The sequence below is a fragment of the Pinus tabuliformis genome, chromosome 6 (genome assembly GCF_031772625.1).
Source record: "Pinus tabuliformis cultivar Carrire ecotype Pingquan chromosome 6, CPIR1, whole genome shotgun sequence".
Taxonomy (NCBI): domain Eukaryota; kingdom Viridiplantae; phylum Streptophyta; class Pinopsida; order Pinales; family Pinaceae; genus Pinus; species Pinus tabuliformis.
The window spans coordinates 115,562,435-115,634,523 of record NC_142292.1 but is presented as its reverse complement, the minus strand read 5'-3'; the positions used below and the strand labels follow the sequence as shown (position 1 = coordinate 115,634,523).

Genomic DNA, 72,089 nt, shown 5'->3' with positions numbered 1-72,089 from the left:
AGTGAATATAAAAAAAAGGATTTTACAGTGGTAAATCTTTGTATCAGATTTTAATGAACATAATGTTTTTATGGTGGTGAAATACTCTGTCTCTCAGTGAATTTTTTTTAGTCTTCTTCTGCACAAAAGATCCTGGAAGGGTAGAAACAGAGCATTGCCTCTGTGTGTTTGTTTATTTGGTTTTTGGTATTTTCCCCATACAAAAAAAAACACCCAACAGTGGTATCAAAGCAGGCTTAGGCTCTTTGAAGGAGACAAAGAAGCTGAAGGGAGAAGGTTGTTGCAGCAGCAAAACTTCTCAGGCAGACAGAAGACAGTCAACAAAAGATTCAGGTATTCCAAAAAGTTTTTTTTGTGTTGCTGAAGAAGCAGTGATTTGTTTTAAATACACAGTCAAGGAATGGCCAGCACAAGCACTGGTATGGGTTTGTTTAACACCCAGCTCCCACAGTTTAATGGGAAAAACTATGACTACTGGGCAATAACCATGACAGCCCTGTTTGCCTCTCAAGACTTATGGGAAATAGTTGAGGAAGGTTTTGAAGAACCAGCAGATGAAACTGAGTTCAATGCACTAACTCAGGGAGAGAGAGATCAGCTGAAGAGCAATAGGAAGAAGGATTCGAAAGCCCGTATGTTGTTGTATCTAGCAGTAGACCAGAGTGTGTTTCCAAGGTTAGCAGCAGCTAAGACATCAAATGAAGCATGGCAAACCCTCAAGACAGCCTATCAAGGCATGGAGAGAGTGAAGACAACAAAACTACAATTGCTGAGAAAGGATTTTGAGAACTTGAACATGAAGGAGTCAGATAACATTGACTCATTCTTCACTCATGTGATTGGTGTAATCACACAAATGAGAACTCATGGAGAAACCATTGAAGACAGAAGGATTGTGGAGAAAATATTGAGGGTCTTACCCTCAAAGTTTGATGCAATAGTCACCACCATTGAAGAGACAAAGGATCTCTCAAACTATTCAGTTGATGAGCTACATGCATCACTGATAACACATGAGCAGAGGTTGAGTAGGAATGAAAACTCATCTCTTGAGCAAGCCTTCAAGACCCAGATGTCCTTTGGAAGAGGAAGAGGTCAAGGAAGAGGAAACAGAAGAGGAAGAGGCAGAAGCCAGAACAGAGGTGGAAGGAACAGCCCATCAAATGCACAAGGAAGAGGCAACAATACAAATCAGAACCAAGGTCAAGGCAGCAGCCAACAAGGAGGACAACATCAGGCTCAAGGACAAAGGTACGATAAATCTAATGTTCAATGCTATTATTGCAAAAAGTATGGACATTATGCTAGTGATTGTAGAAAGAAACAGCATGATAAGAACAGCAGACAAAATGCAAATGTTACAAGAGAAAACAACAGTCAAGACAATGTCCTGTTAGCTTGTAACATGGCTGAAACACATAGTGAGGACATATGGTTTTTAGACTCAGGTTGCAGCAACCATATGACAGGGAATATAGCCCTCTTTTCAGCCTTAAATCAGAATTTGAAATCAGAGGTCACACTAGGAACTGATAGTAAAGTGTCTGTTATGGGAAAAGGGGAGGTAAAAATATTTACAAAGCAAGGAGAAAAGAAAACCATAGCAGATGTATATTATGTCCCCGGAATGAGATGTAACCTATTGAGTGTTGGACAGCTTATCCAAAAGGGTTACAATGTTTACTTTGTAAATGATGTGTGCACCATCATGGACATACCACCCAGCAAAAGATGCATTGCTGAAGTGAAGATGACGAGGAACAGGATGTTCCCTCTCCGGATCAGGGCAGACATGAAAAACAAAGGTGAAATTGCAGCAGTCACCCAAGAGGCCTTCCAAAGCGTGCCAAAGGATGAGAACTGGTTATGGCACTTGAGATTCAGGCATCTAAATTTTGGAGGTCTAAACTTACTGAGCAGAAAAGGAATGGTAAAGGGATTACCATTGATAGAGAAACCAGACAGCCTATGTGAAGGCTGCATTTTGGGAAAACAACATAGAGAGAGTTTTCCATCAGGTAAGAGCATAAGGGCAAAGGCACCCTTAGAGATTATCCACTCAGATTTGTGTGGACCAATGCAAGCTCCATCATTAGCAGGCAGCCTATATTTCTTAACATTCATTGATGATTTGACAAGGAAGACTTGGATATATTTCCTTAAAAACAAAAGTGAAGTCTTTGAGAAATTCCAAAACTTCAAAGCACTTGTGGAGAACCAAAGCGGGCTGCACATAAAAGTATTGAGAACTGATAGAGGAGGTGAGTATATCTCCAAGGAATTCCTAAGATTTTGTAGAGAAAATGGAATTCATAAACAGTTTACAGCAAGGTACACTCCGCAGCAAAATGGAGTTGCTGAAAGGAAGAACAGGACCATCATGGATATGGCGAGGAGCATGCTAAAGGCAAAGCATTTGGCAAATGATTATTGGGCTGAAGCTGTAAATTGTGCAGTGTATATTTTGAACAGGTGTCCTACAAAAGCAGTGATGAACAAAGTGCCAGAAGAGGCATGGAGTGGGAGAAAGCAAGGAGTCACCCACATGAGAGTTTTTGGATGTGTGGCCTATGCACACATACCAGATCAGCTAAGGAGGAAGTTGGACAGCAAAGGGGAGAAATGCATCTTCATTGGATACAGTGAGGAATCCAAAGCCTACAGGCTATACATCCCATCTACCAAGAAGTTCTTTGTAAGCAGAGATGTTCAATTCATCGAAGAAGAAGCTTGGGATGGAAGCATAGAGAAAACAGTGAATGTCAAGAACTGTTTGTCTCATGATGAAGATGAAGAGGAGGTGGCTGAAATACATCCCCAAACAGCAGTGCCAACACAAGGACAGCAAGGGACACCATTGAGGATCAATGAGAGTGCTTCTCCAAGCACACCACAAGGAGGAAATTCAAGTGCATCTTCAAGCACTTGCACACCAAGTGAACGAGGTAAGAAGTTTAGAAATCTAAGTGAAATTTATGAAGAAGGAATGAATTCCTTATTTGCCTTGTATTGTCATGTTGATGATCCTATTCATTTCGAGGATGCAATCAAAGATAGGAAATGGATAGAAGCTATGGATGAGGAGATGAATGCCATAGAGAGAAACAAAACATGGGATTTGGTTGAGTTACCAAAAGGCAAAGAAGTCATTGGTGTGAAATGGGTCTACAAGACCAAGAGCAATGCTGAAGGCAAGATTGAAAGGCACAAGGCAAGGCTGGTTGTCAAAGGCTACAAGCAGCAGTATGGGAGAGATTATGAGGAGACTTTCGCCCCGGTTGCAAGAATGGAAACCGTGAGAGCAGTGCTGTCCATAGCAGCACAAAACAAATGGAAAGTCTACCAAATGGATGTGAAATCAGCATTCCTAAATGGAGTGTTAATGGAAGAGGTCTATGTGGAACAGCCTCTCGGATATGAGAAGAAAGGTGAAGAGCACAAAGTGTGCAAATTGAAGAAAGCTCTTTATGGGCTGAAGCAAGCGCCAAGAGCATGGTACAACATGATAGATTCATATCTATTGGATAATGAATTTGACAAGTGTGAAGGAGAACCCACAGTCTACATCAAGGAAAAGGATGGTAAAATTTTAATTGTTGTTTTGTATGTTGATGATGTGATTTTCACAGGTAATGATGATCAGCTCATTAAAAATTTTAAATTAGTCATGAAGGATGAATTTGAAATGACTGACATGGGTTTGTTGAGATACTTCTTAGGCATAGAAGTAGATCAAAATGAAAAAGGAATTTTTATATCTCAAGCAAGATATGTAAATCAAATTTTGGGCAGATTTAAGATGGAAGAATGCAAGGCAGCAATCACTCCCACAGTGATGGGATTAAAGCTCAGCAGAGAGGACAGCAGCAAGGATTTTGATCCTAGCCTGTACAAAAGCATTGTGGGCAGCCTTATGTATTTAACAGCTACTAGGCCTGATTTAATGTATGCTGTTAGTTTGATTTCCAGATTTATGGAGAGGCCGAAGGAGGCACATTGGCAGGCAGCAAAGAGAATTCTGAGGTATGTCAAAGGCACCAAAATGTTTGGAATTTTATATCATGCCTCAGAACATTCAGATTTGATTGGATACACTGACAGTGATTGGGCTGGAAGTGTAGATGATCGGAAGAGCACTTCCGGTTATGTTTTTAATATGGGTTCAGGAGCCATTTCATGGGCTTCTAAGAAGCAGTCCATTGTAGCATTGTCTACAGCAGAGGCTGAATATGTGGCAGCTACAGCAGCAGCATGTCAAGCAGTGTGGATGAGAAGAATGTTGAGAAGCTTAGGCCAAGAGCAGGCAAAAGCGACAGTGATTTTTTGTGACAATAGCTCAGCTATTGCATTGTCAAAAAATTCAGTGTTTCATAAGAGAACGAAACACATTGATACCAGGTTTCACTACATCAGAGAATTGGTGAACAATGGAGAAATTGTCCTAGAACATTGCAGGACTCAAGAACAGGTAGCAGACATCTTGACAAAGCCACTTGATCAGAAGAGCTTTGAATTTTTGAGAAAGTGTCTGGGTATGACCGAATGCCCAGCTGTTGAAATTAAAGGGGAGTGTTGAAATCTAATTTCAACGCAGCTGCCAGAAACCGGTCAATAAACCTCGCCGGAAAGCTCTCGGGTTGATTTCAGGCAGAAGGAATAATCCGGCAAGGAGCTCCGATACAATTTGGAGCTGACACGTGGTTCAGCCCTGACGTAACGCAACGTCATTTTCTCGGAGGTTAACGTTCAGCACTTGTTGGTCTTCCGATATGGTTATCCACCGTCGGATCTGCTCCACTTTCCTCCGCCGTTGATCACCTAGAGCTGCATACGGACCCACATCAATTCAATGTTTTGCGTGGAGTGAAAGATTTATGGTTGACCGCCGTAGGTAAATGAGTTAATGATTGGTACAAGATTTTGGTGGGCCTTTTTAATGTGAATATGGGCACGTTACGATATATATATTTTTTTATATAGCTCGTAGGTTTCTTTAAGTAAAAGGTATGTAGCATTTAAAGATAGGTATGGTCGTTTTTTTTAATGCAATGTAATACAAGAAGAGGAGCTCGTTTTTTTTTGTGTGTGTTGACTTTTATTTACATGTATCGCACATGGGAGGAGACAGAGGGAGTTCACAGCAGCGTAAAAAAGATTGATGGTGCAGTAAAAAGAAAAACACACAGCAGTGTGTAAAATGAGTAGAACCAGGTGATGTAATTTTTGGAATAGCAAAAACCATGTGTGGTTTTGCACAGTAGTGCAGAAAGGAAATGGTGGAGCGATTTTTGTAACTCTGTGTAAATTTCTTTTACAACAGTAAACTTATGTAAATCCTTTTATTATAGCAGTAAGTTGTTTTTCACACCAGTGAATATAAAAAAAAGGATTTTACAGTGGTAAATCTTTGTATCAGATTTTAATGAACATAATGTTTTTATGGTGGTGAAATACTCTGTCTCTCAGTGAATTTTTTTTAGTCTTCTTCTGCACAAAAGATCCTGGAAGGGTAGAAACAGAGCATTGCCTCTGTGTGTTTGTTTATTTGGTTTTTGGTATTTTCCCCATACAAAAAAAAACACCCAACAGGACAATGTATTCAAGTTACTCAAGTCACCGAGGGAGTGGGGGAGTTCGCTTATGCGACATCTGTCAACTTTCAAGTAAGTCAACTGAGTCAACCCTCCAACGGAAGCTGGCAAACATTTCAATTCCTTGCATCGTAGCAGCTCCAATGACTTCAAGTTCCTCAAGTCACCGAGCGAAGATGGCAGCGTGTCCAGCAAAGGGCTTCCCACAGACAGAACTTCCAAATTGCTTAGCTCTCCAATTGCATTTGGCAATTCTTTCAAATTTGTCCCCCACAAATGTAATTCTGCCAGCGACTTTGGTGTGCTACTTTCAAAGGCAGTACTTCAATCACCGCGCAGCATGCAAGATCCATGTGCTTAAGCGTGCTTATATTTCCGAGCGTTTCGTTGAACATGGTTAACTTTGAGCAATAGCTCAAGTCGAGATATTTAAGTTTAATTAAATTCCCAAAGGTTTCTGGCAGCCTCTCAAAATTCCCGCACCATGAGAGATTGATCCGTCGGAGGTTAATTAAATTCCCGAAGGTTTCTGGGAGCCTCTCCAAATTCTGGCAGCTTGACAGATTGATGCAACTGAGGTTTATTAGATCACCAAAGGAATCTGGGAGTGACTTCATTTTAACGCATTTGGTTAACAGCAAGGTCTTCAGTGACTGAAGATGACAAAATTCTTCTGGCAATCTTAATATTTTGTGGTGGTAGGACTCTCTCATGGAGATCTGTTCTAGGTACTTGTGCCGCCCTATAGAGTTCGGAATATTCTGGAGGTCACCTCCAATGTCTAATCCCCGCAACTGCAAAGGTGCCTGCAAAATTTTCCGTGTTTCGACAATAAGAAAGATTCCAAAACACAAACCCATTTAATTTTTTGCAGAATCACGCGGGTCCATATTAAACTCTGATTAACTATACAAACTTTAACTCAATAATTTTCGATGCACCTGACATTCGCCTTCCCATATTGATGTCTATTCCTTCCCCGCCCACTTGTAAAACCCTCAAATTCTGCATCGGAATCCAGGAAGGAAGAGAAGAGTAGGGACTGTTGGATATTTTTTTTTTAAATGGAGAAATACCAAAACCAGCAAAATAAACACCACAGAGACGATGCTCTGTTTACTCTGTCCAAGATCTTTTGACAGGGATCCTTTCAAAAACAAAATGACTCATAAGACAGCATTACACAGTGACAAAGAACATTTCCATTAAAACAAATTTTCTGTTACATATTTCTACCTCTGTGCAAAGAGGGATTCAAAAAAAAAAACTCTGTTACTCTCACAGATTTTCCCCTGCTGTGGGTATTACAAAACCAATTTAATGGTACTCATGTGTTTTTAACAATACCCCATAACCATTACAGCCCCTGTTCCATTAAATTCTCGCACTGCTGTGCGTTTTGTGCTTACAGAAAGAAGAACGAAAAAAAAAAACTTTTTTTTCACCACAGCTCGCAGGCACACCAAAACAAAAAAAAAATACACATCAACTAAAACCACCACACGTAGGCTCGATACACTGCGTTTTTTTTAATACACACATTACACTAAAAACATAGAAAGCACGATAACATATGTGCCGTAACAAAAGTTAAGTCAACTACCTAATTCTACGAACAAACAATTAAATCCATTGAATTCCTCCTACGGCGGTCAACTGAAAAACTATCAATCCACGCAAAAATTGATTTGACGCGGGCGGTATGCATCTTCGGGAAATCAACGGCTGAGATTGTGCGCCCAGATCGTTGAGCTGATTCGACGTGGTTCACACACCATCATCGGGAAAACAAAACGGACTTTAACGTCCGGGGAGCAGGCGGATTTGGAGTTGTACAGGGGATGCGTGGCGGAGTTTCATTGTGTCGGGTCCTCCTCTGCGGGTACAACCTTTTGCCAAAGGCGGTGCGGGGAGACCGGGGTTGTTTTCAAAAACCGCCGCGCGCTGTTGAAATTACAAATTTAACACTCCCCTTTAATTTTAACAGCTGCACGTTCGGTCATTCCCAAGCATTTTCTCAAAAATTCGAAACTCTTCTGAACCAGTGGCTTTGTCAAGATGTCTGCAACCTGTTCCTGGGTCCTGCAATGTTCTAGGACGATTTCGCCATTGTTCACCAATTCTCTGATGTAGTGAAACCTTGTATCAATGTGTTTCGTTCTCTTATGAAACACTGAATTCTTTGACAAAGCAATAGCAGAGCTATTGTCACAAAAGACCACTGTTGCTTTTGCCTGCTCTTGGCCTAAGCTTCTCAACATTCTTCTCATCCATACTGCCTGACATGCTGCTGCTGTAGCTGCCACATATTCAGCCTCTGCTGTAGACAATGCTACAATGGACTGCTTCTTAGAAGCCCATGAGATGGCTCCTGAACCCATATTAAAAACATAACCGGAAGTGCTCTTCCGATCATCTACACTTCCAGCCCAATCGCTATCAGTGTATCCAACCAAATCTGAATGTTCTGAGGCATGATATAAAATTCCAAACATTTTGGTACCTTTGACATACCTCAAAATTCTCTTTGTTGCCTGCCAATGTGCCTCCTTTGGCCTCTCCATAAATCTGGAAATTAAACTAACAGCATACATTAAATCAGGCCTAGTTGCTGTTAAATACATAAGGCTGCCCACAATGCTTTTATACAAGCTAGGATCAAAATCCTTGCTGCTGTCCTCTCTGCTGAGCTTTAATCCCATCACTGTGGGAGTGATTGCTGCCTTGCACTCTTGCATGTTAAATCTGCCCAAAACTTGATTTACATATCTTGCTTGAGATATAAAAATTCCTTTTTCATTTTGATCTACTTCTATGCCTAAGAAGTATCTCAACAAACCCATGTCAGTCATTTCAAATTCATCCTTCATGACTGATTTAAAATTCTCAATGAGCTGATCATCATTACCTGTGAAAATAACATCATCAACATATAAGACAACAATCAAAATTTTACCATCCTTTTCTTTGATGTAGACTGTGGGTTCTCCTTCACATTTGTCAAATTCATTATCCAATAGATATGAATCTATCCTGCTGTACCATGCTTTTGGCGCTTGCTTCAGCCCATAAAGAGCTTTCTTCAATTTGCACACTTTGTGCTCTTCTCCTTTCTTCTCATATCCGAGAGGCTGTTCCACATAAACCTCTTCCATTAACACTCCATTTAGGAATGCTGACTTCACGTCCATTTGGTAGACTTTCCATTTGTTTTGAGCTGCTATGGACAGCACTGCTCTCACTGTTTCCATTCTTGCAACCGGGGCGAAAGTCTCCTCATAATCTCTCCCATACTGCTGCTTGTAGCCTTTGACAACCAGCCTTGCCTTGTGCCTTTCAATCTTGCCATCAGCATTGCTCTTGGTCTTGTAGACCCATTTCACACCAATGACTTCTTTGCCTTTTGGAAGCTCAACCAAATCCCATGTCTTGTTTCTCTCTATGGCATTGATCTCCTCATCCATAGCTTCTATCCATTTCCTATCTTTAATTGCTTCTTCGAAATGAATAGGATCATCAACATGACAATACAAGGAAAACAAAGAATTCATTCCTTCATCATAAATGTCACTTAGATTTCTAAATTTCTTACCTCGTTCACTTGGTGTGCAAGTGCTTGAAGACGCGCTTGAATTTCCTCCTTGTGGTGTGCTTGGAGAAGCACCCTCATTTATCCTCAATGGTGTCCCTTGCTGTCCTTGTGTTGGCGCTGCTGTTTGGGGATTCATTTCAGCCACCTCCTCTTCATCTTCATCATGAGGCAAACAGCTTTTAATGTTCACTGTTTTCTCTATGCTTCCATCCCAAGCTTCCTCTTCAATGAATTGAACATCCCTGCTGACAAAAAACTTCTTGGTGGATGGGATGTACAGCCTGTAGGCTTTGGATTCATCACTGTATCCAACAAGGATACACTTCTCCCCTTTGCTGTCCAACTTCCTCCTTAGCTGATCCGGAATGTGTGCATAGGCCACACACCCAAAAACTCTCATGTGGGTGACTCCTTGCTTTCTCCCACTCCATGCCTCTTCTGGCACTTTGTTCATGACTGCTTTTGTAGGACACCTGTTCAAAATATAAACTGCACAATGTACAGCTTCAGCCCAATACTCATTTGGCAAATGCTTTGCCTTCAACATGCTCCTTGCCATCTCCATGATTGTTCTGTTCTTCCTTTCAGCAACTCCATTTTGCTGTGGGGTGTACCGAGTTGTAAACTGTTTATGTATTCCATTTTCTCTACAAAACTTTAGGAATTCATTTGAGATATACTCACCTCCTCTATCAGTTCTCAATACTTTTATGTGCAGCCCGCTTTGGTTCTCCACAAGTGCTTTGAAGTTTTGGAATTTCTCAAAAACTTCACTTTTGTTCTTGAGGAAATATATCCAAGTCTTTCTTGTAAAATCATCAATGAATGTCAAGAAATATAGGCTGCCAGCTAATGATGGAGCTTGCATTGGTCCACACAAATCTGAGTGGATAATCTCTAAGGGTGCCTTTGCCCTTATGCTTTTCCCTGATGGAAAACTCTCTCTATGTTGTTTGCCCAATATACAACCTTCACAAAGGCTGTACGGCTTCTCTATCAATGGTAATCCCTTTACCATTCCTTTTCTACTCAATAAGTTTAGACCTCCAAAATTTAGATGCCCGAATCTCAAGTGCCATAACCAGTTCTCATCCTTTGGCACGCTTTGGAAGGCCTCTTGGGTGACTGCTGCCATTTCCCTTTTGTTCTTCAAGTCTGCCCTGATCCAGAGAGGGAACATCCTGTTCCTTGTCATCTTCACTTCAGCAATGCATCTTTTGCTGGGTGGTATATCCATGATGGTGCACACATCATTTTTAAAGAAAACATTGTACCCCTTATGGACAAGCTGTCCAATACTCAAGAGGTTACATCTCATTCCAGGGACATAGTAGACATCTGCTATGGTTTTCCTTTCTCCTTGCTTTGTAAATATTTTTACTTCTCCTTTTCCCATAACAGACACTTTACTATCAGTTTCTAGTGTGACTTCTGATTTCACATTTTTATCCAGGGCAGAAAAGAAGGCTATGTTTCCTGTCATATGGTTGCTGCAACCTGAGTCTAAAAACCATATGTCTTCACTATGTGTTTCAGCCATGTTACAAGCTAACAAGACATTTTCTTGACTGCTGTTTTCTCTTGTAACATTTGCATTTTGTCTGCTGTTCATATCATGCTGTTTCTTTCTACAATCACTAGCATAATGTCCATACTTTTTGCAATAATAGCATTGAACATTAGATTTATCATACCTTTGTCCTTGAGCATGATATTGTTCTCTTTGTTGGCTGCTGCCTTGGCCTTGGTTCTGATTTGTATTGCTGCCTCTTCCTTGTGCATTTGCTGGGCTGTTCCTTCCACCTCTGTTCTGGCTTCTGCCTCTTCCTCTTTTGTTTTCTTTGCCTTGACCTCTTCCTCTTCCAAAGGACATCTGGGTCTTGAAGGCTTGCTCTAGGGATGAGTTTTCATTCCTACTCAACCTCTGCTCATGAGTTATCAGTGATGCATGTAGCTCATCAACTGAATAGTTTGAGAGATCCTTTGTCTCTTCAATGGTGGTGACTATGGCATCGAACCTTGAGGGTAAGACCCTCAATATTTTCTCCACTATTCTTCTATCTTCAATTGTTTCTCCATGAGTTCTCATTTGTGTGATTACACCAATCACATGAGTGAAGAATGAGTCAATGTTATCTGACTCCTTCATGTTCAAGTTTTCAAAATCCTTTCTCAGCATTTGCAATTTTGCTGTCTTCACTCTCTCCATGCCTTGATAGGCAGTTTTTAGGGTTTGCCATGCATTGTGTGATGTTGTAGCTGCTGCTATCCTTGGGAATATACTCTGGTCCACTGCTTGATACAACAAGACAATGGCCTTTGCATCCTTCTTCCTATTGAGCTTCAATAGGTCCTTCTCTCCCTGAGTTAGGTTATTAAATGCTGTTTCATCTGTTGGTTCCTCAAACCCATATTCTACTAGTTCCCATAAATCTTGAGAGATGAACAAAGCTCTCATGGTTATAGACCAGTAGTCATAGTTCTTCCCATTAAAGTGTGGGAGCTGGGTGTTGAACATACCCATGCTTGTGCTTGCCATTCCTTGCATCTTGAACTATGGTTTTAAATCCTTGACTGTGATTTTTTTTAAAAAAAACTGACTGTCTTCAACAATAACAAGTGAAATGCTTTTGGGGAATACCTGAATCCTTCGCTGTCTGAGTCTTCTGTCTGCCTGAGAGGTTTTGCTGCAGCTACAAACCTTCTCTCTTCAGCTTCTTTAACTTCTTTAAAGAGCCTGAGCCTGCTCCGATACCACTGTTGGATATTTTTTTTTTTAAATGGAGAAATACCAAAACCAGCAAAATAAACACCACAGAGACGATGCTCTGTTTATTCTGTCCAAGATCTTTTGACAGGGATCCTTTCAAAAACAAAATGACTCATAAGACAACATTACACAGTCACAAAGAACATTTCCATTAAAACAAATTTTCTGTTACATATTTCTACCTCTGTGCAAAGAGGGATTCAAAAAAAAAACTCTGTTACTCTCACAGATTTTCCCCTGCTGTGGGTATTACAAAACCAATTTAATGGTGCTCATGTGTTTTTAACAATACCCCATAACCATTACAACCCCTGTTCCATTAAATTCTCGCACTGCTGTGCGTTTTGTGCTTACAGAAAGAAGAACAAAAAAAAAAAACTTTTTTTTCACCACAGCTCGCAGGCACACCAAAACAAAAAAAAAAATACACATCAACTAAAACCACCACACGTAGGCTCGATACACTGCCTTTTGTTTAATACACACATTACACTAAAAACATAGAAAGCACGATAACATATGTGCCGTAACAAAAGTTAAGTCAACTACCTAATTCTACGAACAAACAATTAAATCCATTGAATTCCTCCTACGGCGGTCAACTGAAAAACTATCAATCCACGCAAAAATTGATTTGACGCGGGCGGTATGCATCTTCGGGAAATCAACGGCTGAGATTGTGCGCCCAGATCGCTGAGCTGATCCGACGTGGTTCGCACACCATCCTCGGGAAAACAAAATGGACTTTAACGTCCGGGGAGCAGGCGGATTTGGAGTTGTACAGGGGACGCGTGGCGGAGTTTCATTGTGTCGGGTCCTCCTCTGCGGGTACAGCCTTTTGCCAAAGGCGGTGCGGGGAGACCGGGGTTGTTTTCAAAAACCGCCGCGCGCTGTTGAAATTACAAATTTAACAGGGACAGTTGTACCAGCGAAGCCATAGGAGATTTGGTGAGTGCACCCTTGTCAAAATGCTTTCCAAGAGACCATCTTCACTTGCAGGAATTTGCAATATTCCTCGATGCCATGTCATTGCATGCTCATCAGTTTTAACCGTCATAATTCCCCGTAATTTGGTTATTACCTGTTCAATCTCGAGAAAATACGATGAATTAAAAATTGTACACAGGTTTTGAATTCAATAATTTAAACAACTTTGAATGATTTAGAACTTACAGAGGATGGCTGCAACAAGTCATCAAGGTTGTCTGTCCCACGCACCAATCCTGGAGCCTTGGCGATATCTCTTCCCATATCACGAATGTGATCATGCATATGTACCACATTTTTACTGTCGACTTCTACTAGACACCTGTCTTCTAAATTTTGAAAACCTTTCCAGTTGGAGCCGTCCCATAGTCTGACAGCCATATCCCTGTCCTCACCTATGAAAAAGCACGCAATGTCTAAGAATATTTCCTTTTCCTCATCATCGAGTGCATCGACACTAATTTGAAGTCTCTGCTTTATGTCGTTAGGAATTATCCGTCGAAGTTTGTCCAATTGGTCCTCCCAGTAAGACTGCTTATTTTTTCCACAAAGGAGTGACCCAAACACTTTCAAAGAGAGAGGTAGTCCCCCACAGGCTTCTAAGAATTTATTTACAAGAGATTTAAACTGTGATGGTGGATAGGGTTGCTTGAAGGCATGGGAGCAGAAGAGTTCTAGTGAATGTTCTTCGCTAAGCCTAGTTAGCTTATAAATGGACGAATTTTCAATTCCTGAGCTTGTGAGAATATCTTTATTTCTGGATGTAATCAATACTAAACTATCTGATCGAATAACAGTTTGATCAGGCACAAGTGCATCAACCTGATCCACACTATCTACGTCATCTAAAACTAAAAAGATCTGAGAGGATGACAGACGCTCTTTAAGAAGGGTCTCTATAATTACACTGTCTGTTTCTAGATCTAACCCAGTCAAAACCTTGAGAAGTTTTCTCTGCAACGAAATTAAATTGCCTTTACCTGCATTGTCCCTTACATCAGGTAAAAAGCAACATCTGCTGTAATCCGAACTCTTTCTGTTGAAGAGTTCTTTTGCAAGGGTCGTATTTCCCACACCACCCAACCCAACAATTCCCAGGACAGGAGGCTTTTCCCGCTGCTGCTGCTGCAATAAGACTTCATTTTCAAACAAATATACTTTTTTGTCCAAACCCATTGGGTATTTAGCTACATGCAATGGTGTTTTTGCTACCTTTTTCAACACACATCTAACCACGTTCTCTACCAACTGCCCCTCGTCGCTGGTTATTCACAAGGGAATAAATTAAACTAGTGAGAAACAAACGTTTATGTATATATCTATGCAATCAAGATTGATACAGTAGCGAAAGATTAGTTAGAGTTGTTACCCGTTGAACTTCTCCAGCTCAAAACCACTTATTTCTGAAACGCGAGAAAGACCATTTCTCCGTTCTTCAATAGTGGTGGAGTTGTACCGCGACATCCATTCACGACTCTGAGGGTCATAAGTCTTCTTCTCTGACAATTTTTGGAGGGCATCAGCGTATTTTCCAGGTTTGCCTTGCGTCCACCGAAGCTCGGTGGGCGTGACATGGTAAAAGACCGGGATGATGGTCTTTCCTGACTCCAGCATGATGAGGAGTTCATTGAGACACCAACTTGATTCTGCATAGGGGGGTGAGAAAACCGCCACATGGACGGAGGCAGTCCTAACAACACTTTCTATTTGGGAAGTCAGAGAGTCTCCTGGTTGCATTTCTGGCTTATCCAGAGAGACTCTCAATCCGTGTTTCAAAAGGCCTTGGTACAGATGGCTGGCGAAAGTGTTCTTCACATCCGGGCCTCTGTGATTGATAAATATATCATAAGAGAAATGGGCAGTAGTGGAAGATGATGTAGCCATTGGTAATTGAAAAATAGAAATAGGAGGAGATCAGAGATGATGGATATAATGGTCGACACTGTAAACGCAAAATCTGCGAAGGAGGAGATCAGAGAATAGCAGAGAGAATTTGCAATGGAAAATGGCAAAAGATGTGTGCGCTACAGAGGTACGCAGACATATTAGTAAGGTCTTTCACCCGAAATTGATGCACCCAACATTTGATTTTTCAACTCTCTTCTCTCTGTTTTAGGTGATAATGGGACCCACAAGCTCAATTTTATGGAGCACATGAGTCGTGAGCACCGAGCACCATTGAACTGTGTGGGATCCACACGCTCAAACCATACAAAAGACAACTCAAATTCGCACCGAGGACCATCGAATTGCATGTGGGATCCACACGCTCCATTGCACGAGGCTGCAGTGCAAATAAAATAGGAGTGAAATTAAGTATTTTTCAAAATGTTAGTTATTTTATAATTTAAAATAAAATTAAAAATAATAATTATTTCATCAAAAAAAATTGTAATAGTACATTACTTGTGAAATTAAAACACTAATTTTTTTATTTTTATTTTAAATCAGTGGTGTTTTATTTGTGAAATTAAAAGAATATTTTTTATTGATGATGATGATGATGATGGTTAACGTCCACTGAGACCAAACTTTGGTCTATCGGACCTAAAGAAACAAATTATTTAGTTTGATTTAAGATTTTATTTCTATGCTCAAAAAGCTTGGAGAGAAGCCTCCCAAGCTCACTATAATTTTGACATCGTAAAAGGCTAGGAAGGTCAGTATTGCGACAAAGATTATGAATTTGTGAAATTAAAAGAATATTTTTTATTGATGATGATGATGATGATGATGGTTAACGTCCACTGAGACCAAACTTTGGTCTATTGGACCTAAAGAAACAAATTATTTAGTTTGATTTAAGATTTTATTTCTATGCTCAAAAAGCTTGGAGAGAAGCCTCCCAAGCTCACTATAATTTTGACATCGTAAAAGGCTAGGAAGGTCAGTATTGCGACAAAGATTATGAAACTGAGATCTAATGTGGTTGTACACGGGGCACTCTAAGAGGAAGTGGTTTTCATCCTCAATGTTCCTATTATCACAGAGATGGCAGATTCTTTCCGTCCATGGTGTTTTAGGCACTGTCCAATGACCTATTTCACTATGGAGCTCATGAGAGTTCGTTCTAAACTTTGCTAAATTAATTTTCTTCTTTGAGCTAGCTAAAACAGAGAGATACTTTTGATCTTCTAGGGTGGGGTTGATGACCTTCTTATAATAACTCAATTTTCTTTTCGTTGCTAAATCTTTTTCACACCAAAATTTTTCTTTGAACTTAGAAGTAACAATATTTTTAATGTTATTAATGTTTTGCAGTGCATCGTTCTTATTGATCTCCCAATGGTTTATCCAGGCCCTCGTGTCTTTATACCACCCCCGTTTGAGCCTTAGATGGTTTTGGCTGGAATTTAAAGCTAGCATGGGAAGTCTATGATCTCCTATGTTATTGAGCTTGTGCTTGTACAACAAAAGCCTTGTCATAGCTAGGATTTCGATAGGGGAAATACCTACTTCTATAAGGAGAATAGGGTAGGGTGTATTGCTTTTAATTTTCAGGTTATACATTATAAAGCGCTTATGGATTTGCTCAATCTTTCTCCAGGATTCTCTAGAGATGCTGCAACCCCAAACCTCACATCCATATAAGATAACAGGAGTGACTAAAGTTTCAAAGAGGAACTTCTTTTTATCCCACATTACAAGGTTTGCCGTTTTACAATTATTTTCAAGACCAAAGTAAGCTTTCCAACCCCATTAATCATTTTCTCAATGCTATAGTTCTAGTTGAGCTTGTAATGAATATCAATTCCTAGGTACTTGTAAGAATATACTTCCTCCAAGTTATTATTGTCATACATAAAATTAGCGTAGGTGGACCCTTCTTGAATTTGATAATCATAACTTTTGTTTTGTCAGTGTTAACAGTCATACCCATGGTAGAGAAGAAATCTTTAAGAAGCCTAAGCTGCTTATCAAGATTAGATGGACACCTTGCGAGGAGAACAATATCGTCAGCATAGAGAAGAAGGATGACGACTAGCCCAGCTAAGATCGTGCCAGCACATCCTGCTTCCTCTAAATAACCTTCGAGCTTGTCAATGTAAATGCCAAATAGGGTAGGGGAGAGGGGGCAACCTTGTTTAACTCCGATATTACACTTAATATCTTTCGACCACCCCTCATTGCTTTTTAGCTTGGCAATTACATTCTCGTATAATCTAATAGCGGCAGCTCTCAACTCGAAAGGAACCTTTAGCTCTTCTAATCTATTCCAAAGGTTGTTTCTAGGAACCATATCGAAAGCCTTTCTAAAGTCCACAAAGCAACAAAAGAGATTGGATTTATCATTACGACATTCCTCCACAATGATTCTAAGCGTAACGAGGTGGTCTGTTGTTGAGTGATGCCTTCTAAAACCCGCTTGGCCTTTAGCCCGCTTATCTTCACTTTCAAGCCATATGCTCAACTTCTTTTCCAAAATACTACCATATAACTTAGCTAAGAGAGGGTTGATCATAATTGTCCAATAATTAGAGGGGTTATTTGTATCCCCATTTTTAAAAATAGGGATAATGAGGCTCTCAGTCCATAACTTAGGGAACCCTTGCTTGACTACTTGATTGAAAAGCTTGTGGATGTGGGGGATGAGGACAGGGCCTCCAATTTTTAAGATTTCTGCTTGGTAACCTTCAATGTCCTTAGCTTTCCCATTAGCCAGGCGTTTAACCCCAAAATCAATGTCTTCTAGAGAGAAGACTTCTTTTGTTGTGGAGGAATGCCGCAATGATAAATCTAATCTTTTTTTTTGCTTTGTGGACTTTAGAAAGGCTTTCGATACGGTTCCTAGAAACAACTTTTGGAACAGATTACAAGAGTTAAAGGTTCCTTTTGAGTTGAGAGCTGCCGCTATAAGGTTATATGAGAATGTAATTGCCAAGCTAAAGAGCAATGAGGGGTGGTCGAAAGATATTAAGTGTAATATCGGAGTTAAACAAGGTTGCCCCCTCTCCCCTACCCTATTTGGCATTTACATGGACAAGCTAGAAGGTTTTTTAGAGGAAGTAGGATGTGTTGGCACGATCTTAGCGGGGATAGTCATCATCCTTCTTCTCTACGCTAACGATATTGTTCTTCTCGCAAGGTGCCCATCTGATCTTGATAAGTAACTTATACTTCTTAAGGATTTTTGCTCTACCATGGGTATGATTGTTAACACTAACAAAACAAAAGTTATGATTATCAAATCCAAGAAGGACACTTATGCTAATTTTATGTATGACAATAGTAACTTGGAGGAAGTGTCTTCCTACAAGTACCTAGGAATTGATATTCATCACAAGCTCAAATGGAACTATAGCATTGAGAAAAAGATTAATGGGGGATAAAAAGCTTATTTTGGTCTTGAAAAGAATTGTAAAACGACAAACCTCATAATGTGGGATAGAAATAAGTTCCTCTTTGAAACTTTAGTCACTCTGGTTATCTTATATGGATGTGAGGCTTGGGGTTGTAGCATCTCTAGAGAATCCTGGAGAAAGATTGAGCAAATCCACAAGCGTTTTATAACTTATAACCTCGAAATTAAAAGCAACACACCCTATCCTATTATCCTTATAGAAGTGGGTCTTTCCCTTATCGAGAGCCTAGCTACGACTAGGCTTCTGTTGTACAAGCACAAACTCAATAACATAGGAGACCATAGACTTCCTAAGCTAGCTTTAAATTCCAACCAAAACCACCTAAGGCTCAAACGAGTTTGGTATAAAGACGTTAAACCATTGGGAGATCGACGAGAATGTTGCATTGCAAAACATTAATAACATTAAAAATATTGTTACTTCTAAGTTCAAAGAAAAATGTGGTGTGAGAAAGATTTAGGAGCTAAAAGAAAATTAAGATATTACAAGGAGGTCATCAACCCTACCCTAGAAGATCAAATGTATCTCTATGTTTTAACTAGCTCAAAGAGGAAAATTGATATAGCCAAGATTAGAACGAACTCTCATGAGCTCCATAGTGAAACAGGTCGTTGGGCAGTTCTTAAAACACCATGGATGGAAAGGTTCTGCCATCTCTATGAGAACATGAACATCGAGGATGAAAACCACTTCCTCTTAGAGTGCCCCGCGTACAACCACATTAGATCTCAGTTTCAAAATCTTTGTTGCAATAGTGACCTTCCTAGCCTTTTATGTTGTCAAAATTACAGTGAGCTCGGGAGGCTTCTCTCCAAGCTTTTTGAGCATATGAATAAAATCTTAAATCAAACTAAATAATTCGTTTCTTTAGGTCCGATAGACCAAAGTTTGGTCTCACTAGATGTTAACCATCATCATCATTATATATATATATATATATATATATATATATATATATATATATAAATTGTAAAACTAAAAGATTTTATTTTATTTTTATTATTGAATGTTAGCCTCTCTCATAAAACAATAATAAATCCAAAAATAAATAAATTAATTAAATATTCCAAGTTAGGAATTTGTGCTTAACTCTTGGGTTGTTCCTCTAAGATAGGAGTTAGTTTAGGTAACTCCTATATTGGTGTGTGTCTGGTGAGAAATTATCTCAACCAAAAGTGTCTAAGATAGCACGCACTATCTTGAGAACACTCTCTCTCATCTATTTATTTGTAACACTATATTCAATTAGTTAGAATGAAAATGAGAGAAAATACCTGAGGTAGCCACGAGACTGAAGCCTTTTTCCGCCCATATTTTGTGTCTGGTTTTTATGTGTGTTTTTCTGTAATCTGTTTGAGCTAATTTCATTTTCAATATGTGGTATCAGAGCGAGAGTTTTATTGACTTTGTAATACAGTTATGAGTGAGTGGGAGTCTGCGTTATTGGACTCTTATTAAGGATTCAATTAGCAGGCAGAACATTGATCATTGCCTAATTTTGATTGATTAACGATCTTCATCGGCACGCCTGGGGTTACACGCCCTCACTATGGTAGTAATATTGATGAGAGAGAATTGGCAATGGAATAAGATGGAGATAGGCTTTGATCTGTGAGCATGAACAGATTGAAATTCTTCATTATCATATTTTATATATATATATATATATATATATATATATTTTGTAAAATTAAAAGATTTTATTTTATTTTTATTATTGAAATATTATATTATTAAATTTGTGATCATTTCATCAGTGTAATGTATTAATTTTATATTATTAAATTTACAAACTTATTACAGGGATCTACTTAGATATATTTTAATTTTAAAATTTATACTAATTATATGTTATTTAAATAAAATAATTTGAAAATAATACTTGTATTTTAAAAAATAATGTTTCCCATATTTATAAATCATTGTATATTTAAATTTTAAAATTAGTTATTCATCTATTATATTGGTAGATGATTCTAGACTTGAATTAAATGATGAAAAAATCAATTTTATTAATATGTAAATTGTTCAACTATTTAATTTTATATTTTATACCATTTTATTTAAATTAAAAAAAAATATTTACACATTAATAAATTTGTTTCCTCTTCATATTTTATAAATCTAAATTTAAATTGAATTTAAACCTTTTTTAATATTATTATATGTACTTAATTAGTTAATTATTTTTTATTCAACGGTCCAACTGCTTATCTATACTAATTATAAAACACGTCGTTACTTTTTATATAATAATATATAATATTAATAATATTTATTATTTTTATATATAATTTATTTTATTTTCATAATGTTAATTTTCCTTATTTACTTATTTATATTTTTCCTCCCTTCTTTTTTCTTTTTTTTTTTCTTCTGAATTCATGCTTTTCTGATCCATATTACATTAAGAAGAGTCTTTTCAATAGAAATCACATAGGGGAAAAATTTGTGGACGAGTTTTGAACCAGCTAGTGTGATTCATCACCATGACCACATGAAGATGCAGATCATGGAACATGGTGAAATAGAGGGCGATGTAGAGACCAAAATATGATATGTGATTTCTATGGAAAAGACTTTTCTCAATCATTTTTATTTATTTATTTCTCATTTTCACCTAATGATTCGGCACAGAAACAAAGTGTTAAAATTGAGAACCATTTACCAATATTAAATCTTTATTTAAACATCAAAGGCTGACCATTTTAAAATATGCAGGTCATTGATGATGGTTATCTAAGTTTTCAAATGGTCAATTTGATGGGCGCATAAAAAGATTACCCCTATCCACACACACACTTAAAGAGTTTTAAATAAATTTACAGAAAACAAAAGAAGTTAGTGGTTTGTTGGTTGAGGCTCGAGATAAGTATCACACTATGGAACACCCATAATAGTTAGTGGTTTTGTTGGTTGAGGCTCCAGATTAGTATCACAATATGGAACACCCATAATGCTAATAATTTAAGTTAAAACTTAAAGATAAACATAAACTCATCCATAATGGATATTTGGACTTATTAGAAAAACATGTCACTTTGTCTTAAGCATAAAGCATGAAAATTGAAGCCTAACACTTAAAGGTTGAGACTCACATGACCTGTTCACACCCATGGGCCATTAGTATTCTATATAAAATACTAACTAACTTGATTATGTAGGTGAAACAATTGTTTTTTGTTTGATTTTGATGGTTTTAGGTAGTTTCTTTAGTGTTGTCCCAATGATTATAAATCTCATTTTTTTACTAAATGAGTCTATTTACTATTTTGATTAGAAAAAAATACATTTTGTGGTTGGATATGGAAATATCAAATGTGTGGTTACCAAAACTATGATTCTTTTGATACATTCACTTTTAATATAAACACAATTTTCCTAACAACCTTTCCCAACTGCTAGCTCATGACGACTAGTTTACAACAGCTATTTCATAATGGCGGGCATGGATGTTTCTCTACTATTTAAACAATTGTGAAGATTGATCTTTTCACCTTTGTCTTGAGGATGAACCACATTAGTTGGTTTGAAACCTCGACCAAATCTCAAGAATGTGATTAATCCGAAAGGTAATACTATTAACCACTGGGTTTGTTCCTTTTAGGTGTTAGTTTGGTCAGAAGATTATGAAGTTCTTCAAAATACATGTCTACATATTATTATTGCATGAAATGTTAGAATCCTCCCAAATTCTTATTTAAAAGTGGCTTCAAACTTGTATTATTGTTTATAAGGTCCTTCTTAGGTCCAATTCATCAAATTTTAAACTAATATCCATTATTCCTCTTCAAAATACATTATAGTTAATGGGTTTTACCAAACTACTAGAAAACTTTTTAGGAATGGTTTAGCATAATTCCTAAACTCTTTTAAATTACATAAATAGTGACTATACATAGTTGCACCAAATCATTGGCTAACTTGGCATTATGAATGAGCATGATTGAATATTTTTTTATCTTTTTAAAGTAATATAAAACATATACATCAATAATATTATTTTGTTGAAGTTTATTTTATAATCAAGCCAAAATTTAAAAATTTATTAACACAAAACACAAAATTTATATTAACAAATTTTTTTTTATTCATAGAAAAAGATTAACAAAAACACCTAATACATAATATTTAAAAATAACAAAAATCAAAATCAAATTTCATACAAAAAGATTTTTTAAACATAAACTCATCATGTAAAAATTTACCTCATGAGTAAGAATGCCTGTGAAATTTATACCCTACACATAAGGGTTCATCCCATTATATTTTATAAATAATTACCGAAGTTACTATTTATTGGGAGGGTTATTTTTCTTTAAAAAGTCTTAGTTGTCTCCTAAGGTTAGATACTCTAGATATATATAGTTATTTTTTAAATTAGTGGTGCATTACTTGTGAAATTAAAAGTCTATTTTTTAATTCTATTTTATTTTTTATTTTGGTGGGTTGTTTCTGAAATTAAAAGACTATCTTTTATTTTATATATTTTTCTAAATTATCAATGAATTACTTGTGAAATTAAAACATTGTTATTTTATTTTATTTTAGTTTAATTATTGATATTTTGCTTGTGAAATTAAAAAATTAGTAGTACATTACTTGTGAAATTAAAAGGCTATTTGTTTTTGTTTTTGTTTTTTTTTTTTTTAAATTAGTGGTGCATTACTTGTGAAATTAAAAAAATTAATTTTAGTGCATTATTTGAGAAATTAAAAGACTATCTTTTATTTTATATTTTTTTAAAATTATTGATGAATTACTTGTGAAATTAAAAGACTGTTTTTTATTTTATTTTAATTATTGATGTTTTGCTTGTGAAATTAAAAGACTATTTTTTTTAAATTATTAGTACATTACTTGTGAGATTAAAAGATTGTTTTTTTTTTTTTTCAAATTATTGAAATTTTATATTATTATGCCAGCGATAATAAGTATAACTTATTTGTTTTTTTTGCTCTTTACTTATTATTTTGGTCCATTTGATAAATAACAATTTTATAAAGTGTAACTTTATAATTTATATTTTTATTTATTGCAATTTTTTTTCAAGTTGTCTTTAGTGTGATTTTTTGAAATCTTTTCCGGTGTGTTTTTCTGATCTAATTTCTCAAAGTCTGATAGGAATTTATTGAAATCACAAGCTTGATGGGTTACACGTGCACAATCGAAGTGCCCTAGGGGTTTTAGGGTGTTGAATCCATATATACATTAAAAAACCCAATTTAAATAACACACATTAAGACTTCAACTCAAACTTTTCCGTAGGATTCGAGCACCCAAAAATCCAAAAAGCCACACTAAAAACAACTCCATTTTTTTATTCAAATTTATTTGTTAATGTTATTGGCTCTGATTTTAAACATCTTATAGGGTCATGCCTCGTAAATAGTGGCATGATGGTAACATTTTTTAGGCTTACAAAAAGAGTAACGGGCCTCTCACATTAAAGACCTATTATTATTGATTTTACATTATAGCTTGATGGGAGGGGCTATAAGATTATTATTATTATCCAATTTTAAGGTCACGACCAAGTGACACACCAAATTGGTGTATGGGACCCCTTTGTTTGTGGGACAAGGTACCCACCCAGACACCAAATTGGTGTATGAAACCCCTTGTTTGTGGGACAAGGGACCCACTATCCAATTTTAAGGTCACGGCCAAGTGACACACCAAATTGGTGTATGAGACCCCTTTGTTTGTGGGACAAGGGACCCACCTCCACGCAGCACTGCTAAGTCTACGAAGGCATACATACTCTACCCCTCTGGTTTTGAACCTATGACCTCTTAAGAGGAAACACATGCTTCTAACTATTAGGCCCACTCAAAATTGAATAACCTAGCAATACACTATAATAAAATTCAGAGAACAATACATACACAAAAATCAAAATGTATTTCATCTTTTAGCAGACAATATATTGTCGCTTATTGAAACTTTATTGCATTCCCTATGTGTTAAAAGCTTAATAATCCATCCGCGAAAGCACGTGCTTTGGTTCCTCTCAACTTTGTCTTTATTTTTAAGGCTTTTGGCCCTTGGACTTTGAAAATCTTCCTTCTGCTTACTGTGTCTCATTTTATCTGTAATACTATTTTCAAAATTTCATATTTTATTATTTCCAAATATATAAAATATTGTTGGCTAGAGTTTAATTTTAATTAGATCAAATGTTTTGGAATTATTTATATTGGCTGCTAATTTTGTTGACAAATTATATACTGATGATAAAAGATTTTTTAACTTTACTATTTAACATTATTTGAGAATGTATTTTTATATGCAAATTTTGGAAATGTTTTTTTAATAATAAAATTATATATATATATAAATTAAAAATATCAAATTATTAAATTTTAATTTTTATAATTATTTTTATAAAATGTGAAATTTTACTATAAATTTTCGTTTCTTTTTTAAAAAATATCTATCCCAAAACTTGTAATCCATAGAATTTGGATTGTTAGGAAACTTGACATGTCACAGAGAATAAAACTTGACATGTCAAAGAGAATAAAGATCATACTCAAAGGAGTGATGTGATTTTAAAAATGCCATTAAAAAAGTGTGAAGCCAGTGTTAATACCAAAAGGAGTGATCATTTAAAAAAAGCAATACTAATAGTAGTGCCATTTCTCTGGTTAATATATGTATTATGAGTTAATAAATCATCATTTTTTAAATTAATTAAATTATTTGTAATAATACTATTAATATTAAGAGAATAAAGATCATATTGGAAGGAGTGATGTGATTTTAAAAATACCATTAAAAAAATGTGAAGGTAGTGATAATACTAAAAGGAGTGATCATTTAAAAAAAGCAGTATTAATGGTAGTGTCATTTTTCTGGTTAATATATGTATTATGAGTTAATAAATCATTACTTTTCAAGTTAATTAAATTATTTGTAATAATAGTGTTAATATTAAAAGGAGTGATCAAATTTTTAAAAAGTAATATTAATGGTAGTGTCATTTCTCTCATCAATATATGTATTTATAAGTTCACAAATCATCATTTTTCAAGTTAATTAAATTATTTTTTGAATTGATTATTTTATTTGCATTTATTTTAAGTTTAATTATGTTGATGATGGTTGTTCAGGGTATCATTTTCTCTAATATACAATGTATCTATTTTCTCTCCAATAAGTAAATAAAGAGATGCATTGTATGTAATTCCATTTTCTTTCTAATGCATACTATGCAATTCTATTTTCTCTCAAATACGTAAACAAAAGATAAGTCTTATGCAAAAACTTTTATTTCTATTGAATGGGTGTGTTTTTTTTCTTTTTTTTTTAATTGCAATATCCCTTTTAAAAATATATGCAAATGTGACTTTCCAACATACACTAATGAGTAAGTATGCAAAAACTTTTATTTCTATTGAATGGGTGTTTTTTGTTTGTTTGTTTGTTTTTTTTTTGTTTTTTTTTGCAATATCTCTTTTAAAAGATATAAGTGGTTTTGTAATTAATTTGTTTATATATATGTAAATGTGACTTTCCAACATACACTAATGAGTAAGCAATAAAAAATTTATTATTATTATTGTTGGGTAGGATTGGATTCTCCATCGTGATATTGTTGAATTACAAATAAGCAAATATCTCAATTTACCAATCAACAAAATGTAAATTAATCAGTTTCTAAACCTTAACACTAACTCAATTTAATTTGTTTACTTTGATTTAGTTACTAAAGAACAATAACTACTATATAACTCTTATTAAATTTATAATTATTTTATTCAATATAATACATTAATATTATATTATAAAATTTACAAACGAAATACCTATATCAACTTAAATATATTTAATTATGAATTATTTAAAATTTATGCTATTTTTTTTTAATTATTGAATACTTGTGAAATTAAACTTAGACTATTTTTTTATTTTATCTCTTTTAAATTATTGGTGGAGTACTTGAGAAATTAAAAGAATATCTTTTAATTTTATTTTCTTTTTAATTATTAGTGTATTACTTGTGAGATTAAAAAAAATATCATTTAATTTTACTTTTAATTATGAGTGTATTACTTATAAAATTAAAAGCCTATAATATTTTATATTTTATTGAAATTTCATAGTATTAAATTTGTGATCGTTTCATTCAGTATAATGCATTAATTTTATATTACTAAATTTACAAACGTATCACATGTACCAACTTCAATGTATTTTGATTTTAATTTTGAATTATTTAAAATTTATACTCATTATATGTTTTTTTTTTTTTTTTATAACTATAACGGTTATGAGTTTTATTTATTTGAAAGAGATAGGAGGGGTCTTTGCCAAGGCAGCCCCCGTTACAAATAAAACAGCCAACAAATTCAGCTTTTAAGTTACAGCATTTTCAAGGAATTTGAAAGGAATTGTCGTCGTTTATAAATAGCTGCCCTTTCATGAGAGAGCATCCTTTGTTCGCCATCTGGTCCGCTTCACCATTCAGGTTTATGAGAATGTGATAGAACTTGTAGGAGGTGAATTCTTGAAGGACTCTTTTCAATCTGCCCAGAATTTTGTTGAGACTAGCATTGCTGAAGAGGTCCTTCGTGTTTAATTTTTTTATTAGAATCTCTGAATCTCCAAAGACTTGGAGGTCTTTAACCCCCTTTTCTCTTGCTATAAGACAAGCTTTGAGAAGACCAAAAATCTCTGCTTGGTTGTTGGTTTTCTGGCCTAAACCCCAGTAGAAGCAGTCTCTTGAACTCCCATCCGAAGAGTAAATGACCCCTCCAGCACCAGCGTTCCCGGGGTTTCCTTTGGAGGCCCCGTCAAAAAAAATTGTGGTAAGATTTTTGGACCTCCACCAGTTTATGAAAGAATCCTCGGGGTCTCTTTTGTGCCATTCCGGGTTTGCTGTTTGAGGAGTGAGGAGGAACTTTCGAGGAGAAGGCTCAAGGGGGCAAAGCCATCTCCTTTCTTCAGGAAGGAGCAATGAATCTTCTTTAAAAAACTGTTGTTGGGCTGCTTCCAAGAGGAATGCTTTAGCTTTAACTGCGACCTGAAGAGGGGAATGTCGAATTCCATTAAAGATCTGATCATTACGAGCCAACCATAGCTGCCAGCAAACAAATTTGGGAATTGCTGTCCAAACTTTACGCCAGAAGGATTTGATGGGGATGCTATGAGGATAGAAATTGCTCCAAGAGGCGAACAAATCAGCAACAGTGCTCTGAGGGAAGGCGGGAATCTGAAGATCCAGAAGAGTGAGACCCCACACTTCCTTAGCGAAATTGCAATCCAGGAATAAATGTTGGGCAGTTTCAAGGTTGCTTCTGCATAGCTCGCACCTATGAGGCCCTGCAATGTTCCTTTTCTCTAGATTGTCTCCTGTAAGAAGTTTGTTGTGAACCAACGTCCAGAAAAAGAAATTCACTTTAGGAAGAGCTAGATTGTCCCAGACTAGTTTCCAAAAGGCTGGAGAGTGACTGCTGTTCTTTGGGTCCTGAAGAGCTTTATAACCTGCTGCTGTGGAGTATGTGCCTGACTGTCCCCAAGCCCAACTGTCTTTCATATATCGGTTTTCAGGTGTGGAGCCTTCCAGCAGCTCGGCAAGTAGATTTTTTTGGGGCGTTAACCAAGCAGGGACGCCATGGAAGTCCCAACCGGCCCATTCTCCCCGGTGATCCCAAACAGAGAGATCGTATAAGCTGTTTATGCCTGCACGTATCAACCAATCTCTGATGTCTGCAATATCCTCGTTCCCCTCCAAAGGATCGCGCCCCATTATTCGGTCCTGCCACAATTTAGTTCGCTTGCCATTGCCCGGCACTCTGTACAGAAATTTTTTAAAGAAGATACTGCTTTTACAGCAGAGACTCCAGACCTGCGTGCTGTTGACAGGGGGGTCGAATTGCAGGTTTCTGAAAGACGAATTGTGGGCGTATTTTGACAACAGAGTAGTGCTGATCGGATGGTTGGGCTCGTGTGCCATTTTCCAGAGGAGCTTTCCTCCCAACGCCAGGTTAACGAGGGAGGGGTCACGGATTTGGAGGCCACCCTCTGCGATCGGCCTTTTTACCAGATCCCAATTAGCTAAATGCATTTTGCTTTCATTACCTTTCCCTCCCTGCCATAAAAAGTCTCTTAAAAGTTTAGATATCTGCTCCATAACATTTCTGGGGGCTAGTAAGAATGCAGCTTGATAAATTGGGAGCGCGGACAACAGTGACTTGATTAAAATAACTTTGCCTCCTTTAGTTAACCAGAAGCCACCCCAAGCTGCTATTTTTGCTTTGATTTTACATATGATGTCTGTCCAGAGCGACCTTCTGTTAGCTCCATTTGTGATGGGGAGACCAAGGTATTTGATCCGATCCCAGTGAGCATGTCCTCTGAACCCCAGGAGGTTCGAGATGCTTATGAGCTCTTGTTGACCTGTGTTCCAGCTGTAGATTTCACTCTTACTCTCATTGACAAGTGCTCCTGAAACTCTACAGTAGCTTTTTAGGACCGAGTCAAAGGCTTTGGCAATTCTGGTGGACGCACCTCCGAGGAGAAGTGAATCATCTGCAAAGAGCGCATGGTTCAGAGGATCGACCTCTGAGGAGGGTTTGAGACCAGGGAGGGAGCCAGCAATTCTTTCAGCTGTGAGTTTTCTACTGAGGGAGTCGGCCATTAAGATATACAGGAAGGGAGAGAGAGGGCATCCCTGCCTGATGCCTCTCCGAGCTTGAAAAAAATTTGAGGGACGACCATTGACAAGGGGGGCGATCCACGGGTTGTCGATGCAGGCATTTATAAGCTGGACAAAATGGGGAGAGAAGCCGAAGGAGAGGAGAACCTTAATGAGGAAAGAGCGATTAACTCTGTCAAACGCGTTCGCCATATCTAATTTAATCAACATACCTTTCTCTTTTCGCTGTTTGCTGGAATGGATTGTCTCCTGAACTTGAATGACATTGTCGAGGATATCCTGCCTTCCATGAAACCACCTTGGGGACTGGAGATCAGCCTTTTGAGCAGAGGCTTGATCCTGTTTGCTAACAATTTGGCCAGAATTTTGTAAGATGCGTTACAAAGCGATATAGGTCTGAATCTAGCAAATGTTTCCGGATTGGAGTCTTTGGGAATTAAGGCTAGATAAGTGGAGTTGGTTCCTCCACCGATCTTAGCTTTTCTCATGAACCCCTTTATCATTTTTTGGAGATCAATTTTAATGATATTCCAGCAGGCTTTATAGAAATGAATTATGAAACCGTCTAGGCCTGAAGCCTTGTCTGATTCCATTGACCAGATAACTTTGATGATTTCCTCCTCTGTTACCTCGCTAGTGAGAGCAGCATTATCTTCAGATCTGATGAGGTGAGGAATGTTAGAGAGGAAATCTGTTGTTTCCTCCTCGGAGGCCTGAGTTCCCTCACTGTATAAATTCCTGAAGTGGCTATCCGCAGCAGCTTTGACTTGGGTGAAGCCTTTGTTGACATGGCCCTATGTTGTCTTTATTTCTGAGATGTGATTCCTGGACAGCCGAGCTCTATATTGTCTGTGGAAGAAGGAGGTGTTCCGATCCCCTGCTTTTAGCCACAAACTTCTGGATTTGATTCTCCAATATTCTTCTTCTTTTCGGAAGGATCGATAAGTTGAGCATTGGGCCTTTATTTCTTGTTCCAAAAGGTCCGTTGTGATCTCTTTGCTTTCCATATCTGTTTGCAGGGTCTCCAAAGTATACACTGCTTCTTTTCTTATGCTGGTTGGAGTAGGGACTGGTTTCCTTATCCACTCTTTCAGAGCATGTTTTGTGGCCTTGAGCTTTTGCTCCTAGAAAAAACTTGTTGACCCTGAGAAGGTTTTGGCCCAGGCTTCTTTCACAGTATCGGTGAAGCCTTCTCTCTCAATCCATAAGGGGCTGAAGCGGAATGGAAGAGGGCCAAGATCTTCTTCATCTTCTAGGAGAAGCTGAATCGGCTTGTGATCAGAGGTCAGCTTAGGTAGAATTTTGGTCTTGATTATCTTTTTATTCATCATAAGGGAGCCTTGGACCAGAAATCGATCCAGGCGAGCAGAAATATGATCCAGCCCAGATCTATTATTGGACCAAGTGTAAAGACCACGGACGGGATTGAAGTCTAAAAGGTCCCATTGCTGAGAGAGTTCTTCCACAAAGGCCAGCATAGGATCTCTGCTGTTGGAGCCACCCCTCTTCTCTTTTGTTTTCAAGACTATATTGAGGTCACCTGCTATGATAATATTGCTTGGATTGTGCTGTTCTAAAAAAGCTGAGAGGGAGTTCCAGCATTCTCGTTTTTCAGAGTATATGACAGGGACATAAAGATTAAACAGAGAGATAGTCAGCTTACTTGCACAGTGTGTCAGCTCCGTGAAGATCCAGTGCTGGGTTTCATGAGATTTTTTTAGCAAAAATAAATCTTCTGTCCAAAGAGTTGCCAACCCTCCGGAAGATCCCCTTGAACTTACTGCTTTGCCTGCGCTTTTCTTCCATTTTGACTTGCTGATGTCTAGAAGAGCTCGCCCTTCTATCTTCGTCTCTTGGAGCATGAGGATGTCTGAGGGTTCTATTTTCAGGAGGTCCATGACTGCTTCAATTTTAGAGGCGTTCCCCAATCCTCTGCAGTTCCAAGAGGCGAGCTTCATAATTTACTTGAGGGGGGGGATAGGGCCTCCCTTGGAAGGCCTTGGTCTGGTGTTTCTTCCAATGGACATTTCTATGGTGGACTGGCTTCCTTGAACTTTGAGTCGTTCAGCCTCCTCTTCCCTTAGTTATTTGTGAGATTTCTTGCCTGCTCTTTTGGAAGGATGCTCAAAGGTTTCGTCCTCTGAAGAGCCCGACCTGTCTACTGGTTTTTTCCTTGTTACTTCAGCATAAGAAGGGTTGGAGGGGATACCTTGTGAGGCCTCGACCTGTATAACTTCTTCCCCATCTTTGTTGGGGGGAGGGACTTCTATGTATTTCGGGTTTTCCTGGATCGAGCTTGTTGGTTTGGTCTGGGCTTTTTCTGCGTCGTTCGGTGTTGCATCCTTTTCTTGATTGAGCTTGGAACTGCCCATTGCCATTTCCCTTTTTTTGATGGGCAGTTTTTTGAAATACTGCCCATTGTTCCTCGTTTTTTTTGTCTGCCTGCTCCTCTGCCTTTTTCTTGCAGTGCTTTGCAAAATGATCGTGACCATGGCAGTGTTTGCATTTGAAAGGGAGCTGTTCGTAATCCAATTCTTGGACGTGAGTCCACCCAGCAACAGTGAGCTTAATTGCTTTAGGCAATCCCTCTTCTAGATCAAATTCTACACAGATTTGGGCACATGAGTACTGGTATTTTCTTGCAGCTTGATCTATGTATTTTCCTAGAGTGCTACCAATGATCTGGAGAGTTTTTTGGTTCCAGCAGTGAAGAGGCAAATGGGGGAGTCGCACCCAAACCGGGACAGCAGAGGGAACGTCCTGGGAGGGATCAAAATCAGGGGACCATTTGTTTAGATATAGGCCTTGCGGTCCCATAAAATAAGGACCATTTCTGAAGATTAGGCTTCTATCATCCGGGTTTTCAAAAACGAATACGAAGAATCCTTTGCCCACAAAATAGCTTTTGACCCCCTCTTTGATCAAGGGAGACCAATTTCTTTGAGTCTAGTCCTCCACCGACTTGGGGGAAGGCCAGAGGCCCGTAAACTGGCCTATTAACCCTCTCTCAGCAAGATTCAGAGCAGCTTTGCAAGTTTCTTCTTCAGGAAGGGCAACCATGGGGATAGAGTCTAATTTCTTGACAAATTTTTGCTGACTAGCCGAGGGAGGGCGCTTCGAACTTGCAGCAATCATTGCTTTGAACGCAGAAACCTCCGGAGGCGGGTTGAGGGGGGGGGGGGTTAGGGCCCCCGCTGGACTCCATGAGAGAGGCGCTGCTGGACTGAGCGAAGAAGTGCTACAGCCGCAGGGCCGCGCAGGCAGACACCCGATAGCCAAAGCACACTGCTCTCTCCAGCATGCAGATATTTTGGGCGATGCACCTCGAAACACTGACGCCTGAGATGAAGGTAGAGCCCTCCAAGGCAGCACCAGAGGGCCAAGGCTAGCCTGCAGCCAGAATCCCAGAACTGGGACGACAGCTAGGTCTCCAGAGCGCGAAAAAAAAAAAAAAAAAAAAACAAAACAAAAAACAAAAAACAAAAAACAAAACAAAACAAAACAAAACAAAACAAAAAAACAAAAACAAAAACAAAACAAAACAAAAACAAAAAACAAAACAAAACAAATTATATGTTATTTAAACATAAAATAATTTAAAAATAACACATATTTAAAAAAAATATGCCATGCTCATAAATCATTATACATTAATTGGCAGATGATTCTAGATTTGAATTAAAGTTTTTAAAATTAAATATTATTATTCTTATTTTTTTTTAAGTTCTATTAAAATTAAATGATTAAAAGATCAAATTTTTTAATTTGTAAATGGTTCTATTATTTAATTTTATGATAATGATGATGATGAGGGTTAACGTCCGCTGAGATCAAACTTGGTCTATCGGACCTAAAGAAACAAATTATTTATTTTGATTTAAGATTTTATTCCTATGCTCAAAAAGCTTGGAGAGAATATATTTTATATCAATTTATTTATATTAAAAAAAACGTGATGATTCTAGATTTGAATTAAAATTTTTAAAATTAATTTTTTTGTAGATCTATTAAAATTAAATGATTAAAAGATCAAGGTTTTTAATTTGTAAATGGTTCTATTATTTAATTTTATATTTTATATCAATTTATTTATATTAAAAAAATGTAGTTTAATTTATAGATGATTTTTTTAACAACAGTTTTTCTGTTAATTTTAATAAAATTTTGACAAAGATTTTTTTAAAATTTGAGTTTAAATTGTTTAATCTATATAATTAAGTGCTCAAGAGGTTTTTCGGGGTGTTGAATCTATTTATGCATTCAAAAATGTATTTTGGTGAATTCGAGCGAAAAAGACTATTTCATCTATAATTTAGGCTACCACTTTAAAAAATATTTACACATTAATAAATTTGATTCCTTTCCATCTTTCATAAATCCAAGTTTAAATTGAATTTAAATGAATCTTTTTTAAATATTATTACATGTACCTAATACACAGTTATTTATTTTTCTATTTAGTTGTTCAACTTCTCATCCATACTAATTATAAAAAGTCTCATTAATTTTTATAATTAGTATGGCTGAGAAGTTGAACAACTAAATAAAAAAATAAATAACTATGTGTATTAGGTACCTTGTCTTGAGGATGAACCACATTAGTTGGTTCGAAACGCGACCCAATCCTTACAATGTGATTAATCAAAACACTGCTCTCTACATTATGGATCACAAAAGTCTTAGATCTAACATAATTTTATATAATCATTAATAATATTAATAATATTTATTATTTTTGTATAAAATTTATTATAATTCATTTTATTTTAATAATGTTAATTTTCTCCCTTTAATTTGATTATCCTTATTTATTTTTTCTTATTTTCACCAAATGATCTCAGACCCTACATGTCATGTAGAAAGGTGTTAAATTTGATGGGTATTTAAGAATGTTAAATCTTTATTTAAATGTCAAATGTTGACTATTTTAAAATATACACCTCATTGAAAATGCTTATCTAAATTTCCGAATTGTCAATTTGATGGGCGACATAAAACAATTACCCCTATCCACATACACACATATAAACAATTTCAAATAAACTTACAAAAACAAAAGAAGTTGGCGGTTCTGTTGTTTGAGCCTCCGAGAGAAGTATTGTACTATGCAACATCCGTAATGCTAAGAATTTAAGATAAAACTTAAATATAAACATAGGCTCATCTATGGTGGATCTTTCGACTTATTAGAAAAAACTTGTCTTTGTCTTAAGCATAAAGCGACCATTGAAGCCTAAAACTTAATGGTTGAGACTCAAATGACATGTTCACACCCATGAGCCATTGGTATTCTATATAAAACAATAACTAACTTGTTTATGTAGGTGAAACAATTTGATTTTGAGGGTTTTATGCAGTTCATTTAGTGTTGTCACATTGATTATAGTTCTCGATTTTTTTATAAAATGAGTCTATTTATTATTTTGATTAGAAAAAAAATACATTTTGTGTTTGGATATGGAAATCTCAAATGTGTGGTTGCAAGACTATGATACTTTTGATACATTTACACTTGAATTTAAACACAATTGGGTTTGTGCATTTTAGGTGTTATTCTGGTTAGAAGATTATGAAATTTTTCAAAATCCATGCCTACATATTACTATAGCTTGATTATTTATTTTTATTTTGTAAGCTTGGTAGGACTACATCTTCATCATGTCCAACTTCTCACCCCGATCGAGGGGATAGCACAAGATTTGAACCCAACACTTCCGGTTCGATGAGACTTCATTTCCATGGCTATTGCCAATTGAGCTACCCCAAGTGGACATTATTGCTTGAAATGTTAGAATCCTCCCAAATTCTTATTTAAAAGTGGCTTCAAACTTGTATTATTGTTTATAAAGTCATGCTTAAGTCCAGCTCATCAAATTTTAAACAAAGATCCATTGTTTCTCTTCAAAATACATTATAGTTAATGGGTTTTAGCAAGCTACTAGAAAACTTTTCAAGAATGGTTTAGCATAATTTGTAAAGTCTTTTGAAATTACATAAATAGTGACTATACATAGTTGCACCAAATCATTGGCTAATTTGGCATTAGGAATGAACATGGTTGAATTATATTTGATCTTTTTAAAGTAATATAAAACATATAAATTAATGATATTACTTTGTTTAAGTTTATTTTATGATCAAATCCAAATTAAAAAATCTACTAACACAGAACTTATATTAACAAAAAAAAAAAAAATTTACATTGATAAGGAAAAATTAACAAAAACACATAATACATGATAATTAAAAAATAGTAAAAATAAAAATCAAATGTCATAAAAATTATTCTCTTAAACAGAAACCCATCATGTAAAAAATTTGCTTAACAAGTAGGAGTGCCTATCACATTTAGGGTATTTTTCTAAACAAGTCTTAGTTGTCTCCTAAGGTGAGATACTCTAGATATATATAGTTACCAGTCTTGTGAAACAGGTCTTTTTATGTCATGTTTGGACTAGTAGGGATCAGACACTGACTTGCATTAGGCGCTAAGGGATTTATTGCTCAACTAATTGTCATGATGATAAAGGAATTTTATTTCCTTAAAGGCTTTCCCTAAGTTATCTTTTATACATCGTTTGTGAAAGGTTGGTGTTGCCTAATATTTCTATGTTTTTTGTTTTTAATTTTTTAATATGATGATATAATTTTCAATGAATTGTGATTTTTGGTTATTTAAAATTTATTTTTAAATACATAAATAAATTTAATATTCTTTATCGTTTTTTTTAATATAAATCACACAGCTCAAACTTATAATTCTAATAAATATTATTTCCCATTCTTCTAAAACAATCATATTATAAAATATAATGAAAAATATTTTTGATTTTTTTTTTTAATTACAATAATCTATTCTAATAATATTTTATCTCTTAAAAAAGAGAAATTCGTGATTTGTATTTTAATTTTTTTATATCACAATTCCTATTTAAATTTAAAGATAACAATATTTTTAATTAATTCTTTAATTAAATTTAATATATTAATTTAAAATTAATTTTTATGACATTATATAATAATTTTATTATTAAACAAAGTCTTTCGATAGAAATCACATGAGAGATTTTTTTTTGGCCGACGCGTTTCGAACCAACAAGTGTGGTTCATCATCAGGACTAGATGAAGAGGCAGACCATGGCAAAGGCTTAAATAGAGAGCAATTTTGTTATTCTTTAAAATTTTAATTAAAATTAAAGTATATGTGTGTTAAACACCTAATTCTCACGATTGGTTGAATATCTTGTAAATAAGTAAATGAAAGGAGATATGTACACTTATAATAGAAACTGACTTTGGAAGATGAAACCAAAGATCAGTTCTATACATTATATAAGTCCATTCTCATAAATCCAATAAAAATTCAATTAGGGAGCTATTTCTTGGCCTAACATGGTATCAAACCCAGGTTTAGACACCATTGTCACTCAGTGTAACTCCTCTGTCGTCTCTTTGTTATCATCCTACTTTGCTCCCGAGTGTTAGCAATTTTGAGCCCTTACACTAATGAAAATTTTCCGTGAGCTTAGGCTACTCTTTAACCTACTTTATTGATCTGAATTTAAATAGGAACGCAACAAATTACAAATATAACCATAAATGCAGAGATCCAATAGAAATAACACTTCATTTCATTAATATCAAGTACTGAATATGCTTACAAACAAAATGGAAATAAGACTAACTCGAGTGACGGTAGCTTATCTCTGAGAAGAGATGTCGCAACTACATGCCTCTGAATTGTGTTACAATGAGGCTCGAAGGCCTATTTATTATTGAGAAACAATGGAAAACCTTAAACATAAAAAAACATAACCCTAGGAGATGAAGCACCAAAGTTATGGGCCTCGTTTGGGTAAATTGGTACATCAACTTCCTGGGGCCGTAACTTTGGCATACGATCTTTGTTTGACGCACACAATAACTCGTTAGAAATATCTATCAGAGGAATACAACTTTCGAGTGGAAATAAAAAAAACTTAACCCTAGGAGATGAAGCACCAAAGTTACGGGCCCTATCTGGGTAAATTGGTACATCGACTTCCTGGGGCCGTAACTTTGGCATACGGTCTTAGTTTGACGCACACAATAACTCATTAGAAATATCTATCAGAGGAATAAAACTTTCGAGTGGAAATCTTCAATTTACATCAAATGTTGGCCCCGATTTTCCAAAAAAACATCGTTTAGGGCCTCAAAACAACTCCGAGAGTTCAGGACCCGAAAATTTGCCAAAAATAGTAAATTGTGCTACAATTAAGGAAAATGAAAAAAATGAAAGAGAGTGGCGGGGTTCCAAGAGAAATAGGCGAGTGGACACCAACATCCACCTTGATCATTCCTCCCCCATTAGGAAGCAATGGTCGTCATTGCATTGTGTGCCTCCATAAGATGGGGAAACTTTTGCTGAACTTGGTCCCTAGTGAACCACTTGCCTTGATGCAAGAGTTGGCCAGCTTTGACAACCCGATATAGTTGGATCTTTTGTTGGTGAGTTTTCTTGACCTGTGTGTCCATAATCCGATCAGTTGTGGCATGTTCCATGCAGTTTAGGTTTAACTCTGTTGGTGTGAGTTGTTCTGCAATGTTAGATGTGTCCAGTAATGGTGGGAAGTATGATCAAAAGCGGTCCACATTAAACACTGAGTGCAGGCCAAGGAATGGGGGAATGTTGAGCTCAAATCATTGTCTCCCACAACCTTGGTAATGGTGTAAGGACCATATCAGAGTGGTTTGAGCTTTCGATGGGCTCTTGTAAGGCATTATTTCTGTAAATGAAACTAGACTTTGTCACCCACCTGAAACTTGTGTGGAACCCGATGTTGATCATGTTGCTGCTTGTACTTGGTATTTTCCATATTAGAGCGAAGATATATCAGCCCGTTGGGTAGAGGTGCTCTAGGAGTTAGATCGAACGAATGCTTGACCTGACAGTGCAACGGTACCCCTTTGGGTGAGGAGAAGATGTCCCTGTATTTTTTCATGATCGTATCCACCTGCTTCTGCTGCGTGGAGGAACCCTTCTCGGGGGCCATGGATCACTAGTACAAAATGACTAATTAGTTACTAAGAAAACAACTAAAATTTGCATATAAATGACCATTTTTCAGTGAGTGACCAGCAGTAGCTAATTTACAGTGTCTTATAATGCGACCAACTTTTAGTCATTTTTAGCTTAGTCATTAATTAGTTTCCTCAATTTTACCATCTCGTAGTATATTTGGTCATAAATTTTTCATTGGTTTAGTCATTAATTGTCGCAATTAATGACCAAATATATAACAAAATATATTATTATATGAATCCTTGAGCAAACGAATTAATGACCAAAGAAATATGACCAAAACGTTGGTCGTGTTATAAGATACTATAAATTAGCTACTAATAGTCATATATATGAAAATTTTAGTCATCATTTAAAACCAATTAATGACCAAAGAAATATGACTAAATTTTAGTTGTGTTATAAGATGTTATAAATTAGCTACTAATAGTCGTATATATGCAAAATTTAGTCATCATTTAATAATAAAAAATTTATCATTTGCAGTAGTCATTTATCTTTTTTTTGGTATTTTCATATTCATTATATAAACGACTGATTTAGTAGTTTCTATTCATTTCATTTATTCATGTTCATCATTAATTAATATAAACTACTAATTTAGTAGTTTTATATTGATTTTATGTGTTTATTATTAATCACCATAAATTAATTAGTATGATTTTGTGACTAAATTTTAAGAAAATGTCATACAATGTGCATGTTTATCTAATATGATAATACAATGTTACATATGTTAATTACAAGACTAAATAATATCAAGTGCAAATAAAAATAATTTCAACCATATAAATTTTATTATATAAAATATTAAGTATTACAATATGAGTTTCCAACTTAATATGGGTTGGACTACAATTTACACATGAAATGTTGTTTCATCATTTCAAAACATTATCACTGTGTTTCCAAAGCATTGCAAGTGAATTCACCAACTCTGAAGGCTTGACCATCAGTCTCTATGAGTGTGTCTTATGCAAGATATTGGCTCTAAGGGTATCACTAGACAGATTCTCTTCTCTCTCTCTCATTTTGGATTTGTCACTCCAGTGTTATTGTTCTCCTCTTTATTTAATTGTTGCTTCTTACCATCAATATTGAGTTCCTCTCCTGAAAATGAAAGAAGATACAATGCAGAGCATAAGACATGAAAGACGATGAATACTTCAATATAAAATAAAGTAGACTATAACATATTTATATGACATATACCTCAACATTCGATAGTGGCCACTATGTGGCTAGATGACTTGTATAAACAAAGAAAATAAAATGTCACCATAGAGAATGGAATTGGAGGGGGATTCATCATGCATGCTAGGATTTTTTTTATGTGTGCACACATCATATTGCTCACTTCTAATTGTATAAAAAACAAAGAGTATGCACAATGACATGTAGTGACATGTGGGTGCCTATTTGACTCAATGATATGCTTGATTTTTTAACCCATTCCAATCCTACCACAGTGAAATTAAGAGACAAAAGGACATAAGAAGGACTATCAATAAATGAAATTAGAGACTTTAGAATGCAACTCAATTGTACCTTAATGTAACGATAAGTATTTGCAGCTTTCTGGTCACCGATGAGCATCAAATCACATTGTGAAAAATTCCTTGCATTATGATAATTTGGTTGCACCTACACTAATCCTCTGTAGCAGTCCCTTGACTTACCTATAGATATAATTTTAGAAACAATCCTACTCCTGCAATTCTTCCCTATATGGATCATCTTTGTCCCCCCCTATTGATAGTTATTTTTCAAGGCAACATAATAGAACTCTCCAATTGCATCATTGCCTTTCAAAATAATGCTTGAGTATTTCTAGGTGATTGTTGAACCAATCTCTACTCAGTCCATGAAATCCTTGATTTGTCTCCATCACAAAAACCTCTTTTCGTAATAAAATTATAAATCCCACATCTGCATTCCTCGTCCCTGACATACCAATTCTTTAAAGTGGAATACTTTATCATTGCTCCCTCGATGCAATAGAGATCCACTATTGTGGCATGGAGATGATTGGTGTCATAAAATGGTATAGTTCATCCTTCAATATATGTCACAAAACTCCTCTCACCTCACTAAACTCATTTCATCTATAAAAATAAGAGTCAACTCAAAATGTCTGGTCTCCATCTCATTCATCCTAAAATAAGTGGATATTTCCATGGGCGAAAAAGTGTGCTTGGAGATTTAATAGATGGAGCTATCACTAAAAAAATAAAAATACAATGCAATGTAATAGTTATCAGCATGAGCAACAACCTCGCCAAGCTACTTCCTAACTAGATAAAGATACTCTTAAATTACCTCTTATAACGAACAAAATATAACCTCAACTACCTACAGAGTCTACCTATGCATGGTAGCAATGAAAACACTATCTAAAACTATGCATGGTAGCAATGAAAACACTATCTAAAACAACATCTACAACAACGTTGGTCAATCTCTTCTTCTAGTCAAGGGCATGCCCAACTTTTGAAAAGTATCAAGCAGGTCAGGGTCCACCTCATCCAGGCTCCTCTTCTTCTTCTACTCTCTCTATTTAGGTTTAGAATAATACCAAAGGTCTTCGAAATTGATGGGTGGGTAATAATTATCAAACCGTTGAGTTATTCCATTTTTAATCATTGTCTGTAAGAATTGAATCTAAATTGCAAAAGTCATTCAGGTTCCTTCTTTTTAGCTGAAATTATCCCACGGAGGATTCACTCAGCGAACCTTTGACATATCACGTGCATTCGTGTCATATTAAATAATACCCTTAATTTGACTACATATTGGAAAATACCTCTAAAAATCACATTATTTAACCCCCTATCAATATGAACCCAATACAACTTCCCAATTTAAAAAATCCCTACTTTGACTAGATATTGTAGATATTCATTTTTCCATTAACATTTTTTATACCCTTTTATATGCTTTCATTAACTTTGAGCTCCATTTTTTATATTTTCCAATATAAAAACCCTTTAACCCCTATATATCCCCCAATATATTATGTCTTTTTTTTCTCAATATATATCCCCCAATATGAACCCATGTGGTATGATATTGCTCCCCCCGTGAATTAACCTAAGATTTGGAGAGTTGTGATGCCGCATTGGCTAACAAAGCGCATAAGAAACATATTAAGGTGCAATATGATAGAAATGTCAAGCCTCGTATCTTCTCAGAAGGAGACCTGGTCTTGCTTTACGATTAGGAAGTTGAAAAGCTTGGAGTAGGGAAATTCGAACCAATGTGGATGGGTCCTTATGTTGTCAAGCGTGTTCTGGCAAAAAGAGCCTATGAGTTAGTAGATTATAATGGGATTCCATTGTTGCAGCCCCGAAACGGGCTGTACCTCAAACGTTACTATGCTTGATTAAGTGTAGTAAAACTCACTGTATATATGCTTTCATTGCATGTGTGTGTGTGTGTCTTTTAGAGATTGTTATCTGGTTAGTAATTCGCTTTGCATTTGTTGCAGATGTCGGAGTCTTCGGAACCTTTTGTTGGTTACACCGATGGTGCTAGTCGTAGTATGCATAATGTCTTCTGCAGCATGGGCTATTTTCGCTCCAAGGGGCGAGTTAGTGAGTTTTCAAGGGATTTGTATCGGTTGATCGACAAACAATATCGCTAAGTATAATGCATTGATTGAACTACTCTCTGATGCCATTTCACTTGGCATTCGCCGAATCATCGTTAGGCTGGACTCGCAACTCGTTGTACTACAACTAACAAACATTTATACTGTCTGAAATCCAACAATTTTTCGTATGTTCCTTAGAGTTCGTATTTTGGAAAGACGTTTTGAACACATTCAATATCAACATATTTCCAGAAATCTTAACACATTAACTGATTCTCTAGCGAATTATGTGTTAAATAGACATTTGCAACACATGTAAAAGTAATATTTTCAATTCACATCATCAGTTGAATAGGATTGCATATAACCATAAAAAACTCTGAAAGTAAAATAGATAGGTGTTTTAAAAGTTTTTACAAAATTTGTGCCCAAGACACATTTGGTCATCTGACCCAAAAACTCAAAAATGCATACAAAATATCCTAAGTAGATCTAGTGGTGCTCATGGTAACAGGTCACAGCCTATGCTATCATGTGCAAAAGCCTTGCCCAACAGTTAGGAACACCAATAGTGTGGCGCTGCAACCTCATAGGTAACTCCTTGATCCGGATATCCGGAATACCAAGGGTTAGTCCCTCTATATGATCTTGCAACTTTGCTAAGGTTTCGGCCAAATCCAAGTCCTGGAGAACTGCTCTCCCAATGTTTCTCTGCGCTGGCCCACCTGCAACCTGTTGGTGTACTGCAGGTCAAACAGTACCCACATCTGTATGCATAAGAGTAATTTTAGTTTAGTCTTGGAAACATTAAAAAACACAAAAAACATGTAGGAACTTGAAAAAATAAAAAAACACTTTGGTCAAACAACTTACCCATAGCACCCCATTGTGCTCCCACTGGTAGAATCAAATCTGGATCTCCACGATAGTCCATCCCTAAGTATGGATGCTTCTCGATAACAACATGTTGTTGCTCAAGCCAGCTGAAAAATGCAGGGGAGAAAATGATTGTTGACTGACCCGCATGTCGAGCCATCATTTCAACCCACCTTTGCATATGTGGATCTCTAGGACCAGCCACACCCAGTGATACATGTGGTGGTTGCATCAATGGGATTTTCTCTAATGCAAAAGCAATTAAGATCGAACCATAGAAGTAATTCTTTGTCTTAACGCTTTTTACCTTAGTCAGTTGTTCTTTTAGCAACGAAAGTACAACCTCACACCAGTTGAAAACTTTTGGCTCTAGACACTCTAGTGCATACTGCATATAATATATGTTCGCCAGATGTAGTGTCACACTGCCAGCCAATTTTGCGATCATAAAGAGGATATTCTTAAAGGAAAATCACTTACATCCCTGATGTTTATTTTCCCATCCTTGCTAGGCTGTGTACCTGGCCGACAAAACTGTCTGATGTAATCTCTCACCGATTCACCTCCACGGGCAAATCTAGAAAGTGAGATGGGGGCACCTTGCCTCGACAGTCCGGTAAGAAAGTAAATATCCTCAATAGTAATAGGGACCATCTTGTCCCTAATGTGAAATGTCTGATCTGTCGGATCCCATGCACGAACAAGGAACTGCAATAGTTCTATTTGTTGCCTCATTCCGGACAACTTAAAGTATTTGAGTAACCCGCAATTTCTGAGGGCCTCAACTGTACTCGGGTTGTTTAGGGAAACCATGTCTTGTTCTTCATGCTCTCTTTCTTGCCATGTAATCGACATTCTGATCCGATGAAAGCCTGAAACACAATCATAAGCTAAATTAGGATCCTTTCCATGCAAAAAACAGGGCAAATTTTGGAGCTAACAGCTAAACCAAACTTGGGAAACTCGCCCAGCGCAACCCAAGCATAGAGATAGTGCATTTTAGAGCATCTAGCCTTCTATCTGGGTGCTCTTCAGCACAGTTTTCGATGTGAAAGCCTGTGCTGATCCCAGGGCAAAAAAATGTAACCCCAGGGGCCCCAAAAAACCCTAAAATTTGCATGAAATGACAAAAGAATGAATTGAAAAGAAAGTAGAGAGGTTTAGTTCCTACCTGGTCCAGACAGCTCGAGAAATGGTCCACAGAATCTTTCGCAATCAACTGGTGAAGTTTGAGGTAAAAACTGAGCTCAGAGCACAAAACTGGATGGTAAGTTCCAAATGGTAAAAATGTTATGGTAAAAACTTGTTTTATGTTTATTTCATGTTAATTAATCGACTAAAAATTAGTATTTGCCTATTTTTGCCTATGAAACAGATATTTTTAATCCATTTGGTGATGTTTTTAGCAGTTTTTACAACTGATTTGCAGAATTCAATGTGCTCAATTGTAAGTTGAACTTTTGACCACAGAGCACACTTTTATCTCTTTTTTGAGCTCTGTTAAAAATGAAAAAGGAACCCCCTTGGAGTCCTCTTTAAGCTCTTTTCAGACTCTCTAAATATGAAAATATTTCCGAGCGCTTGTCCTTTCCAGCTCGTTAATGGATTGGAAAAGATATCTCTCTTGTATTATTTTACGCTTTTTCGAACTTGAGAGATTTATTTACGAAAAAGAACTTGTGGAGTTTTCTTTTTGTACCTTTTCAAACTCTCTAAAAATGAAAAGGAATGAGTTATCTTTGTCGTTAAATTCGTTAAAACATCAAATAGCGACAAACTTGTCCATCTAGACAAGACCGAGTTTTACCTTCGCTAGACTCGTTAAAACATCAAATAGAAATGGATTCGCTCAAAGGGTGAAATTATACAACAAGCATATGTTATCCTCCTCAAGATTGATAAAAATAAAGAGGTACTGGTCAACAATGACTGGGAAAATTGGAACAAGGGGAAAACCATTTTATGGTAGCAGGTCGCTCTTGAACATGACACTTTCACTCCATCACCGTGACTATCTGGGTTTTGTTATTAGCTTGATGGTTATCACACCGTTGGTCTATCATACCATCCATCTCTTTGTTTTAGGTCAATGTTGCCAATTCACTTTAGTGTCGTCAACATGTTCAAGAGAAGTCATCCAGTCAAAATCCATCTTTTGTAATACCATAAACCTTCATTTTCATGACCACCATTCCTGAACCTTATGTCGTCAGTCAAATTCCATCTCTAAAATCACTACACTTGTTTCGTGTCGTTGATGTGGGATACATCAAGGCCCTCCTACAACGAGTCGCTTCTTGTCAACATCAACTCATTATCCAAGAAGTTGACTTAGAAACACCCATTCAGTACCTTGAGGCTTCCATGCATTAATGGAAGGTTTCTCCCTTCTGGCAATAGGCATACATCAATGGCCTTCGACCGAAAGATTTTGTATGGTGTTCGACATCAAATCATCCATTCACACCATGCAGAATGTACTGCAGTACCTTGAGGATCATTATCATTATTGATGATTTCTCTCGCATTTGTTAACAACTTACATCATCGGCTGGTAATCAGATGGTGTCTTCCCATGTTCGACTTCAGAGCACATATTCACATGGTTAGACTTGTACTTGAGCAAACGATTGAACGAGATTGAAGACCACGAATCTAGTTTCATCCATCCGGGTTGCGATATCAGGAGTACTAAATCATATGTACAATGGCTTTACATTGATAATCATTCCGATCATGGGTCTATATCCGTAGACGACTGTTTATGTACATGTAATGAAAGTTTATAAGCTGAGCATGGGTATGCCTTCCCTCAAAAATTCATGTAAAATCAAATATCATGATATATGTATTGTAATTGATGTAGGACACCTTCCACTTTGATACCTCCTCATCACATCGTAAAGCATTTCATTTGACATTAGCTTTTTTCCGACTTCATGCTTTAGGGCGCAACTATTACAGATCCATTTGGGCACATCAAATCCCAACATCCAGATCAGTGTTTTAGGGCTCATTAAACCCTAATTTCAGTTGCTTCATGCCCTAAACAAGTCACCCCTTTGAATGCCTCCTTCCCAGATAGTTTCATGACTTGAAGACATCCAGAAATTGCCTCTAAAGGGACTAGCGCAGGTAAGCCCTTATGAAGGTGCGCTGCAGAGCAGTTAAGTCCACTGCCAGGGTGCTCTACAGAGCACTTAGGCTTCCTTTCACCTGCGTTGGGCGAGAATGAGCAAAATTCACATAGGGTTTGGGGAATATTCTTATCTTTTGGAGTCATCTAGAAGTTTCCCTCACTTATCAACTCCTATGAGCTCGAAAATGGATGAGGAATGAGTTAAGGTGCATCCTTTCCTCCATGCAACTAATTCTAAGTATGGAAGGCCATTAAATGTCACCATTAATGACAAAACCTCCTTCATCTTCCTATAAATTGACCACTCATCTAAGTGATCAGGGGCTGGATTATATTGAATTGTAAGGAGATAACGCTGCTATGAGACTTGACTTTGGAGCAAATGATGTGATGCCACAAGCTTGTCTTGCTTTTGATGTGATGTGGATGGGATCCAAGCTAGAGGAATGACTTTGAATTAGACACTAGTGGTTGTAGTTCCTTCTTCTATCTAATAAAGTGTTTGAACCTTTTTCCATATGTTGTGTTCTTTCATAATGCTTATATGTATGAATTGCTTCTGATTCCTTTCATTTATATTCAATGGATTGTATGATTTGATCGATTTTTGTCTTCTATTGTGTTTATAGGGTACTTCTCAAGCAGATTAAGTACGGGAAGGAGCGATGGAATCGATACAAGGGATATGAGAGGAAAGTGGAACTACAGGTAGGCCTTCTATCCTCTCTTCTTATCTATTGTTTATAGGAAACGTTTAAAACACTTTAAATTGTTGTTCTAGGCACAACTGCTTGTCTAGTGAATTAGTATTTATCCGTAGATGCTAAATTCTCCAAAACACCAGTCTGCACTCTGCGGCCACAATACTCCTCTGAATTCACACAACTTCTGTCGGTTGTCTTCAATCCACCACAGTTTAGACTGTCATGATTATTCCTTTGTGACTAATCAATAACCAGACATGAGTTTACAGAACATCCAACCACCAAGCCAAGGGTAGTTACCAGCTTAAACCTCTATCACCAAAATGATTATTACAGAATCAAAACATAACGAACACAGAATTGTGTGAGTTTGAAACATAAGAACATAGGTTCAATCATTACACAATGAATCTAAACCTTCGGAATTTGACCATTCATGCGTATAAATTACAGAGATGCAACAAGATACTAATTTTGAAATTAATAATCACATACTCTCGTTACCAATGCACAAATTCAACTATTCTGGCAAAGAAACCCCGATTGTCACACAGATATATACAAATCCATAAAATCGCTCTACTACTCTTTCTAACCTATAGCTAACCTCCAATTCTCTTCCCAAAAGGAAGAACTCTTTATTGTAAAAAACCCCTGAATGTTTCTAAAGCTTACAATATATAAAATAAAAGGATTCATGAACCATTTTAGTTTTGATCCCACAATTCTCTCACTTCCTCCTAAAGTATCTTTTCAGCTCCATTTTTCCCTCAACAAAATCCTAAATTAGATATTTCAAATCCCTAAAATCCTCACTCTTCCTAGGATTACTCATTCATTCCTAAGATCTCTACAACTCATGAGATATTCCCTATTAATCAAATTACATTCCAATCTCTTTAAAACTCAAAATAAACTTAGGAAAATAAATAAATAATTAAGGGAACCCACTCCCTTTAGTAAATGTGTGATAAGGCTCCTAGGTCTTATAAACCTTGAAGAATGCTCCTGCATCAAATACCATACCACGTGGGTTCATATTGGGGGATATACATTGAGGAAAAAATGACATAATATATTGGGGGATATATAGGGGGTAAAGGGTTTTTATATTGGGAGTTATAAAAAATGGAGCTCAAAGTTAATGAAAAAATATAAAAGAGTATAAAAAATATTAATGAAAAATGGATACCTACAATATCTAGTGAAAGTATGGTTTTATTTTTTAATTGGGAAGGTGTATGTGTTTCGTATTAGTAGGGGGTTAAATAATGTGATTTTTAGAGGCATTTTTCAATATGTATTCAATTTAAGGGTACTGTTTAATATGCCATGAATGCACGTGATATGTTATAGGTTCATTGATTGAAGCCCATGTGAGGGAGATAAGTTGAAAATATGAGTTGAAAAAACAGTTTTTTCTTCTTTCCCTCTAAAATTTGATGATGTAATCTAATCTTATTTTATTATTTCCACTATTAATTTATAATTTCCTTAGGAGGCCCATTTTAGGCCTCAAAATTCCCCTAATGACTATTTGTCTCTCAGGGAAAGTATGCTAATGACATATTGAAGAAGTTACACATGCAGAGAAACAAACCCATGTACACTCATCTAGAAGGGAATTGGAGGAAGGAATATGCTACTTCAGGTGAAGTAGTAGAGGCTACCATTTATAGGCAACTTGGGGGTTCACTTATGTATTTGGTGGACATAGGATTGGACATATGATATGCAGTTAACCAACTTATTCAAGCAATGGTTAATCCAACCAAATTATATTGGAAGAAAACAAAGCATGTGTTGAGATATGTCAGAGGCACTACTCAGTTTGGTCTTTGGTACAGGCAAGCAGAGGGAGTGAAGTTGCAAGGCTTCACAAATTAAATTTGGGAAGGGAGTCCATCAAACAAGATGAGCACATTAGGAGGAATTTCCAGTGTTCGGTCAACAACGGTTCCTTGGTACAACAAGAAACAAATATTTCAGCAGAAGCATAATACATCATTGCAAGTCAAGCAAGATGTAAGGCTATCTGGATGAGAAAAATTCTTGTTGGGTTATTTGGTCATACGATGGATCCTACTATGATTTACTGTGACAATCATAGTTGTATCAAACTCTCTGAGAATCCAATATTTCATGATCGATCCAAGCATATCAACATCCGGTATCACCATCTACGAGATTGTGTGCAACGACGGATCATGTTGTTGGATTAAATTCCTCCATAGGAACAGGATGTAGATATTTTGACAAAGGCTTTGTCAAGAGGCAAATTCGAGTTCCATAGAGGCAAGATTGGGGTATCAGACAATCCCTTTCTTACTAAGAGGGGTGTTGAAAATCCAGCAAGAAATTCCTAATTTAATTTTGCCTTAATTAAATTAGGAAAAATTTGAATTTCAATTTTAGTAAAATACGTGGATGAATTTAAATGAGGTGATATGTCACTTACCACTTAGTTAAATCAGTTTATTTGAGTTGGAGACACTTGAGTTATGTTTAATTATGATTTCTTGCTATTTTCCAGCAATCTATTTCGCTTAATTTGAGTTATTGTGAGTTTAACTAGTTCTGATTGATTAAGAACTATTGGAAGGTCTAGTAGTGGGGTGTGTTCACTTTTGATCAACTATTTGACTCATCAATCAGCCCAGAATAATTGATGCATGCAGATAACTCGAGTTAACCAATTGATATTGGAGTTCAAGGGCAGTGTACTATCAATTGTACACAATTCCAAATTGTACAGGTGGTGTATGCAGTCAGATAAGGGCCTACAAGAATTGCACAATTCCAAATAGGCAATTTCCCTAATTAATAGGGGCTAATTCCTTATTGAACCGCGCAAGGAAATAGGGACTTGGATAGGCAATAATTTGGTTAAGTATTGGCCATAGTTAATTTGTGAAGTAGCGAGATAGATTATACTAGTGCAGAGGTTTCTTGGACTTGAGAAAGCATTGTATTTCTTCTATATTTTCTAACTCATGTAATACAGCTTAGAAGGGGTTTTGAGCAGTTTCTTTCCCATAGATAAATCACTAAGCATATGTGATTGAATCGTGTCTCATTTTTATTCTGTGATTTCTCGATCTTTAAATTGTTTCTGCTGATGAGTAGACTAGATTCAACTCTTTTGTTTTAGTAAATTACATAAGAAGTTTTGAATCTACAAGGAATTTCTACATTATTTTTCTAGCTCGACCCCTCTCTTCCTCCAATACTAACTTATCTCTTGAATCTTCTTGTTTAAGTTTCTTAATTCTTCCAACATCTCCCTCTTCAAGGCTTTTCCCATGGTAGCAGTTTCTTGGTCTCTAATGGAGCTTCTTTGAAATTATATGTTTCATAAATTGTAGTCATGTGGCCTATTAATTTTGTCAAAATGGATCCTCTACAAAACTGAGTGCAATATAAAATTTTAACTACTATTCTAGTGTTCATTAATGGGCATGAATGTGCTCTATAATAGATCTAGTTCCATGATTAGGTTTACTTAGTTGTAGTTGCAAGGTCAATGCCCAATAATAAAGTTAAGTGCACTTTTCAGTTTTGTTATGCTAGTAGAAAACACATTGTTTATTTAAATGTAAAATCAAACATTGTATGAACAAGACATGCAACTCAAATATCCCTATACAAGCAATCTAAAATTATGTGTTTGCAAAGGTTGATGTTTCAAGGTTAGCACTATACCATCATTACATATTGCAACATTGTGGCTTTTAAATATATTCTAGATAGATCAAAGTGTGCTCTAGCACATTAGGAGACATAATATTCTTTCAAAGTATATTTTCATATTAATGTGTTGATGGTTGTGGGTGAATGCCCAAGTGGGTGTATTGATGCTTTTGACTTACATAGAATTGAGAGGATAAGTATAACTAATTATCCACACAAGGACTATATGAAGTCACTAAACACTATTTTATTCTAGAAAATAGATCAAATGAGCAATCATTGTTGTTGGTAAACGATAAGAAAATCCTTGATTTCCCTAATGATAGGACTCAAAATCAACTTAAGGGAGTGAAATTACATTTTACCATTTTTCCATCAAATAGATTGGGGTGTTATTGTGGTAACATAGAGTCCAAATAAGATTTAAAATAGAGTATTCGATCACACAACAAAATAAGCATGACATACAATAGAGATTTCCAATATGCAATAAACACATATTTTTTCATGGAAACACTAAGAAAGAAAACAAAATTTTATGGGATTTTATTGAGCAAGAAATAGATTACAAAAGGGTGAGCTATACACATATTTATCATAATGTTACTCATTGGTAGGAAATTTGCATATGTGTAGAAATTTGATAGAAATTGCAATTGCTCAAGATTTCAAACTAAAAAACAAGAGACATAATTCTACTCTAATAATCTGTGGAATGGAAATCACAATTTAGAACAACATTCAATAAGAAAAACCATAAGTACACAGTGATTTCTAGGGGAACCTTGCTAGGAAAAACCCCTCAAGCCTCTTTGCATTAATCAGTTGAATAGAGAAACTATTACAATTGCTTGCTCTAGCTCTGAGCACAACTTGCAAAAGAATAATTGTTCTCTCTGCTGAATGAGAAACTCTGGCCAACACTTATCCCATTATCTGCTCATCTAGCCTCCTATTTCCTTGCACATTTCTTGAGGAAATTAGCCTCTAAAATATAGGAATTTTCACCTCTTTTCTTGTGCAATTCCCAAGGATTGATCTCGTGACTGCATGCAACAATTGTACACTCAAATTATTATACAACTCATATTACACTTCCTTTCCATCTCCATTCCAGCTAAGGAATTCGAATTCCATGCATGCATTAGCTATTTTAGGTTGATTGGTCAGTTAATTGACAGATCTTTGAGTTAGATAGTTGTCCCACTGCATAACTAACCTTCAACTGACTCTATCAATAGTTAGAGGTCAGTTAATTGAATACAACTGAAAATACCGAAAGATATTCCTAAACTTTAGCAACCACATCTGCATAACTCAACTCCAAGCCCTCTAACTCGAATTTATTGAACTACTAGAGTGAAAAGAGCCATGCCACACTAGTTAACTACCTCCAAGTTGTCCTGTTGATGTGGAAATTTGATTTACTCAATTTGACTAAGGCTAAAGTCAAATTGAGCCTTTCTTGCTACATTTTTTTAACACTATGTCATGGCTTAACAAAAATCCTCACTCATCGTGGGATATATTCAATGTCTATCCTCCTCTAATCATCGAGCATATTGCTTCTGTGAGATATCATATTTGTTGCAACAAATCCTCATTTCCTTCTTGTCTCTCCTCTTTATTTAATGTCCCTCTACATCACAATGTTCATTTTGAATGGTTTTCCTTGGAAGGCCAACAATCACATGGTTCATTTAAATTTCCAAATAAATTTTGTACATTTCCTAAACTTTGTTAAAAATAAAAATAAATGTTAATTACAAAGTTTACAAAGATATTTCGTGATGTTCCAATTCAAATGATTATAAGCTTGACCACCAACACTTCTTAAAGAAACCAATGGCTCATTAGCTCCCTTGAAAACATTAACTTCCCTACATTTGGAAAGAGATTAACTAGGTCAATCTTTGGTTTCTAATAACATACCTAACATGAAGTTGGCATCACATTACCTTATCACCATCTTCTCTCAAGCTAGGTGATGACTTCTTTGATGATGAATTATAAAATTAAGCAACTTTAAAATTACTTAGATTTTTTTTTTCTAAACCTATATTTCTAAATCCAATATCTCTTTTAACATATTAGTGACTTTCCTAAGAAATAAATATTTGTATCGGATACTTATTCATATTTCTAAACTTTCAATAATATCTACTCAAACAAGTTTCTATGCATCCTCCCCGCCCCTAACTTTCCTCCTATGTGTTGACTTTATCAACGCGATCCATGAGGTATTATATGGAATCTTCCTCTGGTTCAGGAGGCCATTTTCCTTAGTAAGTTGTTGCACAAAAGTTCCATATAACCAATTAGGGATTTAGGTGATGAAATAAATGCAAGATGTGGGTTTACAAGCAACCCCTCCTCCTTCAAACCTTTGAATTTATGTCCGCTTCTCGGTTAACCAATGTGTTACATTTTCATATAATTTACATGAATTACATTGAATCATAATAATGTTTATCAAAGGGTTGACAAAAAGGTCTATCACATGATATCTCAGCCTTAACAATAACTCATATATGCATAAAATTCTTCACAATAAGCCTTCAAAAACTATTATAAATATGCAATATCCAATGATTTAGGGGCTAGTCTACTCAATAAGTTTGATGTCTATTCTGATAGGGGTTACTAATTAGTCATTTAAAAAGCCTCGACCTACTCCAAAACAAGTCTAAAGGCTTCCTAGAATTTGGTCTACTCAAGCACAAAAAATTGGCTTTCACTCTATTCTATAATCCAACCTATCTAAAGCCCGCAACTAAGGTAATTTATATCTACAACCAAGACAATTTGGGCCTAAAAAAAAAGGAAATTTAGGCATGCAACCATGTGTAACTCTTGCCTACAACCAATTCAATTTTGGCCTACAAAAAAATATATAAAAGGGTTTCTTCGATTCACAATTGGGGCCAAATTTATATCAACAAATTGCTCTAGTTTCGACCTATCTTTCCCTCTCAAAGCCAACCTAAAACCTTTCTCTAAAATAGTGAAGAATATCCTCCTATAAACTCTGCAATCCTCCCTATCACAACACAATATTCCTTATCAGATAGAAATCCTTAGCTTGGCCATGTCTCTACTAGGCTTGACCTTGTGGTTTGTCACAAACCTTATTATTTACCCAGAACCCAAGATGATATGCTCAAATGAGTCACACGAGTGGAATATATCATTGGAGAAATTTTGAGGTCTAAAATGGGCCTCAAAAAAAAAAATGCCCAAAATCAACTTTATAAAAACCAATAGGATTCAAGATGATTATGTCAACCATGGGCGATGATTCACCATTTCTGGAATAAAAAAATAAAAAGGTTTAAAAAAAGCTATTTTTTCAACTTGTATTTTCAAATGATTTGCCTACATTGTTACTCAAATTTCGAGCGGGGGCACTTTTTGGATGAAATTTTAAATTCCTTATCCAAGGAGTACCCATGTTGCATACTTTCAATGGACACTGCTACACGAAAAATGAAAAATACATGAAAAATGTGATTACAATAACATTTTTTCATGTAGCAGGGTCCATCGAAATTATTCAAAACTAGTACTCATTGAATGAGTAATTAAATTCTACATCCAACGAGTGTTTCCACTCAAAATTTGAGTAAACATATAGGGAAATAAGTTGAAAATACAAGTTGAAAAAGTAGTTTTTTCTTTTTTCCCTCTAAAATTTGATGATGTAATCTAATCTTATTTTATTATTTCCACTATTATTTTATAATATTCCTTAGGAGGCCCATTTTAGACCTCCAAATTTCTCTAATGATAGTGTTTTATGTCATCATTTTGGGGGTGACTTTAGTCAATTTGTGTTTGGGTTGACCTGTCCACTTGTTGGGCCAACTTGTGCAAAGCTTGTGCACACACACACATATATAGATATATTCAAAAATCCATTTCTCCTCAAATGCGAGGAGTTAAAAGGTGTGTCACCTATCAATGGAAAGGTCTTGAAAAAGGTTAGTTGTTTATGCAACTATCTCCTTCATTTGGAAAACATTTGACATCAATAAAAATCCATTTTCAACACCCTCATAGTATATATTTTTGGATTATGATATGTTTTTATCATATATGTTACGACGTACTATCTAATGGAATGGAATTTTACCTATCAATGTTTGTGAAGGAGTCCTAGCATTTAACAAGTTATTTTTCCAACCCATCCCCTCTCTTCCTCCAACACTAACTTTTCTCTTGAATCTTCCCATTTAAGTCTCTTAAGGCTTTCAACATCTCCCTCTTCAAGCCTTTTCCCATGGTAGTAGTTTTTAGGTCTCTAATGGACCTTATTTGATATTATATGATTCATAAATTGTAGGCATGTGACCTATTCGATTTTTCAAAATGTATCCTCTACAAAAAAATGAAAATTATGTGTTTATCAATTTGAACTTTAAACTGAGTGTAATATACAATTTTAACTACTATACTAGTGTTCATTGATGGGCATGAATGTGCTCTATTATAGATCTAGTTCCATGATATGGTTTACTTAGTTGTAGTGGCAAGGTCATTGCCCTACAATAAAGTTAAGTGCACTTTCAATTTTTTTATGCTAGTGGAAAACACATTGTTTATTTAAATGTCAAATCAAACATTGTATCAACAACACATGCAATTCAAAAACCCATATTCAAGCAATATAATTTTATATGTTTGCAAGGGTTGATGAATGTAGGTTAACACTACATCGTCTTTACATATTGCAGCATTGTGGATTTTAGATATATCCTTGATAGATCAAAGTGTGCTCTAGCTCATTAGAAGACACAATATTCTTGCAAAGTATATTTTTATATTAATGTGTTGGTGGTTGTGGGTGAATGCCCAAGTTCATGGGTTTGAGGATGTATTGATGCTTTTGAATTACATAGAATTGAGAGGATGGGTATAGCTAATGATCCACACAAGGACTATAGGAAGTCACTAAATAATATTTCATTCTAGCAAATAGAGCAAATTATCAATCACTATCATTGGTACACGACAAACAAATCCTTTGCTTCCTTAATATGAGGACTCAAAATCAACTGAACTGAGTGCAAATACATTTTACCTTTTTTCCATTGAATGGACTGGGGTGTTCTTGTGGTAACACAAATCCAAATAAGATTTAAACTAGAGATTTCAATCACACAACAACATAAACACAACATGCAATAGAGATTTCCATTATGCAATAAACACATATTTTTCCATGGAAACTCTAAGTAGGAAAACTAGATTTGATGGGATTTTATTGAGCAAGAAATTAATTACAAAAGGGTGAGCTATACACATATTTAGTGTATTGTTACTCACTAGTAGGAAATTTTCATATGGTTATGGCTTAACAACAAACCTCACTCACCATGGGATAGATTCAATTTCTATTCTCCTCTAATCATCAAGCATATTTCTTCTTTAAGCTACCATCTTTGCTGCTACACTTCCTCATTTCCTTCTTGTCTCTCCTCTTTATTGAATCTCCCTCTTCATCACAATGTTCATTTTTAATGGTTTACCGTGGAAGGCCAACAATCACAATGGTTCATTTAAAATTCCAAATAAATTTTGTACATTTCCCAAACTTTGTCAAAAATAAAAATAAATGTTAATTGCAATGTTTACAAAAACATTTTGAGAGGATCTAATTCAGATCATTATAGGTTTTCCCACCAACACTCTGAAGGAAACCAAATAGCTCATTAGGTCCCTTCAAACATTAACTTCCCTACATTTTACAAGAAATTAATTAATTCAATCTTTGGTTTCCAATGGCATACATAACATTAACTTGCCATCTCGTTACCTTATCATCGTCTTCTCTCAAACTATGACTTCTTTGCTAATAAATTATAAAATGAGGCATCCTTTAATTTTTTAATTTTTTTTTAACTTATGTTTCTAAATCCAATATCTCTTCTAACATAATAGTAACTTTCTTTATATATATATGAATGATACCTATTCATATTTCTAAACTTTCAAGAATATCTACTCAAACAAGTTAAAAGAAATTATCTACTAAATTTTTAGAAAATAAAATACATAAGGAAAAATAAATGGCCTTTATAAAACTCTTTTATTACTCTAAAAAAACACACTTTAATACTTTTTACCTCTAACATAATAATAATAATAATAAAATCTTCAATCTCTCTAACCTGCTCTTATTATATTTAATTTTAAGAGTATATTGCCTTCCTTTTCACTTTAGCATATGAAAAACTTCATAGAATATATTGGCTTCCTCTACACTTTAGCATAGGGAAAACTTCTTAGGACAAATTAAAATTATTTTATTTTAAACGGAATCCATTTAGTTTTTTAAGTGTTCACTATATATTTAATTTTGTATAAAAATTTTGTGTATTTAATTTTATGAGTATAGTTGGTTTCTTTACACTTTTCCATATAGCATAGGGAAAACTTCTACAAAATTATGTTGAATTAAAATTATGAACCACAAATTGATAATCAACACCAAGGTAATCCAATTATGACACCAACCATTATGTCTTCCAATGCACTACTCACAAAAACACACACTAAATGATTAATCATTAATTAATAATGATAAATGCAAGACTCCAAAATCATATTAAATAAATATTTAAATGGAGTTGTCTTTAGTATGACTTTTGGACTTTCCGGCGCTGGAATCTGGCGGAAAAATTTGAGGTGAAATCTTTATTTGTGTTATTTAAACTGGTTTTCTGAGTGTATATATGGATTCAACACCATTAAAAACCCCTAGGGCACTTAGATTGTGCATGATTATCCATCAATCTTGTGATTTCAATAAATTCCTGCTGGATTTTAGAGAAATTAGACTGGAAAAGCTTCCAAAAAGTCTCACTAAAGACAAGTTGTATTTAAATTAATGTAAATCTGAGAAGACACATAAAATATACACATGGACCTGCTCATCATGACTAATCGGCACTCTCCAAAGATAGTAATGATTTAATTATGCTTGCATTGTACAACTCTCTTCTTCTACTTTGTTATTCGTAATTCTAGTCCTTCTTCCAATCGTTGGTGTAGTTGTTCCATTACTCCCTCACCCCACTTGAGCTTCGGAAATTCAGAGACAATAAGGAAACTTAAGGACGGACATTGTTCAACACCTTCCTAGTCATCTAACTGAGAGCACCCAGAAACACTAAGCATGCGAAGCTTTGTGCACTGCGTCGACCCTCTCACTTTCTTTAGTTTCACACATATATAGACCCAAAAATCCTACAAAGACCTCAAATGTTCAAGCCCTAGAATCTCTTCTAATTGGCGTCCATCAACCATCCACAATATCTTCAAATTCCTCAAGTCACGTAGCTAGGGGAGTTTTCTTATGGGACAACTCCCTACTCTTAGCTCAATTAACTGAGTCAACAGTCTAACAGAAGTCGTCAAACATTTCAATTCCTCCAATTTGACCAATGTCAATCTCTTCAAGTTCCTTAAGTTGGTGAGTGAGTGGGGGAGTTCGCTAATGAGACAAATATATATATATATATATATATATATATATATATATATATATATATATATATATATATATATATATATTCAAAAATCCATTTCTCCTCAACTATGAGGAGTCAATAGGTGTTCTACCTATCACTATAAAGGTCTTCAAAAATGCAAGTTGTTTATGTAACTTTCTCTTTCATTTGGAGGTCAACCTTTGGTATCAATAGAAACCTTATTCAACGCCCTCATAGTATACACTTTTTCTTTTTGATATGTTTTTATCATATATGGTATGACAAATTATCCGATGAAATATCCATAGAATTTTACCTATTAATGGTTGTGAAGGAGCCCTACCATTTGGCAGGTTATTTTTCCAACTCATCCCCTTCCTTCCTCCAATTGATACTAAATTTTCTCTTGAATCTGCTTGTTTAAGTTTATTAATTCTTCCAACAACTCCCTCTTCAAGGCTTTTTCCATGGTAGCAGTTTCTAGGTCTCTAATGGAGGTTCTTTGATATTATAAATTTCATAAATTTTAGGCATGTGGCCTATTTGTTTTGTTAAAATGGATCCTCTACAAAACTGAGTGCAATATAACATTTTGACAACTATGCTAGTGTTCACTAATGGGTATGAATGTGCTTTAGAATAGATCTAGTTCCATGATTTGGTTTACTCAGTTGTAGTGGCAAGGTCAATGCCCAACAATAAAGTTAAGCACGCTTTTCAATTTTGTTATGCTGGTGGAAAACACATTGTTTATTTAAATGTCAAATCAAACATTGTATCAACAACGCATGCAATTCAAAAACCCATATATAAGAAAAATAATTTTATATGTTTGCAAAGGTTGATGTTTGTAGGTTAGCACTATACCATCATTACATATTGTAATACTATGGCTTTTAGATATATTCTAGATAGATAAAAGTGTGATCTAACACATTAGGAGACACAATATTATTGCAAAGTATATTTTCATATTGAATGTGTTGATGGTTGCGGGTCAATGCCCAAGTTCATCGGTTTGAGGATGTATTGATGCTTTTGACTTACATGGAATTGACAGGACAAGTATAACTAATGATCCACACAAGGACTATAGGAAGTCACTGAACAATATTTGATTCTAGCAAATAGAGTGTTGACGGTGCTGGACCCGCCAACATTCAGGGGATCACCCCTGTATGAAGTCCCAAATAGACCTCACACCGTTTGGTGTGGGAGTCCCATCTGATATGATGACCCGGTTGCCATTGTCTTAAAGATTTGCCTCAACTCCTATTTGTCAGCACAAGAGAGTGGTATGCTTTGTCTTCGGGAAGTGAGGTTCGCGTGCCTAGTGAGTGTAAGTGAACTTGTGTCAATGGTTCTTTCACTGTGAGGGGAAGAGGATGAAGGTGAGTTCCAGGTTGAAATGGATCATTCCCAACTCGGCTAGTAACACACAACACAATAGGACATACACAGCTTCCGGCGGAGCAGTCCACATGGATGAGGCAGTCACAACATACCAGGTAAGATAACACGTACAACACTCATGGATCAGTCCGAACGAGTGCGACGGTTATTACAACAAGGTTCATGTGAAAGGTTTGTCTAATGTCCGGGAGAGTAGTCTACATGGACGAGACAACGTTAACAACATATACAACACATTTCCATTAATAGATTATGCATTACAGCAAATGAAACAGTTCAGAAGTAGAACACATGTTAAAGCAACATGCATTACAAGTGTTAAAGATCAGTCTTACAACATATACAATACATGTGTGAAAACATGTTGGCCTGTTAGAAGGTTTCTTAATTAAGAGAAAGTTCCAAGACACATCGTTGCACCATACATCACTAACCCCGAGTGCGGGGCGTTGCGGCCACTACTTACTCCTCAAAGAAAATATTACAGACTCTCTTGGCTATGTGGGAGGAGCTGAGGTGAAAAGTCCTTTCCACGGACAAATGAGGGGATATTTATAGCCAAGGGTGAAACTGACCCTTGTGGTTGTTTGACTACCATCATGACCGTTCGACTTCCATGACTTTTTGTTTACATGACTCTATGTTCAACAAGTGGGTCTCTTGGACTTCCACGTTAAATAACATTGATTGAAAACATAGCCCTTAGTGGAGATGTGGGCGACATGACTCATGACATGACTGGACATGACTTGACATGACAGTGCTGGTACACTCGTGTTGCTGCTGGAGTGCATGTCGAGCTATAGTGCTGTTGGGTGATGGATGTCTTCATGGTGTATCATAGCTTCACCTCCGCATGGCGAAGTGCACGGAGTCTTTGATGGTCCTTGGTTCGCTTAATGAGGCTTTAACATGTTATTCCTTGCTTGCATGTTGGAAGGCTTGACAAGCTCATTTGTTCGCGAAGGTGCATGTTCATCGCGTTTGTCCGCTTTGCATGGTTCGCTCATTCGTCCATTGGTGAACCTGTCCTTTTGCATGTGCTCCCTTTGTTCATCCAATTCATCATCTTGCCATGTTTTTTGGTGTACCTGTACCTGCAGTCACTCATGACGAGACAACATCAAATCCAAAACCTCCTAGTCTACCATGAAACATGATCATTTCGGATGCAGGTAACCAATAGAGGCAGCAAGGTAGTGAAGCGAGATGATGGCTCCGGGCACTACTGATGAAAACTACGCAAGAGTCATTGAGTGATGGAGATGGGCAATCTATTATGCTCTTAACCAGCAAAATGATACCCAAATACAGAATATGCGAAGAAAAGATGCCCAGAACACAGAATAGCAATGATTTTATTATTCAGAGAGTAATGTTCACTTGCCTCTTCGAGGGGGCAACCTCCAATAGAGCAGAGCTCGATTACAAAATAAGACACGATGCTCCTCGCAGGGAGTCTCTATCCTTTATATATGACTCATACATGCAATACCACGAGCCAATACCGTGGGTTTTATTAATAACATCTATCTAATACTACGGCCCATTTGCAACTAACTGTGGTTTCGTCATTAATTGCGGATTAACCACTTACAATTATTAATATGGGCTTTATTGACTCTTGACTATGACGTGATCCCATTACATAAATAAGGGGGTTAGGGTGGGACCCTAACATGCCCTCCCCCTTAAGACTAGCCTTGTCCTCAAGGCTGAAGCTGCGGAAACTGCTGAAGAATAGTGGCTGGTTCCCAAGTTGCATCTTTCGGAGAGGTGTCTTTCCATTTGACGAGGACTTCCTTAATCATGCGGCCGCGCAGTTGCTTGTCTCGTGTGTCTAGGACCTATTCGGGTTGAAGCCAGATGGACCCTTCTTCGTCCAATTCAGGTAGACTGGTCTGAATTCTGCAATTGTTCCCAATCACTTTCTTGAGGCATGAGACATGGAAAACTGGATGGATTTTTGCAGTAGGTGGCAAGTCCAACTTGTAGGCCACTTCTCCAATGCGCTGAAGTACTTGATATGGTCCGTAGAATTTGGGAGAGAGTTTCTGACACCCCTTGTATTTGAGTGATGTTTGCTTATATGGTTGGAGCCGTAAAAAGACCTGATCCCCTTCTTGAAATTGGCGCTCTGAGCGATGCTGGTCTACCTGTTGCTTCATGCAGTTCTGAGCTTGATGAAGATTCTCTCGAAGATGGGCGAGCATGGTTGCGCGGTGTTGTAGGAGTTGATCCACTGCTTGTACTTTTGAGCATCCCTTGAGATACGAAGTAGGTGAAGGCGGGAGTTGACCATATACTGCTTCATAGGGAGTCATTTTGGTGGTGGCATGATAGTTGGTGTTATACCACCATTCAGCCAGAGGTAGCCACTGTACCCAAAGGTGTTGCTTTTCTGAAGTGAAACACCTAAGGTAGGTTTCTAGACATTTGTTGACGGCTTCGGTTTGACCATCTGTTTGCGGATGATAGGAAGTACTGAGTTTTAGTTGAGTGCCTTGTATTCTGAAGAGTTCCTGCCAAAAATTACTGGTGAAGATCGGGTCGCGGTCGGACACAATAGAAGTGGGCATGCCATGCAATTTGAAGATATGATCCATGAAAGATTGAGCAACCAAAGTTGGTGTAAACGGGTGGGGTAGGGCGCAGAAATGAGCATACTTCGACAGTTGGTCCACAACCACCATGATGACTGACTTGTTCCCTGACTTTGGAAGACCTGTAATGAAATCCATAGAAACCTCCGTCCAAATTGATGCCGGAATGGGCAATGGTTGTAATGTGCCTGGTGTGTTGACGGTTTCCCCTTTATGGCGTTGACAGACATCGCATTCTGCTACGAAAGTAAGGATGTCCTTTTTCATGCCTGTCCAAAAAAATGATCTTCTGGTGCGAGCATACGTCTTCTGAAAGCCCGAATGTCCTGCAATGGGAGATGAGTGCAATTCTGCCAAAATGCGACTTTTGAGGGTGGATGTTGGTGATATTACGGCTCTGTCCTTGTAGCGAAGAATATCATCCTGCCACGAGTAGCCCTTGGTGGAATTTGGATCTACCTGCAATTGAGAAATGAGTTGGGAGAGCCCGGGGTGTGAAAACCATTCCCTGCGAGCCTCTTCAATCCATTCTGGAATGGGGAGGGAAATTGCTAGCAGAGTACTTTCCTCCTCAAATTGGCGAGATAATGCATCTGCTACACTATTGTCTTTCCCTTTCTTGTAAATGATCTCATAATCATATCCCAGCATTTTGGCTAGCCATTTATTTTGTTGTGGGGAGGATAGGCGTTGCTCCAAAAAATATTTAAGACTGTGATGATCTGTGCGGATTTGGAAATGTTGCCCCAATAAGTAAGGTCACCAGGTCTCGACTACATGTAAGATGGCCATCATTTCCTTCTCGTAGGTAGATTGGCCCAGATTCCTCCCACTGAGTTGTTGGCTTGTGAAGGCCAACGGTCGCCCTTCCTGCATTAAGACTGCCCCAATACCTGTACCCGAAGCATCACATTCAATGACAAAAGATTTGGTGAAGTCAGGTAGTGCTAAGACTGGAGTGGAACACATGGCACTTTTTAGAGCTTTAAAGGCCTGTTGTGCTTCCTCATTCCAGAAGAATGAATTTTTCTTTAGGAGTTGGGTGAGGGGCTTCGCTATGCGACCATAGTTGCGGACAAATTTACGATAATAGCCTGTGAGACCCAAAAATCCTCTCAAGCTCTTCAAGGTCTTAGGTTGAGGCCATTCCTGCATTGCCTGGATCTTTTTGGGGTCCACCTTGACACCTTCATGCCCCACAATGTGGCCCAAATACTCTACTTCTGCCATGCCAAACGAACACTTGGACATCTTGACAAATAATTTATGCTTGCGGAGCAGTTGCAAGAGTAGATCTACATGCTGAAGATGTGCGGCCCAAGTGCAACTATAGATGAGGATGTCATCAAAGAAGACAAGAAAAAATTTCCTGAGATATGGTTTGAGAATGTGGTTCATAAGGCTCTGAAAAGTAGAGGGGGCATTACAAAGACCAAATGGCATGACCAGGAATTCATAATGGCCTTCATGAGTTCGGAAAGCAGTCTTGGGGATGTCGACTTCCTTCATGCGAATTTGGTGGTAGCCTGAGTGAAGATCCAGCTTAGTGAAGAATTGAGCCCCATTGAGTTCATCCAGCAAATCATCAACCACAGGGATGGGAAATTTATCTTTGACTGTCAACTTATTGAGGGCCCTGAAGTCGGGACACATCCGCCACTCCCCATCTTTCTTGACCACCATGACCACTGGGGATGAATAAGGACTAATGCTGGGATGAATGACACCTGCTTCCAAAAGTTCCTTGATGATTTTTTCTATTTCATTCTTTTGGGTGAACGGATATCTGTATGGGCGCACATTTGGGGGTTGGGCCCCTGGAACCAAGGTGATGCTATGATCATGTTCCCCTCGTGAGGGTGGAAGCTCATGAGGCTTGTCAACGACCGACAGATGGTTATTTAAAATCTGTTGCATCCCAGGATGAATTGGCAGAGGCTTGGTTTCGACTGCCTGGATGGCATTAAATTGAGCTACAACTCCATGATTGCCCTTTTTTAACAATTTTTCCATCCTATGCGAGCTGATAATAGAGGGGGCTCCCGCCTGGAGTCCACGGAGGGTATGTGTGTAGTTGTTCTGCTTAAAACTCATATATAACTCCTGGAAATCCATTGTCATTGGCCCAAGAGTGCGGAGCCATTCAGCGCCGAGGACAATGTCGCAACCCCCCATGTGTATGGCAAACATGTGAGTTTTCAACTGATAATCCCCCATTTGAAGTTTGACATTTTCACAGCGGCCTTCACATTTCATTGTGCCTCCATCCGCAATTTGAACTTGGAAGTTAGAAACTGCTCGTACAAAACAATGCACTGCTTCTGCGACTTTTTGATGGATGAAATTATGTGTACTTCCACTATCAATCAAGACTACTACTGGGTGATGTTTAATAAAACCTCTGATTTTGAGAGTTTGAGGGGAAGAAATCCCTGCCAAAGCATGCAACGAAATAACTGGTTCGTCAGAGACATTTTCCTTTTGGTTTTCTTCTTCTAGTGGCTCATGTTCCTCCAGTGGTGGATCTTCCTCTGTTGAGCTGTAGTCAGTGGCATCAATTTGAAAAAATTTGGGCTCCTTGCATTTATGACCTGGGGAGTATTTTTCATCACAGTAGTAACATAGGCCTTGCTTTCTTCTTTCGGCCATTTCCGCAGGTGACACCTTTTGGACCTTAAGTGTTTGAGTCGTGTTGTGAGCCTGTGGGGGGCGACCTTTAGCGAAGAAATTTGGGCGACTGTATTGGGCTGCTAATGCACGTTCCAGGTTACAAGCTACCTTGCAAGCCTCCGTCCATGTGGGAGGGTGGTGCAGTAGGACTTGGGCTTTGATAGTTTCTTTAAGACCGCTGATAAAACATTCAGTGTAGAACACATCTGAGAGACCCCAAGTGCGGAAGGCTAAGGCTTCAAAAGCTGTAATATATTCATCCACTGTACCAGTCTGTCGGAGCTTAGTAAGACGACCCAAAAAAGATGATTCCTGGTCAAAGCGATCTTGAAGAGCTTTGGTGAATTTGGTCCAAGTCTTAAAAGGTCCAGTGCAACGTTGATGCCATTCCCACCATTGCCACCTTTCATTGTCCAAGTACATGCTCCCCAACATAAGCTGAGTCTCATCATCGAAGATGCGATTTAGTTTGAAATACTGTTCCATTTGTGCTATCCATGCCGACGGGTGAGAACCGTCAAATTTATGCATATCCAACTTGGGAGGTCGCTGACTGGGTTGTGGGTGGGTGTGCCAGACGTGAGGAGAGTGGCTAGACTCACCCTCATTGTGTTCATTGCCATTATACGCCTCCTCGTGGGCTTGCTCCTTGCCCTTCGGGCCTATTTTCTCGACCATGCTACATAGTCCGGTAAGCTGAATGTGGAGGTTTTGCAATGATTCTTCAAGTTTGTCCATCCTTTCATTGGCCATCGCTTGAGCTCTAGTTTCTACCATACACCAACCGGATTTTTTGAAAATTGGGACCGCCTAAAAATTTTTTTCACTAAGAAGTGAATGGTACCACCGTGCTCAGCTCGTCGTCCTGATTCTAATGGGCTAGATTCTGATGGGCCCTGGTATAGGAACCCTTCACAACGACTCCGATCTGGTGGATCTGAGAGATCTGAATGGCGGATCTGATAGCTCGAGGCGGAGGAACAAACTGGTTCTGTGGATCTGATGGATCTAATAGATCGGAATGGTTGATCTGCGAACTCGAGACTGCAGGACTGATGTCTGCTGCTGCTGCACCCCTTTGCACAAGCGGATCTGGAAGAGATGATGTGTGATCCCCCGATAGAAAAGGGAACTATGGTCTTGAGGAGTGTCAGGTGCTACAGATCGCAATATACATAAGGGTCTGGCAGTAGTACTTGGCCCAATGTTTCAGGGCTCTAACTAAGGAGGATCGACCGTACCCTTAGCCGTACAACCCGACTACCCTATCGTACGGGTGAGTAATCTCTCTGAGTGCTGTTCTCAGTGTACTGTAGCTGCAAGACGACCGACGGTTTATCTATGGCGAGGTTTCAAGGGAGCCTAGGGGGCTTCCGATATACCCAGAGGGTACGTGGAAGACAGTCCGTGCGCGGTTCTGTCTAATGCGCTACTACTCGAAGGGGTACCCACAGGGGTTACAAGGGAGTCCAACAGACGTGACCACCTCTTGTATTTCCTGCGTGCATGCCTCCCCAAATCCGCAGGTTTATGCGCTCAACGACAGATCCCGTGGTTTAAAATCTTCGCGCACCCCTCAAGATTTATGTGCTCAAGCGTGCTTATATTTCTGAATGCTTCGCTTGATATGGTTAACTTTGAGCAATAATACAAGTCGAGATGTTTAAGTTTAATTAAATTCCCGAAGGATTCTGGCAGCATCTCCAAATTCCGGCAGTTTGAGAGAATGATTCTTCGGAGGTGAATTAAATTCCTGAAGGTTTCTGGCAGCCTCTCCAGCTTGCTGCATCCTGAGAGTTCAATGCACCGGAGGTTTCCTAGATCACCAAAGGAAGCTGGGAGTGACTTCAATTCTCGGCAGTTCCTTATCAGCAAGGTCTTCAATGACTGAAGCCGACAAAATTCTTCCGGCAATATTACTATTTTGTGTGGGTTCTCCCAGTCGTCTAAAATATTAATCCGTTCCAGGTACTCAAGCCGCCCTATAGAGTTAGGAATATTCCAGAGAACGCCTTCAATCTCTAAATCCCGCAACTGCGAAGGTGCCTGCAAAATGTTCCGTATTTCAACTATTTGAAAGATTCCTATAAACCAACCCTTTAAAAAAAAATCACGCTCAGACATATTAAATGCAGATTAACCATACAATCTTTGGAAAGAGCTAACCAGCCATCTATAGAGTATTTAATATTGAAATATATGCACGCAACTTAGCCCGATAACACGGGAGCGTCCAAATATTATTTAATGCCGAAATTGCCCGCTCCAGTGTTATCGCGTTAGGGAGCGTCCAAATATTATTTAATGCCGAAATTGCCCGCTCCAGTGTTATCGCGTTAAGTTGCGTGCATATATTTCGGTATTAAATACTCTATAGATGGCTAGTTAGCTCTTTCCTACAATCTTTAACTCAATAATTTTCTATGCACCTGACATTCGCCTTCCCACAATGACGTCCATTCCTTCCCGTGCACTTGTAAAACCCTCAAATTCTTCACTGGAATCCAGGAAGGAAGGTAACTCAATAATTTTCTATGCACCTGACATTCGCCTTCCCACAATGACGTCCATTCCTTCCCGTGCACTTGTAAAACCCTCAAATTCTTCACTGGAATCCAGGAAGGAAGAGAAGAGTAGGGACAGTTGTACCAGCGAAGCCATATGAGATTTGGTGAGTGCACCCTTTTCAAAATGCGCTCCAAGAGACCATCTTCACTCCCAGGAATTTGCAATATTCCTCTATGCCATCTCATTTCTGAGAGGCCGTTTGCATGGTCATCATCATATCTATTAGTTTGAACTGTCTTAATTCCCCGCACTCCCCTTATTACCTGTTCAATCTCGGGAAAAGACGACGAATTAAAAATGATTGTACACAGATCTTGAATTCAACAATTTATACAGGTATGAATGATTTAGCACTTACAGAGGATGGCTGCAACAAGTCATCCAGATTGTCAGTCCCACGCACCAATCCTGGAGCCTCGGCGATATCTCTTCCCAGATCACGAAGGTGATCATGCATATGTATCACATTCTTACTGTCCACTTCTACTAGGCACCTCTCTTCTAAATTTTGAAAACCTTTCCAGTTGCACCCGTCCCATATTCTGACGGCCATATCCCTGTCCTCGCCTATGAAAAAGCACGCAATATCTAGGAATATCTCCCGTTCCTCAGAATCGAGTGCATCGACACTAATTTGAAGACTCTCCTTTATGTCCTTGTGAAGTATCCGTCCAAGTTTGTCCAATTGTTCCTCCCAATAAGATTGCTTATTTTTTCCACAGAGGAGTGCCCCAAACACTTTCAAAGAGAGAGGTAGACCCCCACAGGCTTTTAAGAATTTATTTACAAGAGATTCAAACTGTGATGGTGGATAGGGTTGATGGAAGGCATGGGAGCAGAAGAGTTCCAGTGAATGTTGTTCGCTAAGCCCAGTTAGCTTATAAATGGATGAATTTTCAATTCCTGAGCTTGTGAGAATATCTTTATTTCTGGATGTAATCAATACTAAACTATCTGATCGAATAACAGTTTGATCAGGCACAAGTGCATCAACCTGTTCCACATTATCTACGTCATCTAAAACTAAAAAGATCTGAGAGGATGACAGACGCTCTTTAAGAAGGGTCTCTATAATTACACTGTCTCTTTCTAGATCTGACCCAGTCAAAACCTTGAGAAGTTCTCTCTGCAACGAAATTAAATCGCCTTTACCTGCATTGTCCCTTACATGAGGTAAAAAGCAACATCTGCTGTAATCCGAACTCTTTCTGTTGAAGAGTTCTTTTGCAAGGGTCGTCTTTCCCACACCACCCAACCCAACAATTCCCACGACTGGAGGCTTTTCCCACTGCTGCTGCTGCAATAAGACTTCATTTTCAAACAAATATACTTTTTCGTCCAAACCCTTGGGGTATTTAGCTACATGCAATGGTGATTTTGCCACCTTTTTCAACACACGTCTAACCACGTTCTCTACCAACTTCCCCTCGTCGCTGGTTATTCACAAGGGAATAAATTAAGCTAGTGAGAAACAAACGTTTATGTATATATCTATGCAATCAAAATTAATACAGTAACGAAAGATTAGTTAGAGTTGTTACCCGTTGAACATCTCCAGCTCAAAACCACTTATTTCTGAAACGCGAGAAAGACCATTTCTCCATTCTTTAATAGTGGTGGAGTTGTACCGCGACATCCATTCACGACTTTGAGGGTCATAAGTCTTCTTCTCTGACAATTTTTGGAGGGCATCAGCGTACTTTCCAGGTTTGCCTTGCGTATACCGAAGCTCGGCGGGCGTGACATGGTAAAAGACCGGGATGATGGTCTTTCCTGACTCCAGCATGAGGAGGAGTTCATTGAGACAACAACTTGATTCTGCATAGCCGGGTGAGAAAACCGCCACATGGACGGAGGCAGTCCTAATAGCACTTTCTATTTGGGAAGTCAGAGAGTCTCCTGGTTGCATTTCTGGCTTATCCAGAAAGACTCTCAATCCATGTTTCAAAAGGCCTTGGTACAGATGGCTGGCGAAAGTGTTCTTCACATCCGGGCCTCTGTGATTGATAAATATATCATAAGATTTATGGGCAGCAGTGGAAGATGATGTAGCCATTGGTAATTGAAAAATAGAAATAGGAGGAGATCAGAGACGATGGATATAATGGTCCACACTGTAAACTATAACATCCCTTGTGAAAAGTTAATATTAGTAAATAGTGAAAGTAATTATTGAACAAAGACTTTATTTTAAAATATATATAATCCTGTTATTAATTTTTATGTTAATGAAAGACAAATTGTGTTGATACTATTTGAATTGAGTTATGATTAATCATGGTTAGTAACTGAGGAATCAGTTACATTGGAACCCTAACTACCTTGAGGTAGTTGAGACCCCAGAGGAAAAGGGGGAAATGCCAAGTCTGGTTAGGATCAGATGGCAGAGAAGAAAGAAAATATTCATGCTATGTCTGGTTAGGATCAGATGGCATAAGAGGAAAGAATTTTCCTGTGTACGCTATGTCTGGTTAGGATCAGATAGCGTTTACTGGCGAGACCAGTGTAATTGCGGTCGAGTAGGACCTGCAAGTGCTTGGGGGTGGAAGGTCAAAGAAGAACTCTTCCTACGGACGGGTGGATTGACAAGCATTACAATAGGTTTGGCAGATAAGCAGGTATGGCTTATTACTTATGCATCTGTTAAAATGTTTACTGTACTGTACTGTACAAGAAAAGTGAAATAAGTTGACGGTTATCTGCTTATTCTTCTGAAACAGTATTAAGAAAACAAATATGGCATTCTGTGTGAATTATAGAAAACGGAATCAGTATTAGGAAAACAAGTATGGCATTCTGTGTGAATTATAGAAACAGAATCGAGTGCAGTAACGGAACTGAACATATAATCTGAAGAAAGAACCCTAAGTCTGCATGAGAAATAGCAACAGAATCTACGTCTGCGGGGTTCCATAAAGAACTCGTAGAATACACGATATAAGGGTTTATAATAACCTCTGAAACAGTTAAAAAAACCTATCCAGAAACGGATGGCCAGAACCCTCATTTATGTAAAAAGAACAAAAACGTATACAAGCATTTAGCGGAAAGCAAGAACATATATAAGTACTTAGCAGGGCAAGAAATATACAGTCGTTCTTTGTAACAATGATTTATAGTAAAACCCCGATATTCTATTACATATTCAAATAATGAACCTAGAGAGTCTCGCGGCCAAGCGAGTTAACAAAACATCAGTGCTATCGTTATATTCATTGGAGCAAACAATAAATCCAATATTACAGCACCTTATTTCCGGTCAACCGAACCATAAGAACTTCAGAGATTTCAAAAGAAGTATGATTACGAGATGCTCTTTGGATATACGTATATACATAAATGTATTGCATGACAGAGAAAAACATTATTCATCTACCGTTAACAAAATAAGATTATAAGCGTGAACGCCAAGACAGGGGCATGGTAACTGTAGTTACATGCAACCTCGGCTGTTCTTCACAAGTAAATCTCCGCTTGGTGAACCCCCTCGGGCCGAGCCGCAGCTTACGCTTGGCTGGTCGAGGCACCAAGCCGGTATAACACAGTATACAAACGCATTCATTAACGTTAAAGAAGAAGAAAAACATACATTAGTCTCGGCGCATAAATGTATATATATTTCAACCTTGGAAAACGTTAATCATTCATATTCGAACGGGCAAACAACCAGAGAAATACACTGTGTAACAAACTGAGTCTATATAAATAACTGTGCGCCTGTATCATGTATATACCATTGTCAAACAGAGAAGTGAAACCCTACGGTTCGGAGACACAAACTTATGATCAAAATAGTAGCTGCGTTCAAAAGAACCAGCATATAGTTATGTGACAGTATAACCGACTAATAAACTATGAGCACATCAACTGAGACTATTATGCCTCTTAACAGAGGAGTTCCGAGCTTGAACAGAGAAGATCTGAGCAAATCCGGCATCCCTGCCAAGGGAATAATAGTTTAGCCAAACCCTGATAACTCACATGTAAATAGATACCAGTGTACAAATCCTTACCTGGTGTTGGGTAACCGGCGAGCAAAGAGATTCCTTGTTTTGGAGAGGAGGACGATGAACCACCTGCACACAGTCATGACCGAAATATTAAACAGAAACCCTGGCGTAGCCTTATAAATCTGTAATCCAAACAGTGAGAGATAACAATACCTGTATTAGCAAGGACATGCGGAACCAGTGACTTCAACAATGGAGAAGGCCGAACCCGGAAACCATGGCTGCATGCCTGTGGACCTTGGAAGATCCGGGAAGACGCAGAGCAGCATTGGGAGGTTGCGGAGCTGCAGCTGCACAGCTGCGTAATGAAATGACAATAACCAAAGCCGAGATATGAAAACCGACATACAAATAGCCCAGCTCTTTTACCGATTCGTGGCATAACTGGAGCCGTGGATCTGCGGCAAGCACATCAACACCGTTCGATAGCCGGTGATCCTCGGGAAAGGTTTGGCGCGGAAATGGCAAGCCCAATGTGACAGGTCAAGCACATGGCAGCTTGCCATCTATCCGTCGATCTATCCAGATGGACGACATCAGTTCAACCAGGTGGATCGATGCCAGGGCCGGACATGCTATCGCAACAATTAGATGTCTCGGGATATGGATAACTCAGTTGCCATAAATAAAACATTGAATGCCAGTGCCAGCTGTGAATTCGTATTACCAAATCATATATATGCATATTGTTAAACATTGCAAGTTATACCGTGAACCATATGTGTGGTCAAATCAATAGTTGACCTATATATTTATGCTAATGCGTACTGAGAACCTTGATGTAATAATATGCATTATTGTCATAAGATAACTTAGGTTATGGTTGAAGATGTGAGTTTTATCAAAGTAATGTTAATGTATAAAGTGACGGTAACAGTAGATGTGTAAAAGAGATATTATTTAAAAAAAAAAAATTACTTGTAGTTTTTCTATGGGAATGTGACAAATTGGTATCAGAGCCCAAGGTTTACAACTCTGTGACCTTTGGGAAAAAAAAAAAAAAACTTTAAAATTACAGTAACATGAATATAAATAGTATCATACGCCAAAGATAAATTAAATCTGTTTAACAAGTTATTCTGAAGCAGGTAGTAGCAGAATGAGAAGAGAAAATAGTGCTCCTTATGGAAATCTGGAACCACCGGATAACATGGAACAACCTCAGGGAAATCCTGAGCTTTGGGTACAACTGGGAGCAGCAGGCCGCAATAATGACTCGACGCTATTGAGGACAGTGCAGGAGCTAAAGGACGAAATGGCCCGGCTGCGTGCAGATAACGAAAGATTAAATGTTGAACATG

General features: G+C 37.2%; 3 protein-coding genes across 3 annotated transcripts; all 3 read right to left on the bottom strand.

Annotated features, from left to right (window-relative positions):
* Positions 1-12,699: 12,699 nt before the first annotated feature.
* On the bottom strand, positions 12,700-14,116 carry LOC149257614 (disease resistance protein L6-like). The gene is made up of 3 exons (XM_089380733.1): positions 13,127-14,116; positions 12,912-13,034; positions 12,700-12,843 (listed from the first exon to the last, which is right to left on the bottom strand). Exons 1-3 carry the CDS (start codon positions 14,114-14,116, stop codon positions 12,700-12,702), a joined length of 1,257 nt encoding a protein of 418 aa, XP_089236859.1.
* A 189-nt stretch (positions 14,117-14,305) lies between these two features.
* On the bottom strand, positions 14,306-14,833 carry LOC149257613 (putative 2' cyclic ADP-D-ribose synthase BdTIR). The gene has a single exon (XM_089369920.1). It carries the CDS (start codon positions 14,822-14,824, stop codon positions 14,306-14,308), a length of 519 nt encoding a protein of 172 aa, XP_089226046.1. The 5' UTR covers positions 14,825-14,833.
* A 17,079-nt stretch (positions 14,834-31,912) lies between these two features.
* Positions 31,913-68,834, bottom strand: LOC149257612 (disease resistance protein L6-like). The gene is made up of 5 exons (XM_089380639.1): positions 68,320-68,834; positions 67,137-68,211; positions 66,640-67,041; positions 66,131-66,256; positions 31,913-32,356 (listed from the first exon to the last, which is right to left on the bottom strand). The coding sequence occupies exons 1-5, from the start codon at positions 68,832-68,834 to the stop codon at positions 31,913-31,915; spliced, it is 2,562 nt and encodes an 853-aa protein (XP_089236765.1).
* Positions 68,835-72,089: the final 3,255 nt, after the last annotated feature.

What these genes read in the sequence shown, in the direction of transcription:
- LOC149257614 (XM_089380733.1), bottom strand. Translation starts at nt 14,116, where the DNA reads ATGGGTTTGGACAAAAAAGTATATTTGTTTGAAAATGAAGTCTTATTG. An exon ending in ACTTGTTGCAGCCATCCTCT is followed by an intron (nt 13,035 to 13,126) that starts GTAAGTTCTAAA and finishes GAGATTGAACAG; the next exon opens with GTAATAACCAAATTACGGGG. An exon ending in TGGAAAGCATTTTGACAAGG is followed by an intron (nt 12,844 to 12,911) that starts GTGCACTCACCA and finishes TAATTTCAACAG; the next exon opens with CGCGCGGCGGTTTTTGAAAA.
- LOC149257612 (XM_089380639.1), bottom strand. Translation starts at nt 68,834, where the DNA reads ATGGCTACATCATCTTCCACTGCTGCCCATAAATCTTATGATATATTT. An exon ending in GAGCTGGAGATGTTCAACGG is followed by an intron (nt 68,212 to 68,319) that starts GTAACAACTCTA and finishes GTGAATAACCAG; the next exon opens with CGACGAGGGGAAGTTGGTAG. An exon ending in TGTGGGAAGGCGAATGTCAG is followed by an intron (nt 66,257 to 66,639) that starts GTGCATAGAAAA and finishes AACATTTTGCAG; the next exon opens with GCACCTTCGCAGTTGCGGGA.
- LOC149257613 (XM_089369920.1), bottom strand. Translation starts at nt 14,824, where the DNA reads ATGGCTACATCATCTTCCACTACTGCCCATTTCTCTTATGATATATTT.